This window comes from Eleginops maclovinus, chromosome 5 (assembly GCF_036324505.1).
Source record: "Eleginops maclovinus isolate JMC-PN-2008 ecotype Puerto Natales chromosome 5, JC_Emac_rtc_rv5, whole genome shotgun sequence".
In the NCBI taxonomy this organism is placed as follows: Eukaryota; Metazoa; Chordata; class Actinopteri; order Perciformes; family Eleginopidae; genus Eleginops; species Eleginops maclovinus.
Window position 1 is genome coordinate 2416438 of NC_086353.1, and position 68837 is coordinate 2485274.

At 40.7% G+C, this 68837-nt stretch overlaps 5 protein-coding genes across 6 annotated transcripts in view; 2 read left to right on the forward strand and 3 right to left on the reverse strand.

Moving 5' to 3' along the window:
* Positions 1–212: 212 nt before the first annotated feature.
* LOC134864227 (ras-related protein ORAB-1) lies at positions 213–5950 on the reverse strand. Its single transcript, XM_063883041.1, has 6 exons — positions 5752–5950; positions 3838–3910; positions 3626–3721; positions 3431–3526; positions 2461–2592; positions 213–1623 (listed from the first exon to the last, which is right to left on the reverse strand). Exons 1-6 carry the CDS (start codon positions 5763–5765, stop codon positions 1426–1428), a joined length of 609 nt encoding a protein of 202 aa, XP_063739111.1. The 5' UTR covers positions 5766–5950; the 3' UTR covers positions 213–1425.
* Positions 5951–8794: 2844 nt separating this feature from the next.
* LOC134864226 (E3 ubiquitin-protein ligase TRIM21-like) lies at positions 8795–13542 on the reverse strand. Of its 2 annotated transcripts, none has more exons than XM_063883039.1 (2): positions 13434–13542; positions 8795–12303 (listed from the first exon to the last, which is right to left on the reverse strand). In XM_063883039.1, exon 2 carries the CDS (start codon positions 12299–12301, stop codon positions 10658–10660), a length of 1644 nt encoding a protein of 547 aa, XP_063739109.1. In that variant the 5' UTR covers positions 12302–12303; positions 13434–13542; the 3' UTR covers positions 8795–10657. The 2 variants fall into 2 exon arrangements, with proteins under 2 accessions (XP_063739109.1, XP_063739110.1); XM_063883040.1 differs by having other exon boundaries at positions 8795–13349; positions 13434–13535.
* A 625-nt stretch (positions 13543–14167) lies between these two features.
* actr2a (actin related protein 2a) lies at positions 14168–22404 on the forward strand. The gene is made up of 9 exons (XM_063884165.1): positions 14168–14318; positions 15562–15672; positions 15896–16111; positions 16213–16285; positions 16529–16665; positions 17279–17428; positions 17545–17690; positions 17956–18088; positions 19063–22404. Exons 1-9 carry the CDS (start codon positions 14271–14273, stop codon positions 19231–19233), a joined length of 1185 nt encoding a protein of 394 aa, XP_063740235.1. The 5' UTR covers positions 14168–14270; the 3' UTR covers positions 19234–22404.
* A 1154-nt stretch (positions 22405–23558) lies between these two features.
* spred2a (sprouty related EVH1 domain containing 2a) lies at positions 23559–40202 on the reverse strand. The gene is made up of 6 exons (XM_063884166.1): positions 39972–40202; positions 32225–32399; positions 31856–32024; positions 31278–31342; positions 29247–29408; positions 23559–28501 (listed from the first exon to the last, which is right to left on the reverse strand). Exons 1-6 carry the CDS (start codon positions 39995–39997, stop codon positions 27809–27811), a joined length of 1290 nt encoding a protein of 429 aa, XP_063740236.1. The 5' UTR covers positions 39998–40202; the 3' UTR covers positions 23559–27808.
* Positions 40203–44554: 4352 nt separating this feature from the next.
* Positions 44555–68837, forward strand: part of meis1a (Meis homeobox 1 a) — a 36503-nt gene continuing 12220 nt past the window's right edge. The window contains exons 1-8 of the mRNA XM_063882928.1: positions 44555–44928; positions 49294–49547; positions 51182–51323; positions 51669–51719; positions 51818–51868; positions 52035–52181; positions 53260–53371; positions 60205–60350. Of these exons, the coding sequence (XP_063738998.1) occupies positions 44917–44928; positions 49294–49547; positions 51182–51323; positions 51669–51719; positions 51818–51868; positions 52035–52181; positions 53260–53371; positions 60205–60350 (915 nt within the window). The 5' untranslated portion in view covers positions 44555–44916. The remainder of the gene's footprint in view (positions 44929–49293; positions 49548–51181; positions 51324–51668; positions 51720–51817; positions 51869–52034; positions 52182–53259; positions 53372–60204; positions 60351–68837) is intronic.

Sequence of the window (68837 nt, forward strand, 5' to 3'; positions counted from 1 at the left end):
TTACTTGAAAGTCTGAAACAATAGAATATTCAAGTTACAGACCGGTGAAAACACAAGCTGCTGTTTAAAGCTGCAGCCTGAGAAATCCAGGCCAAAGATCATCATTCCTCTCAGCTTATGGTGGCTGAAAAAAGCCTGAAACAAAAGGTTGAACTGGGACAAGTGTGAGGAGAGTGTGCAGGAGGAAAAAACAACACGGAGAGGACCAGCCGTTATCAAAGATCTCCTTCATTGTTTTAATAGTAGACATTGTGCCACAAAAATGTCATGTCCGCAGCCACAAATCACTTGCCGAGAGTACTAATTCCAGCTATTTATCATGTCATTCGCTTCACTCGCTTCTCTACACAATTTGCAAATCACTTCTTACATTTATGTATAAATATATACAGTTTATAGATTATTCTCGAGCTGGGATGGTAGGTTTCGTTTTCTCCTGTTGTGGTTGTGCTGTTGGTTGAGGAACATTAGCAGAGAAACACACACGGCTGACGTCACGTCTCCCAATGCAGCACATGCTTATTGTATTGTGAATACCAGCAGAGCACACACAGAGCCGAATATAGATATATACAGGAATGTTTACTGCTATCATACAAAGTGGATTCTCTACGTAAGAAGTCACGACTGTAGTGGGCATATGAGGGGAATACGCCGGCAACACAAGAGCACCGAAGGCATACATGTCATGGAAATCTCCTGCCACAAAGGCACTGGCACATGGTTTCTTTTAGGTTTTTTTAAGGGCCGACAATGTGAAGTAATGGGAACGTTTCCGGGGTGAAGTTTGAGCAGGAAGCCACTCGCTTTCATGACTGCATCATGACTGCAGACGCTCACATGCAACGGAGGGAGCATGTGATCTGAACATGCATGATGCTGGTTTTTCTAAGCATGTGCTTCATTTGAAGTGTTTCAAATATCTGAGGAGATTCAAGGGCCGAGGTCATGCTGTAATCCACAGCGAAATAAAGACAACTGTGTGGTTTTTTCATCTTCAGTTTTTCAGAAAAAGTGACTCGTTAAACAAACTGAAAAATAAGGAAGAGCAGGGCAAACAAAAAGAAGAACATCTGTTTACATTTGTTTTCTTTCATTGGTTAACTTCACACACTGTTAAAAATTGTTTACATTTAGGTTTTTATTTCCAGTATGAGTGCGTTTTGGTAAAGAAATAAGAAGAAGAAAAAAAAAGAGCCGCCCGGAGTGGGTATGGATGGGCTTACCGTCCTATTGCTGACTTTGAAGGGGTGGGGGATCTGGTGCTGTTTCTACACACACACTTACACACCGGTCCAGTCAAAGTCTTCCTCTCTCTCCCTCCCTCTCTCTGCTTCTCTTTCCCTGTGGAGCATGGTAACATTGAGACTGGTCGTGGGCTCAGGGGGTTGGGGGGATATCAGGTCGTGGCTGGTTTTCGGGGTCTCAGCAGCAGCCTCCGGACGAGGTGTTGACCGGCTTGCTCTGGATCTTCACGCTGGACTTCTCCGAGGATCCGGCCGTGGCCCCGGGGCCCATCCTCTTCTTGATCTCGGCCGCCATGGTCATGAAGGCTTGCTCCACATTGGTGGCGCTTTTGGCGCTGGTCTCCAAGAAGGGGATGCCCAGGTTGTCGGCAAATTCCTGGAGTTGGAAAGATTGAAAATCGACAGAAGTTCAATAAATCACATTTCTTGAAAACATACCATCTGCAGAGGATGTGTGACAACTGCTTCTCCTGAGACATCGTGTTGTTTGGTTTTCATGGTCCTTTTCAACTCGGGTTAAATAGTCTCTGATCAAAGACAACCTTTAGGGTCCATTGTATAAAATGTCCCACTTGCAACCAAACCTTGAAGTCTTTTAAGTTACTATTTACATTTCTTAGACAAGAGAGTGCCTTTATAAGACATACAGTGGTGAAAGGGGGACATAGATGGTACGATAATGCCGTAGAGAATTTCTGGTTATTTACAGGAAATAGTCATTACACTGGTTCAGTAGTTAATTTTGTGCCCTGAAAAACCAGAAGGTGTTTTAGTGACTAGTCTGTGTTAATCCTTTCAGTTTAAATACTTGATACTAATTTCTTTAAAACTCTTCAAAAAGAGATTTAAAAAAACGTTGCTTGACCATAAAAATGACTTTGCATGCAAAATTCAACATTTGCATAAAATATGAATAGAAATGCAAATATGATTCAAAATGCCTCAAATCTTTAACTTCTCCCTCATTCCCCTCAGTTCAGCCAGCTGTCTGAGCAGCTGCTCAGTCGATTACGTTTATTTTTTCCACTTTCAAAACTCACAATACAAACTGAGCTCATCACATTTCCAAGGCTATGAGACCGCAGAGGCTTAAGAAAACAGACCGCTGACACACTGCTGCTCAGTCAGCTCCTCTTTATCTCATCTTCCCTTCAGATACAGAAATCTGGACAAACTGTATCAAAGAGTCTCACAGCTGTGTGCATCCACTCACCTTAGCAGTGGTGTAATCCACGACTTTCTTCGTTGTGAGGTCACACTTGTTGCCTACTAGCAGCTTGTTGACGTTCTCGCTGGCGTAGCGGTCGATTTCCTGTAGCCACTGTTTGACATTATTGAAGGACTCCTGAGGGCAGGAAGTACAAAGAAGACATTAATACAGTTATTACTCAATGACATTCGGTTTGCAGCCAAACACAAGTGGTCTGTTGGAGAAAATGCTGACAGGGCAATGATGCATCTTTTTTTCCTATGAATAAAACCAAACATTCCCAAACCAGGAAAAATATTTAAACCAGGGGCTTCCTCAAAAAGTATTGACAGTTTCATTACGGATATATTAGCAGGGGTTTTGCTAGAAAATATAGTATGAGGCGCTAACGTCACTTCCGGTCAAAAGTACGGCTCCGCCCACTTTCCGGTAAAAAACCTGCATTAGAGCGAAGCGGAAAGTAATAGTTCCTTCATGTCTGAGAGCTGCTGAGTCATATATTGCACCTCAAACAACAAATAAATCCAGAGCTCGGGTTTCTTTACTTCCTCTACATAAAAAGGAGAGTAAAAGAAAGGATGCAATTCAGAAATCACAGTTGCAGTGTCAGTGTCATTTCAATTCAGTCTGTTTGCACTGTATTTGAACACAGTCCTGAGAATAGTCTCAAAAACATTTGAGCAAAAAGTTTTACATGCTACACTTCTAGAATTGAAAAATACTAAAATATTTACATTATCTTCTTTTAAGTTTCTCTTTAGGTGTATCTTTATATAGCTGTTTATTTTATTCCTCCTGTTTGTGTCTTCATCTCTTTCTAGTAACCCTTTATTGTCCCTAATAAAGTGTTATCTAATCTTGTTGATAACATTAATTAGTGAGCATTACTGTACAGTATGACGGGATGATGACAGTGAGTTGTAGGAATAAAAACACAAACAACAAAAACAAATATTATTTGTGAAGCACTGACCTGATCCGTCACATCATAAACTACTATAATGCCGTGCGCTCCTCTGTAGTAACTGGAAGTGATGGTGCGGAAACGTTCCTGACCAGCTGTGTCCCACTGAGGAAGAAATCACAGAGCTCATCAGTCCAACAGATACAATCCAACGTGTATCACTACTTATCTCTTTACAGCCCCATTGCGCTACGTTCTCCTTACAATCTGAAGTTTTATGGTCTTTCCGTCCAGCTCGATGGTCCTGATCTTGAAGTCCACTCCGATGGTACTAATGTAGCTCTCTGTGTACGTATCATCCTAGGATAAAACAAACAAACACAGGTGGGTCTGGGTGTTTATCAACCATCACAGCATCGACAGATGAAAAACATAAAAGCCTGTTACGCAACAGTGGCTGAAAAAACAACACTTACTGCAAACCGGAGGAGGAGGCAAGACTTTCCCACACCAGAATCCCCAATCAGGAGCAGCTTGAATAAATAGTCACTGTGAGGAGAGAGGAGGAAAAAACAACATTAACGCTAAATAATTATCAAAACATCTCCTGGATCACACAAATAAAGGCTTGTTAGTTTCGTCACGTTAAAAACAAATTAATCTAGCGTTAAGGGTTTGGTCAGTTTCTTACAACCGGGCCCTTTGATCCATGTCTCATTTACATTTGCGTACAGTCGTTAGATACTTAATAATATTTTGGAAGAGTTTATTTTGTTAAAATGTGCACGTTGAAAATGTGTTTACGGTCAGCAAAGGAAAGTGTATTAAAAAAAAAAAATCAGGTTGTGAAATGTAGGTACTATATTTGGAGAGATACTTAACTAACTATTACACCCAGTCACAGCTCATAAAAAAGAAAGATGAGACTGCAAATAAGAAAATGGAACATGTCCATCTCATTTGAGTACCTAAGGTTACTCAATATACGTTTCAGTTTGAACACCCATCCCAAACACCCAAAATGTATTATTTTCCAATAATATAAAATAAAGAATATGGAGTTTTTAGTATGAACTGACAATTTTTGAGTTCCGACAAAACAAGACATCACATTGGACTCTGAGAGACAGGGATGAACATGTTTTACTATTTTTTACATATTATATTCCTTTCAGTTAATCAAATAACCGAGGATCATTGAATTATTCAATAATAACAACTAGTATTGTCAGTGGAGGTAGTAAAAGTATAAATACTACAGGTTCAACTGTACTCTGTTACAAGTAAAAGCTCTGCATTCAAATTCTTAATTAAATCAAACTAAAAAAGGTATTGGCCTCAAAATAAACTTTAAGTACCAAAAGTAAAAGTACTCGTTATGCAGAATGGCACGTTTAAATTAAATGACTTTATTGAAATTGTTGGTGCATTAATGTGTTCATCACTTCAATGTAACACTTGGACAATAGTGGGGTTTACTTGAATTACTTTATCCACTACTGGGTAAAGTAATTAATAATAATAATAATAATGTATGTCTATTTATATTTTTGCATTAACCTAAATCTGCAAAGTCACCAAATATGTAGAATAAATGGAGTGGCTTAAAAATGAACAACATGTAGTAGAGTAAAAGTATAAAGTAGTATAATTTGAAAATACTCAGCAAACCTCAGTATTATGTACAGTACTTGAGTTAGTGTACTTAGTTAGATTACACCACTGGTATTTCTACACTGTAGAAATAGAAATGTCTTGTTACTTTTACTTCAGTTAATAATCTGACTACATCTTCCACCTCTGCTGAAGTGAAGTAACAGAGAGACTGGTATTACCTAACTAACTCCACATCATCAGGATCACATTCACCGACTTCCTGTTTGCGCTGGATAACACTGAAACTGTAGATATACCTACGCCAAACCAGTTAAGATAAATCGAATAGTTTTTACTGACAGGACTGTAAACTAACAAACTGTCACTATGTGTCTTAACTATTTCAATAACAAAATTCCCAACAGTAATGCTACGTAGCTACGCCGTAAGCTAGCTGGCCAACTAGCTAACAATGCTACACCCATTTCAGTTACCATAAAGTGAGCTAAAAACGATTGTTGGCCGAACCCAAATAATACCTCGATTTAACTGGTGTTATATTGAACAGAAAATGCTGACAAACGTGAGTTTTGTGCACAATATCAACGCTGTCATTTGAAAGTGCGTACACGAAAAAAAACCAGCCCCACAACTCGCTAGCTTAGCAACGAAGACAAAGCAGCTGACGTTCATTTTGTACGGTTAGCCTGGGAAGCTAACGTTAGCTTCCCAGGCTAAGCTAAGCTGACAGCTCAACCGGACCTGTCATAACCGACATAAAAATGTTCACTTACTATTCGGGATTCATCGTTGACTACAGGTTATAAACTGTTGTTACTATGAAAGCAGCAGGACTTCGTCGCGGATTAACCTCAGAGCTGGCCGCGGAGTGGAGAAAAACACACCGTTTTTGTTTTTTTTGTGTCAAGAACTGGCTAAACTGGTTGTCGCAGGCAGAACAGCATAATCGAATCAAATATGGCTGTCAGCAATACTTACCCGGAAATACCACCGGATGGGAATCATGGGTAGTGTAGTCTTGTGGCAATGGGCGTTAACACCGCAGTCAGGCACAACTTGTGATTTCCATGGTGAAAAGGGTATTATTTAGGTCAAGTTAGTCAGTAAATGTACTAATAAGTAAAAGTCATGCAACAAAATCTAACATATTAACAAAAAATCAGAATCAGAACCAGAATCAGAAACAGGTTTATTGCCAAGTAGGAGGAATTTTCATGGTGTTATTTGTATATAAAAATAAAATGAAAAATGAAAACACTGATAAAAAAAAACTGTTTAAAGAAAACTACAATAACATTAAGAATATAGCAATATTTACATCGACTATGGTTAAATATATGATACAATGTGCGATGTGCTGAATTCAGAGGGATGTGCAGGACTGGGAGTACTTTTAATAATTTATAATTGTACTGTTCAGAAAAGGTTGATAAATTATTATTTTCAACTATGGATACATTCTCCTTAATGTAAAAACAATGTACAGTCCAAAACCCCAATTACAGAAAAACCTACACCTTTACGTAAAGTGTGAATATTCCACATTAGGGCGGTGGTGGCAAAGTCCATAGGGGCTTGGCCTGGGAACTGGAAGGTCACCAGTTCAAGTCCCCGAAAGACCAAGTGCCACCGTGGTGTCCCTGAGCAAGACACTGGTTACCTACACTGCTCCCTGGGCGCCGTACATAATGGCAGCCCACTGCTCCTAACACTAGGATGGGTCAAATGCAGAGACCGCATTTCGTTGTCCTAGTACTTGTACTCTGTGCAATGACAATAAAGTTGAATCTTAATCTTAATTACATTTCATTAAGCTGAAAATGTACACACTTCAAATCACTTCCACACTCATCAATGGTTACCACAGTGTTTGCAGAAGTGAAATAATAAGCATTGAGAAACATGTGTTTTAACCCAGTGATTTATACAGAGGAATACTTGAAGTTAAAAAAAGATTATGATAACAAAACTGAGTCATCATATCCAATCAGATCAGAGGAATCAAAGACCGAGTGTTCCCATTGTTCTCTTATTCAACACTCCCTTTCATGCAACATCTAAATACGTGTTTACTTGGGTCCACTGATAGGACAGATGATCAGAGGTGCAGAGTTTTGACCACCATTATTATTACAGGGACCAAAGTACAGGAAGAGTTTCTCAGTGAAGGAGCAGCCAGTGAAGGAGTAGATAAGAGCTGCAGCATCTACGTCATAAAAAAAGACCATTCGTTTGACTTTCTGAATCCATTGTTGTTTCTCTTCGATCATCTGCTGAATTTCAGCCTCTGTCTTCCCCAGCTCGGCCTTCTTCCCTTCATGTCCTTCTTTGAGAGGAACCACATCATGCCTCTTGTGGTCTAAAACATGGCAGAGCATGCAGACACATGTCTAGTTGGTCTTACAGAACAGCTCCAGAGATTTGTCGTGCTCCGGACACATCCTGTCTTCCAGGTTCTCCACAGGGTCGATCAGCTGATGTCTTTTCAGGCCTGACATTATCAGATGAGGCTCCAGGTGAGTCTCACAGTATGAGGTCAGACACACCAGGCAGGACTTCAGGGCCTTCAGTTTGGTTTCAGTGCAGACGTCACAGGGAACTTCTCCTGGTTTGAAGACGTGTTGCTCTGAGCTGCTGCTGCTGGCTTTCTGTTGAGCAGACTGTCTGAACTGAGCGACCATCTCAGAGATGAAAGTGTTGATTTCTAGTTCAGGTTTTTTGTCAAACAATTTGTTACACATGGGGCACTTGCACCTTTCACATATATCCCAGTTATGGGTGATGCAATTTTGACAGAAGTTGTGTCCACATGGTATAGTGACTGGATCAGTGAACACATCCAGACAGATGGAGCACAGGAACTGATCTTCAGAATGAAGGCAGCTGGCGGTAGCCATATCTAGACATGGGGAACACAAGTGAGAAGTGTGGGGAGAAATTAAACATCACTTTTGAGATTAACTTTTATAAAAAGTTTGGGATATACAATCTCTTGTCTTAAACAATTTATTAATCTGGCTTGTTGTTATCAGGAAAGGATTTGCAGGAAAAAAAGAAAACAACAGCGGTAGAAACAGCCAGCTATTTGCTTAGAGGAGTTTACTCAAATTGAATATTTATGGGGAAAAAAACTGAGCCAGGCTGACAAGTGAAGAGGGACTTAGTTCCTGTTTTAAAATTGAGTAGAAATTACCAAATCTTAGCATGCTAGTAGACCCAAGTGAAGACAGGGTCCTTATTATTTAGTGTTTCCTGTATGTGTGTATCTCTATGTGTGAGAGAGAGAGAATGTGTGAGAGCAGATACGCTCACAGATACTTTACCTAATAGAAGGACGTTTTATTCTACTTTGTAATGTAACATTTAACAATATCAGCTGTACTTACTAGTGTCTATAGGCGATACCGCTGTGGAGAATAGCTGGACGTACTTGAAATTTTCTTTAGAGAGAAACAAAGAGACTTATTTCTATGTCAGCTCTTCTCTCCCTCTCACAAGGTTTCCGTTGAGGAAATATAGTTAAACCTCACCTCACTTTCAGTTTCTTTTATTGGAAGTTACGTTGCAACATATAAAACTACATTTGAGTCAGGTCAGCTGGCACGGGTTACCATGGGTAGTTGGTTTAAGAATGAGTACCATCACAGAGTCGAATAGAAAGTCAGTACATGTGTTTGTTGACTATGATAACCATTGCTAGCAACCCTACATTTTCAAGTCTTCAACATTTCTAATTCAGTATGAAGTCATAGCCAAAAAAACTAAACAATATTGGTGTTTGTTTTAGTAACAGAATTTAAATAAATAACTTCAAAGTCAAAAGTCAAAGTCAACTTTATTGTCAATTAATCTATTTGTGTTACACAGACAGGGGGATTGCATTTCTGTTTCTCACCATCCCAGAGAATACAAATATATATAAAGAAAGATATACTGTACACAAACATACATACACATCTTCACACCCACACAAAGGTTCAGTTATATTTGATTATACTGCTGAAATAAAAACATCCCTGTTATTTACGACCCAAGTAGTAACACAGTTTTTGCTGCAACACTATCAGAAATAGTAATTTTCTATTTTGGAGGGTGGCCACAGGGGGGTCCAAATTCAGTGTTACAGGCCCCTCCCTAGAATCACCTCACCAAGTCCTTGATATCAGAACAATATTTACTTGTTGGTTCATAAAGTGTGAGTGTTCCACATTACATTTCATTAAGCTGAACATGTACACTTTCCAAATCACTTCCACACACATCAGTGTTTCCAGAAATAAAACAAGTGGCATTGAGAAACCTGTGTTTTAACCCAGTGAGTAAAGGAGGAATACTTGAAGTTAAACAACATATGATATCAAAACTGAATGATCAATATGAATCAGATCAGAGGAATAAAAGACAAAGTACAATGAGCTGGAGCATTTACTGTATTACCGGAGACCAGAACCACCTCATGATCATCAAACCCCCCCACCTTCTGAGGCTCAGACTTCAGAGAGAGACAGACTGATTAATAATAATATTATTTATAATAATACATGTTATTTATACAACGCTTTTCATATCAAAATGAATAAAAAACAACACAAAAAATCCTTTAAAATACATACAGTAAAACCCAACAATAATTCCAGATTAAAAGCTGTTCTGAAAAGCTGAGTTTTGCTTTGAATGTGGTGAGTTTGGTGCAGTCAGGGTTTTGTTTGGGGAGTGAGTTCCCCATCGTGCAGATCGTCGGCGTAGCAGGGGAAGTGGAGGCCATAGTGGCGTATGTTGTTACCGAGGGGGAGGAGGTAGAGGATGAAGGGGAGAGGACCGAGCACTGAACCATGGGGGATGCCTTGGGACAGGGGAGCGGGGGAGGAAGGGCAGTTGTTGATATTGATGAACTGTTTAGTCTGTTTAATCTGAATTTATCCAGCAGAGAGCAGCACCAGTGATGTTGAGGGAGGTTTTGAGACAGGAGAGGAGAATGGTGTCAAAAGCTGCAGTGAGGTCGAGGAGGATGAGGATGCTGAGGTGTCCAGAGTCTAAGGAGAGGAGGAGGTCGTTGGGGAATTTGACGAGGGCGGTTTTTGTGTTGTGTTGTGAGTGGACGCCGGATTAGAAGGGTCTCGAAGAGTTTGTTGGAATTGAGGTGGGGTTTAAGTTGGGTGGAGACAAAACGTTCCAGTATTTCTGACAGAATAGGGAGATTGGAGATGGGCTGGAAAATACTCACGATGTCGGGGTTGAGTCCAGGTGTTTTAGGATGGGGGTGACAGCAGCGAGTTTTAGTGACTGGGATCATTAAGGGCGTATTCATTTCCATTTATCAAACGTAGAGTCTATAGTATATGTTCTATTTCCTGCTGATGGACTCTCTGGCCACTCCTAAAGTCCATTTGGTCTTTCCTTTAAATTGAACCTCAAAGTAAAACCCGCCTGAAGAGAAGCTCTGCTGGTCCAATGTACTGCAGCCTTTAGTAATATCCTGTTGGGAAGTCTTGGACAACTTCTTAGTTATTATCAGAGTTTTTTCTCTGGCGATCATAAGTCAAGATGCCAGTCTTTAATCCAAATGAAGTCTTCAGGAACTATAATGAAACCCCAGGTTTATTTACTACGACTTCACTTTGTTTTTGTTTTTATCAAATTGTGCATGAAGTTATTACATGTATGATAGTCTCAACAGGATCACTCAGTGTGATTGACAGGAGAGATGATCAGAGGTGCAGAGTTTTTACCACCATCATTCAGACCCGGGTTAAAGTATGGGTACAGTTTCTCAGTGAAGGAGCAGCCAGTGAAGGAGTGGATAAGAGTTGCAGCATCTACGTCATAAAAGGAGACCAGACCCTCCTCATAATCCACAAACACCCCCACCTTCTTGGGTTTGAATTTTAAATTAAGATAGACGGGAGGGTCACTCAGCACTTTGTACTTCATTCTTTTCCTCAACCAAATAGCCCAGTAACCATCTTCAGGGCTCAGTGGGATGTTCTCCTTCCTGTTGATCGACTCTCTGGCCACTCCTAAATCCCACTCAGTCTTTCCTTTAACTTGAACCTCGAAGTAAAATCTGCCTGAAGAGAAACTTTGCTTTCCTAAAACACAGGGATTGAGAGAAAATCTCTCTGGGTGGTTTGGTATATTTTTCTTTTCATCACCAGGATTTACTTGTTTCCCATCATCAGACAGGACGAGACTGGGATGTGCTGTATCAGGATCAAGAGTCACATCCACTGCATATTTCTGGACCGCCTCCAGCTCAGCCTCAAGCAGCTTCTGCATCGCTTCACTGAGTGTCTCCTCCAGCCGAGCCACAGCTCTCACCACAGTCCCCTCATATGATGATGGACGGATACAGACCTTTGTCCAGTCCTTGGTTGGTAGAATAGCTTTCAGGGATGGAGATCTTTGGAGAAGATGGAGGTGGTCTTCAGAGTGTGAGAGACGTTCAACGTCAGTTCTCTTTCTCTTCAACTCAGAGATATCCTGTTCCAGCTCTTTGATAAAATCTTCAGCCTGTTTCTGTATTGTCCTCTGCTTCTCTTCAATTGTGTCAATGAGGCAGTTCATGCTTCTCTCAACATGTTGCATCAGAGCTGTAAAGACTTCAACACCTAACTGTTTTTCCGCCTCAGCATTTTTCTCGCTACAGCTAACAATTCGTTTGACTTTCTGAATCCATTGTTGTTTCTCTTCGATCATCTGCTGAATTTCAGTCTCTGTCTTCCCCAGCTCGGCTTTCTTCCCTTCATATCCTTCTTTGAGAGGAACCACATCATGCATCTTGTGGTCTAAAACATGGCAGAGCATGCAGACACATGTCTGGTCGGTCTTACAGAACAGCTCCAGAGGTTTGTCGTGCTTCGGACACATCCTGTCTTCCAGGTTCTCCACAGGGTCGATCAGCTGATGTCTTTTCAGGCCTGACATTGTCAGATGAAACACCAGGTGAGTCTCACAGTACGAGGTCAGACACACCAGGCAGGACTTCAGGGCCTTCAGTTTGGTTTCAGTGCAGACATCACAGGGAACTTCTCCTGGTTTGAAGACTTGTTGCTCTGAGCTGCTGCTGCTGGCTTTCTGTTGAGCTGACTCTCTGAACTGAGCGACCATCTCAGACAGTAAAGTGTTGATTCGCAGTTCAGGTTTTTTGTCAAACAACTTGTTACACATGGGGCACTGGCACCTTTCACATATATCCCAGTTATGGGTGATGCAATTTTGGCAGAAGTTGTGTCCACATGATGTAGTGACTGGATCAGTGAACACATCCAGACAGATGGGACACAGAAACTGATCTTCAGAATGAAGGCACCTGGCGGTAGCCATATCTGCACATGGGGAACACAAGTGAGAAGTGTGGGGAGAAATTAAACATCACTTTCTAGTTTTATCAAATGTCCGGAACGGATAATCTCTTATCTTAAACAATTCTTATTCTAGCTTGTTTGTTATCAGTAAATTACTATGCAGGAAAACTTAAATAAAAGCCACCAGTACAAAACAACCAAACATTTGCTTAAAGGAGTTTAATATTAATATTTGTCAAGACAGGGTCCTTTAGCTTAGAATTCAAGTCCTTTGTCATGTAAGTACATTACAGAACAAAAGTATTATAGTAATACAAGTAGTATGTGGGTATATGTAGATACCATATTTTCATAATTTACCACAGCTGAATATTTGGTGTGACCCATACTTTATTTATTAAAAGGACAAAGTTCAAATTGTTTGGCAGACATTTTTTTGACTTTGTTATGTAACATAATTTTTCAGAGAGAAAAAACAATAGGACAAAGTATTTAAGCTTACCTCACTTCGTTGTGACGTTCATACCAGTAACCAATAGCAGGCAAACTTACAGTATCTGTCAGGTTGCATAATAACCCCGACTACTTTAAAGTGTCAGGGTACAGGTAGTCTAATCCAAATCTTAATAGCAGCCCTTTTTAAAATGGTAAACAACACACGGGATAAAACGGGTCAAATGGGCCCCTATTGGACATATGAGTCATCTGGTTTCAATAATAAATACATGGTTTGAATATTTACTCCTTAGTTAGGTTTTACTAAACTTTATATTCAGTGAATTAATCCTGCATATTGTATGAGGGTGGATTTCAAACAAAGGCATGAAAACTCAATTAGGGTCAGTTTTTCTAAACTGTAACCCACCAAACAAACATTATACAAGCTTTGCAGCTTTACTCATCCCTGCAAATGTTTGATTAAACTAAAAAGATATTTTTAAGAATACGTTTGAAATAATATTTAAAAAATGTCCCTGATATTTGAAACAGTTTTTTCAAACAAGCTTACAATTGATCCAACAATGTTCCTATCAATGATCTGTGGTCGTTAAATATTTGCCAAGAGTCTGAAGAAAAACAGAGAGAAATCCTGTCTAAGTAAAGCTGAAGTGCTGGCTGTTGAAAGTTAAAATATGAGCAGTTGTACTCACCAGTGTTTGCAAGGGCTTTTTTGGTTGTTAAAAAAGACTAAATGACCTCAGATTGATTTGTCTTGCTTTCTCAGCTGTAACGCTCTGCTGATGCTCTTACATACTTCCAGTTTCTTTTATTGGAAGAGACGTCGCAACAGGTATATCTACATTTCAGTCAGGTCAGCTGGCACACTACTAAAGACAACAGCTTATTCACACATGACACAACATGTATACAATTTGCACATACAATTATGCAGACAACGTACTGACACTGAAGCAACCATGGCAACCTTTAACTATACATTACATTTGTTTGATGAGAAGCTAAATGGAAATGGGTGGGAATGAGTGTTTGGTTTAGCCTGTCTTTAGATACCCTGGAGAATGTGGATGGGATCAGATGTCATTTTCTGTGCCTAGCGATTGACTGCTCATAAATGTTTTGATGAATACAATAATGAAACACTATGAAGATGTCAGGTAACGTGTTTCACTGTTTTCACTTTTTTTCATCCCTGCTCCTTTCCATCATGGTCTACAAAAAGAAAAGCTTAAAGTGTAAATTTTATTTTTATAATAACTGCCATGAGTGGAATAAATAAACACATAAATAAACTTCTAATCTACTCGGGCAGGTCTTCTTCTTGTAGTGGGGTAGTTTTACAGTATAGTATTAATACTTTTACTTCAATAAAAGGATCAGAATACTCCCCCCACCACTCTTAGTGTACGTATGGAGACGGTGCTTTTATTTTGAAAGAACCACACCTGTGCTAGTGCTAGTTGTGTTGCTTCCGGCGGTTGGTTAGCTTGACGTTGGCAGGAAGGTGCTGCTGTATTCAGGGAACAGAAATGGACAGTCATGGGAGAAAAGTCGTTGTCTGTGACAATGGAACCGGGGTAAGTTTGAGAACAGGTGGTGGTGTTACCTCTCCCTCCGTGTCGCTATTTGTGCTCCTGCGGTTTGATGAGCAAACGGAGAGAAAACTGGAAACAGGAAGTGATTAGAAAGCTAACAGGCTAACGGGTTAGCATGTCTGGGTGGTTTGTGAGAGGAATGTGTCTGTCAGCTGGATCCAGCTCATTCATCTGCAGCAGGGCTACAGCTGACTTATTGTGGTTATATTTATCAGTATCACTCCATTAAATACCCAATATTTAATTAGAGTCTAGTTGAATCTGGTAGCTAACGGTTAGTTTAGCCTTTTAGCTAGCTATGGTTTGTAACAAAAATAAAGACAAACAAATCCCCCGTTCAAGTAAACACTCCATTTTGACACCTTTAGTAGTTTACATTTCAAAGTCATAACGTAAATTAATACCATTTCCGCACATGCTCAGTAAATGTTAGCCACGGTGGCTAGCTGGGTCCCTTTAGCTTTGATTATTAAGTATTCCAAATTTGAAGCAGAGCCACCAGAAGCAATCTGAAAGGACGAGATAGAGATACAATCCTTAATCATTTTTATGACAGAATCCCCATTTTCCTGTGTTTTATTTAGTTAACTAGGTTAGCTCACTTCAGACGGCCCTGCCCTCGTTAGAAAGTGCAGTATTTGTTCATTAGTCACCATAAAGTAACTAAGTACATTTACTCAAGTACATATTTGAGTTACTTATATTTTACCCAAGTATTTTCATTTCTTACTACTCTATACTTTTTACTCTACTACATTTTGGAAGCCAATTCTGTACATTTTACTCCATTACATTTCTTTTACACTCTTATTTACTAATCGCTTTATCAAATTCCGATTTTGACACAGAAACACTTTTCAAATGTGATTATTGGGTATAGGTTGTACCATCTAACATTTATTAAATACAACAATGAGTAGGTTAACAGAAAATGTAGCAGTTTTGCAAAGACGTTTTTTGTTCAACAACATTATCTCTTACATAAAGTGCCATTTTAGAATTGATGTGAGTTTCATCCTCGGTTCATTATCTGCAGATATGATCTAATTCTCATGAACATTGTGGTTCACAGTCAGCAAGTCTGCCTCGGTGTGAAATTATATCCATTTTAAACCTACAAAATGTTGCGTAAAGAAGTTAGCTTATTTAACATTATGCTCTACAGTGTTACTTCAAATATTGTAGTAATTGTTTTTCCTTCTGTTTTCTTTCATTCCTATCCTAGTTTGTCAAGTGCGGGTTTGCAGGCTCCAACTTCCCCGAACACATTTTCCCAGCGCTGGTTGGCCGGCCAATCATCCGCTCCACAGCTAAAGTTGGAAACATCGAAATAAAGGTAACATGGAAATCCTGGTAACTGCAATTACTTCTTTGGATGTGTTAAGATGGAGGGATGGATGTTTTATAGTAATCGTGTATTATAGCACAGTATTTTTTGTCCATATTATACGAGTAAAACCATCTTACTGTGCAAAATAAAGAAAAAACAGCAGGTTAAAAGGTAACTTCTGCTGGTCCAAAGTCTGCATCCCAATCTGATTAACTTTGACCTCACTTAGGACCTGATGGTGGGCGATGAGGCCAGTGAACTTCGCTCCATGTTGGAGGTGAACTATCCCATGGATAATGGCATCGTCAGGAACTGGGACGACATGAAGCACCTGTGGGACTACACCTTCGGCCCCGAGAAACTCAACATAAACTCCCGCGACTGCAAGATCCTTCTGACCGAGCCGCCCATGAACCCCACCAAGAACAGAGAAAAGATAATAGAGGTGGGCTGTGGCACAAACACATATACAGTCTCACGTACAGTTTAATTTTGGTCTGAGAGACTGGAGCAGTTAGTTGATTTATTTCAGTTTTTTCCTGCCAGGTGATGTTTGAAACGTACCAGTTTGAAGGAATTTATATCGCCATCCAGGCCGTCCTCACTCTCTACGCTCAAGGTTTGTTTGTCTCCTTAGCCCTCATTTTCACAGCTAAACTAAAGCTGGAATTCTCTGAGCAAAATCCATGCAAGAACTACTTTCACATAAGCCTCCAGCTAAATGCTTATACTTACGTGGAGCTACAAGCTACATAGTTTGACTACCAGTGGAGCTGCAGAGCAATGTTCGTTAGCAGGTATTGGGGGCACATGCTCACCTTGAATGCTAAATAATACACATACTTGTACTCTTGTAATTCAGGACTGCTGACTGGCGTGGTGGTGGACTCTGGTGACGGTGTGACTCACATCTGTCCGGTGTACGAGGGCTTCTCGCTGCCCCATCTGACCCGACGTCTTGACATCGCAGGGAGGGACATAACACGCTACCTCATCAAGGTACCAGCAGCAACACACACTGATGGAGTATCTTTATATTGACCTCAATTAATCATTTTAAAGTGACCAGCCCAAGGAGCACCTGTGTAATAATCATACTGTTTAATTAGCATCTTGATAAGCCAGACCTGTCAGGTGGATGGATGCTTCATAATGCAGATTCAACACATCTGAGTAGAAAATCTAAGCGAATCAAACCCTAAGTGTGCATAAAAAATATCTTGAATCTTTATTTCTACTAAAAAAGGAGTTCACAATGTTGCATTTATATATTTGTTGAGAAAAAAGCGCTGAGTGTTTTGTTTACTTTTATTTTAGGCACAGGGTGGTTTCATTTGAATGAATTATTAAGCAATAAAATATGGGCGTGATATTACCAGACAATTATGAAACCGCATCAATTACCATTTAACAATGATTCCTGTTGACCAATCAGATTCAGTATCTTGGAAAACCCCAAAGTCAATATCAAAATGATTAATGTCTTGTTGTTCATATTACATTCAGTTAACCTATTTTTGAACCGCCGGTTGTTCTACACAGCGGCTTATTGGTTGTATTGGTAAAATAAATGTATTTTAATGCAATGAAATCTGAACTGTCCGTCTACTAGCTGCTGTTGCTGCGAGGTTACGCCTTCAACCACTCTGCAGACTTCGAGACGGTGAGGATGATGAAGGAGAAGCTGTGCTACGTGGGTTATAACATCGAGCAGGAGCAGAAGCTAGCGCTGGAGACCACCGTGCTGGTGGAGTCGTACACGGTCAGTCGATGCCATTAGAAACTTCCTCTGTGACTTTCTGATACTGAGGACAGTAATCAACGGTATCTAGACGCTGTTTCATTTCTCAAGGCTTGGATTTCGTTGTGTGTCCTCAGCTCCCGGACGGCAGGTTGATCAAGGTGGGAGGGGAGAGGTTCGAGGCCCCTGAGGCTCTGTTTCAGCCTCACCTCATCAACGTGGAGGGTGTGGGTGTGGCCGAGCTGCTCTTCAACACCATCCAGGCTGCAGACATCGACACCAGGTGAGCTGGCAGCGACTGCTTGTCTTTATAGTTTATGGACAAGTAAAACCTTTGAGATGAGGTTAAAACATTTCCCTTGTTGATTTTCCTCCCTGAGATTGTCGGGAACAGCCTCTTAAACAGAATGTACGTTGGCCGTAAGACACTGAGAAAAAGGATGACTAACATGCTGACACATGCTCTGTCAAGAGGAAGACTAAAGATTAAGTGACGTAATAAAAACTGTATTTTCTTTAGTCATACCTCATTGTGTTTCTCTGATCAGGTCTGAGTTCTACAAGCACATCGTCCTGTCCGGAGGCTCCACCATGTACCCCGGCCTGCCGTCCCGCCTGGAGCGCGAGCTGAAGCAGCTGTACCTGGAGAGAGTGCTGAAGGGAGACGTGGACAAGCTTTCAGTGAGTACAAGGGTCTGAAGACATTACGAGATTCACTCAAATCTAGTCTGAAAGCGTCCCCAACAGATCAAGGTCTCTCTGCTTAGGTGGTGTGTTGCCTCTAATTATAAATGTACTCTTAGTGATGTCAAAGGGTATGTTTATTTATCAGATGATGACGTTTTCTTAAGAGGAAGAGCCTCATGGAGATGTCTGCTGAATATGTTCCTGTCAATGCAGTTTATTATTATAATCAAAGCCTAGACTTGCATTATTTTAGCCATTATTACTTATAATAATAACTGGCTCCTGGAGATGTATCGTAGGTAGAGAACATTTATTTGCTAAATTCAGTTACAGTTGGATAATTGGATAGAATGAAGCTTAATTTCATACCCAAGGAATTTACTTTGGTGAATAATGGTGCAAATGAAAACAACATTAGTAAGTTAAGTTGTAAAAGAAATATGTTATAAAATAAACGTTTACAAGAAGTTAGTACAATAAGAGTATGCACAGGACATGAGCAGTATGATTAGAATTTAAAGCTGTGCAGGTTGCATTGTGTAGAAATGTGCAATAGTTACAGGGAAACAGTTTGCTTCCAACTTTGATATTTTCAGATTATTTGAGATGCAAAATGTTCAGTGTATCACTTACAGAAATGCACTTATACAAAATATATTGTAGGTCTTTATTCCCCGGTCGTTCTTGTGCAGTGTCTGTATTCACCACAAGGGGGCACTACTGGCCTCTGTTTACACATCCATTTCTGCACATCCAGAAACATCTCTCTGTCAGTCTAATGAAGATGAGTTGAAAATGCATCTGATCGTTCCTCTAAATTAAGCTCTGCTGCTCAGGGAAATCCTCCAGCCTGTAATTAAAAGATCTTCAGAGTATTTAAAGCGCCTCGCAGGGCTGCGGGGGTTACAACACGTCATTATCTCTTTCTCCTCTCTGTTGACACTCTTCTTTCCGCTTTGTCTGCACAGAAATTCAAGATCCGGATAGAGGACCCCCCCCGGCGTAAACACATGGTGTTCCTGGGCGGCGCCGTGCTGGCCGACATCATGAAGGACAAGGACAACTTCTGGATGACGAGGGAGGAGTACGAGGAGAAAGGGACGCGGGTGCTGGAGAAGCTCGGAGTCACCGTCAGATAAAACACAAAACAAACAGAAACACTCCCCCCCCCCGACTTCCCTCCATCTCCCCCCCCCCCAGCTGATATCCAGGCATCGCTCACCTCGATGTGTCTGGATGTCGTCGATTCAAGGTTATTTTTTATAAAGCAAGGAGGGAGGAAGGGGAAGAGGATGAAGGATATGGGGTAAGAAGTTAACAGAGCCCACAAGAAAAAAAATGCTGAGAAATATGTTCAAAGATGCACAAGATAGTGCCAATTAGTCCTCAATTTAAAGGAAAAGTACACGAGTTTAGGTAATATTTGCTTCCTTGGCAAGACTTACCACTACATTAGGGCTGCACAATCTGGAAATTGACTGGTTTTGCAATTGCGACATGATTCCCGATATTAGAGGGATTGATCATTTTGAAACATTATTATCAACATCATTTAAAACAATGTTGAAATGATCGTAGTGTTCTGTTCCTTTATTTATGGGCTACGACTTCTCTGCAGCTCCCGAATACTTAATTAAGAACATTTCGTGATGTTGCACTAGGGTTGCACTGCGGTCATTTCAACATGAAACTGAAGCTAGACGACTGTTAGCTTAGCTTAGCATAAAGACTGGAAGCATGTGGAAACAGCTAGCGTCACTTATTTTACACAGTAATGAAATCTGGCAACCGGCACATGGCACAAGTTATTGTTGTTACTGAAGGCAAGTTTTTGTAAATATTCAACAACCAACTTTAAAAAGGCCATTCAACATAAATAGACAAGAAAGGAGAGGAATTTCAAATACTGATATGAGACACCTCCAATTTGTTGTGCAAAAGAGATACAAGGACATGCTAATCATGAGCTTTAGAGGTGCTTGTAGATGGATTTTCTGTCCTATGCTAAGCTAACTAGCTGCTGTCGAAGCTTCATATATACTGAACAGACATGAAAGTCTTGCCAAGTAAGCAAATAAGCGTATTTTGCCCCCAAAGAAATGTTATACACGGCATTAAGATGCAGGCTGTTAAACTCACACCTTCCAGTGTACTCTGAAGGGGGGGGGGGGGGGGGTTATTCTGATCTCTTTCTTTTTATAGCAGCTTATGTGTGAGTATTTTGATTCTAGTGCCTTTCACAGGAGGCCAGAAAAAGCTCCTGGCTGTTTTCAGGTTGAAGGCGATGATTATTATTGTTATTATTATGAGCGATGCGTTTGAGTTCCAAAACGAGACCCCCGTCTTGCTAAGAATGTGCTACCTAATCTGTCAAAACAGATGACGGCATTAAAATAATGCTCAGTGTGGAGCATTACAGAGATTAGATGTAAGAACAAATAGACCATTACATGCTGTGTGTTTTTACACACCGATCATTTAATAACCCCCCCCCACCCCCCACATCTCCTGTTTGGGAGTGAGTGCAGGAGGGCCGGCAGACATGTTTTACTCGGCACCTCGTTTGTCTTTCTCTGCAGCTTCTCTTTGTCGGGATGATTTGTTGCTTCTCGAGCGCGGGAGGCAATGTGTTTCTCAAGATTTAATTAGGAAGATGTGAGAGGAATACTTGGGAACATCTTAAGGATATTTGAAGTTACTCAGTCTTTTAGTTTTCTCTCCTTCCAAATCACGGTGTTACAATGATCTGTTTGTGGTGATAAAAAGAGTTTAGGAAACAATCCAGTTGAAGCTTTTAATTGGATTGGATTTGTCACTGTTTCCAGTTTAACACCAACAAATCAACTATTCCATATCACAGAGGATTGATGTGAGAACGTTTTTCATTCGTTGTCGATAACAAAGCCTCAAGGCATTGCTCAGTCTTGATGCAGGACGGTTAATCCTCATATGACTGGTCACTTCTCTTGCCTTGAAAACCACTGAGGCTCCTTTCTTTCTTTTTTTAACATGCATTTCCTTTCTCTTTATGTTCTTTATCAATGCTGTGCTTTTTGTCTCTGAGGACACCAGGGTTTCTCTGACAGACTGTTATGCGTCTGATTGTTGACCTGTATCATTCCCCATGTTCACTGTGGTCACAGTGAAGCTGTCTGCCCTCAACAGCTGAACACAGCTCAGCCATCGCTATCAAACTATCATTTTAAACTGCGTCGAACAAACTGATTGGCTGGTTCTGGGTCAGATGTTGAGGGTAAAGATATTAAGATATTGTGTATTAAGAAGGAAATGTCCAACAGGAAATAATTCCCTGTCTTGAAGGAGGAGAGGAGGTGTGGCGTACAGAGCTAGTAGAGGACGTAAGCATCATAGAAATAAACAAATATCTCATTGGTTGAAAACAAATCTGTGGTTGATGGCTAATCTTAATTTAAGCACCCTGCCATGTTATATTACCTTCTTGCAAACCTGCTAACCGTCTTACAGTGTGAAGTTCATTCAAATGTGGCATTTAATTCCACTAGTTAGTTGCTGTAGAGAAAAACAGAAGATTCTCGATCCTAAAGATTGGTGTTTTTTTAGGATAAAAATAATCAAAAAACTGTAAAAAGATAATTGTAATGAACCTTCATTTTCACAGTTTTTCAAAACAGAATGATTATATTGCATGGTTCATTTGGTATTAAGACGTTTCCCAACAATAATATAAGATTAGCTACAAAAATAACCATTTTTACCAAAATGAATAATTTATTAAATGAAGATTTGTATTCTCTTTGATTGTGGTACGCCTCAGCCTTAGTTGCAATCGGACTGATTATGTTCAACCAATGAGATCATTCTAGTGTTTGTGCATCTAAATCACTGAATCGACACTTATATTTAGAAAACCTAAAGAGTAAAATCAGTGTTTTCCATTTTTGATTTTGCATTCCTCTGATTAAATCAGGCTTTTTCATCGCGACCACACCGCCCCCTTCCTTGTCGGTTGTTCTGAAGATTAATTTGTGGGTTTTGGGTTTTTTTGTGGGTTACTGCTATATAATTTGTAATGTTAATAAGAATCTGGTGTCAGGTAAAAGGAAAACCACGTAAAAGCTGGTATTTGTGGTTTTCCTTCTCGGTTCTTATGTGTATATTGGAGGCACTTATATAAATATCAATGTATAATTTCCCTCTTGACGAACACAGTCATCGAGTGCCAAGTACAGTTATTCTTGTGGGATATTATTTTTGGTCGTCCTTTTTATGTTTTGTTTATAACATAACTGCCTACCGCTGATTTAAATAAAGCAAAGTGATTTATAGACGCCTGGTGTTGCTGTGTTTTTAAATTCTGTTGTCTCTTATAGCAATGACACCTTCCTCTGCAAGACGAAGAAGATTTAAGTTTAGATGATGAGTCTGGTGATATTCTATATTTGTCTTTTTGGAGACAAACAAACTTCTACTTCCTTTGTGCCATAGAGCTCTGTTTTGTCAAAAACATATTAAAAACACTCAAATGAGCCTCACTGTTAAACTGACATGTTCCTGCATCACCATGAATCTCACTCTCCCTCACACACACACACACACACAGTGCAGCTGACACCAATACTCACTAGAGCAACAAATCAATTCACAGCTGAAAGTAGTCCCCAAGACAGACACACACACACACACACACACACATGCAGTCAAACTAAAGAAAAATGAAGCAGCAATCAAGCGTTGTTGTTGCGTTGAAGATGTACTCATAAAACAACCTTATCACCTTAGGCTGTGTGTGTGTGTGTGTGTGTGTGTGGGGGGGGTCTGGGCCTGATTTACTTAGGCCCCAGTGAGTCTGCCTGCCTCGCTTTGTTTACGCGGATGAAATCTGAAACAAATGTGACTGTACAGACCACCAACCCTCCTATCCTATGTGTGTGTGTGTGTGTCCTGCAGTCATACGTCTAACATCTTCTTGAAGCTAATCTCTTTTAAGTTGATGGAAGAGCAGATTCTTCATGTGGCCCTAATCATCTTCTTTTAAAAAATCGCACTTTTTGTCTCCCGATTTTTTTTCCTTTCAATTTTATTTCAAACTTCTGACTTTTTTCTGAATTTTGACTTTTTGTAATTTTCGACTATTTCTTCAAAATGATCACTTTTTCCTAAAAAAATGTTTTTCATCGATAACCAACTGGATTTAATCTTAGATGTAAATTATCACACACACACACACACACACACACACACACACAGGCCACTGCATTAGTTTCCAGATAATGTATTTATACACGTCTCATTGTCTAGTTTTCTGTTAGAAGAGATTTACATCCATTATATTAGAATCAATAAAAAAATAGAACTGAAAATGTACATCATACACTTGATACTTATACATATATTATATATATATATAAACATATTATATATATATATATATAATATTTTTTACATAGGTAAAAATGTGAATTATATAAAAAAGACAAACCAATGAATACAACCTTTTCTCTTTTACAGTTATTATTTTCTGAAATATACATCAGGACGTAAATGAAGAGGAGGCTTCAGGCACTTTCCTTTAATACACACACTGACGGTTCAATTTCCTCGCCATACAAAGAAAAATAAATGTGGTATTATGAAGCTTGATCGACAGACAGACAGACAGACAGACAGACAGCTTTATAACAGAGGCCTTCACTCCTGATTGCTGCTCGCTTCAGACTTTTCTTTTCAAAATAAAGGTGCATTAAACTAGCGTACTGCTGGATATAGATGTTTACTACTAAGTCTGCATGTTTTATGATTTACTGCCAACCTTCCATATCATATGTATTTAATACATGTTATACAAGTTAGGTAGCCACTGGTTTGAACCTTCAATTACTATGAAAGACTTGAAACTTGCAGGAAAACGATAACCCTAATCAACACTTTTATTTTGAAAGGTTCTTCTTGTGCCATTAATCTCATTTTAGCCTTTTTACTGCCAATGATTCATTGATCCTACAACTAATCATGCCGTGTTTTTTGAAAACCTAAGGTATATATTCTAACATTACAGGAAGAGCTCAATGAGGCTGTCCAGTGGTGCTTTGAGCTAAATGCTAATATGCTAACATGCTGATGTTTAGAATGTGTTTTGTTCACCATGTTAGTTTAGCATGTTAGCAGGCTAGCATTTGCTAATTAGCCCTGAACACTAAGTACAGTGGCGGCTAGTGTGAATGTATTGAGCCAGATTGAAACTGGTGATCGTGATACATGTTTTCATATGGTATGGAGATGATTGGGAGCCAATAAAAAGTCTAGAAAGTTAAAAAAAAAAGGAATCACAAAATCAAGGCTAGGCTGTTTTTTCATAAAGTTCAAACTTGGCTTCAACTCTGACATATCTACAGTATCTCCCCTCAACCTTATGACAGCCATGTTTACGTCAATTTCCTCATGTTTGTGACTTATTGACAAAACTGAATGCACCACCTAAATGGTTCCTAAATGGACCTCTGCATTATAATGAGGATTAAAAAGAACAGTATTCATAAATGTTATATCTCAAGCTAACATAGCTAAAATGAAGATCGATGTTCCAAAGCAAGTTCCAAGTTGCTGCGATGAGTTGATTTTCAATAAACTGAACTCAGACCAGTGGCTACCTCAAGGGGAAGCGATGGTAAAATGTTCAGCGACTTCAAGACATGAACTGAAGTTACACAAGGCGAACTGTGGAAGCTGCTTCATCACAGAAAACGGTCCGACCGGTATTTTGTCTCCACACTCAGAAAGATCACGAGCTGTCCTTTGTGTGATTGAAATCTTAGCGTTAAGTAGAGACACACATTACACATTCAAAGAAAGAATACACAACATGATGACGTCACATGGGCAATAAATAACTTTAAATTACACTTTCTTAGATTTGTTCTTCTGTGTAGTCCTGAAGACTGAGGTTTGGTCTCCTTTGAGTCCGTCTATACAGAACTGCTGCAGCTTATTCATTAGTTTCAGCTTGAGAAGAAGCACAACCGTATTGTTCGAGCCTCTCGCTGACGCTGGTAAAGGAATGAGCACAAAGTGTTTAAGTGGAGGTCTAAGATTGAATATAGCATGAAAGATACGCGATAAATTGATGGTGGCATGAAACACATTACCGTAAAGAGCTTTTAAAAAATCAATACAAAGATTGTTTCTATTCTCACAAGAAATGAAGTAGCACCACATAATGAGCTTTCAGTCCCGAAACTATGAAAACCTCTTTGTGAAAATTAAATTATTGCTGAAATATTTTTTAATGGTTCCTTCCTTTTAATTTCAAGACTCATTTTGTAAATATTTAGTTGGAGCAGCAGTCATTTCTGTCTACGATGTTGATTTTTCTTTCGGTTAAATCTTTTCATTGACTTATAATTAAAAAATATATACTTCTTTGATAAAAAAAAGCAAAATGTGGGGAAAGTGTCTTTGAGTTTAATTAGATATATTTTCTGGTTCAATTAATACAATCAATTAAAAAAAAAACACTTAATTTTGATACCTAGTCCCCCACAAAGACACTAAGCTTAACAACTTAAGTGGTGTTCCCGTACAGCTCTTCATAGTGGAAAGAGACCAGTATGACCAGTACAGTATCAGAAAATGATTAATTGAGGTCTAACTGTGCAACTTGTGTTTTATTTGTAAAAACACAAGAAATGTACTTTTTCTGACTTAAATACAACGTTATCTTTCAGGCGAATTGTCATAATGTGTCTGATTTATTTGAAACTGGGAATTGCCATCTCACTGGTCCGCCAGACTGGATAATCTGTTAACTTTAGTGGGAGACGAGCAGAGCAGCTTTCAGGTAAAAAATAAATGAATGGAGAGAGAACATTAGCTTTCCTGCTGAGAATCCGATGAGAGGAGTGATACTGTTGTCATGTTGGTGCGTTGAGTCGGGATGTAGTTAGCCTAGCTTAGCATAATGACTGGAAGCAGGCAGGGAAACTGTTAGCCTGGCTGTTGCTTTTAGATTTCTGTTTGTGTACAGATTAAACTAAATATAACATGTTCACTCGCAGCTTTAGTGGAAGATGTTATATTTTTAACTTTTGACAGAGGCAGGCTAGCCGTTTCCCTCTGCTTCAAGAATTCCTGCTAAGCTAGGCTAACGTCCAGCTCCATTCAGTATTTAACACACATACATGAAACGAATTTCCATCTTCTTATCCAACTCGAATAAACACCTGTTTAATATTTCTCTGTGTGTACAGAATAAACTACATACAACATGTTTCTTGTAGCTTTAATGGTAGACGTTTTTTAACTTTTGACAGAGGAAGGCTAGCTGTTTCCCTCTGCTTCAAGACGTTATGCTAAGCTAGGCTAACATCCAGCTCCATATTTAACACTCATACATGAAACTAATTTTGTTCTTCTTGTCTAACTTGAACAAACACCTGTTCATCTAATCCTATTTCTGTTCTGTTTTATTGTAAATGATTGTGTGCACCCTAAGGTTGAAATGTTTTGCTGCAGTCCCTCTGACAAACACAACCACAACCACATTCATACCGACCTCACACCACGCTGAAGAAATGACATATTCAAGCCTTGAAAACACATGAGTGTAAAAATATAAAGTACCTGTCATAAATATATATCTATATAAAGATATATATTTATGTTTATATTTATAACTTTATATAGAAATTAATATTCTCTGTTCAGTCTTTCTTTCCTTTTTCATCTGTTGAGATAAAAGTTGTTCTCCTGGAAATCGGAGACGAGACGAACGACAAACACAAAATCACAGCGGCCTCCGTTTCCCATGAGTCCTTGCTGCTGTCCCTGTGCACTGAAAAAACCTCTAACGTTGACTTTAATCAAAGTTATTATGTAAACAGACTTCACACAACTGTATTAGGTTAGTTGAAAGCCAAAATATTAAGTTTAAATAGCTTCAACTTAATATTATTGCTTTCAACTAACCTAACACAGTTGTGTGAAATTGTGTTGACATAATACATTTAATTAAAGTCAACGTTTCAGTTCCTTCAGAGTAACGGGGGTCTGCAACGCCTTCTCGTTACCCGATCTGTACCTGAAACCTGAGTATGATGCAACTTCCCATGTTGAAACGATTTCTGGGATTTAAATAAAAATAACGTCATCTTTGGTTCGAATAGCTATAGAATAGATGACCTAAATTTGTCGTTATTTAAATAAATGCTGTGTCTTCATCAGGGCCGGTCCTGCACTACTCTGGGCCCGGGAGCACATCGCGCACTGCAAATTCAAATACTGTGCAGGTTACTAGTTCAGTAAAGTATATCATGTTTTGGAAGTTGTTGTTGACACTGTTGTTCAATAAAAACAATTAAAAAGCATCTGTACTTTTCAACAACGCCGTTAATCTAAGCAAATGTTAGAACAAATCGGGTTTACGGTACAGATCGGGTAGAAGTCTACTTTCCAGCAGTGTGAACCCGGAAATGTTGAGTATCCCAAAGTGTTATATTTGAAATGTTTAGTACAGGTCCTCAGCACATAGAAACTGCCTCCAAATCAGCCAAGCCATTTTGTAGCTGTTTTCTGAATATGCTAATTCGTGCTAATTAATGCCACGTGCTAATTGCACAACATATGCAAGTTAGCATCCCGCAGTTTCTTTGTGCTGGGGACGCGAACTTTACATTACTTACATAAAACTTTGGTGTACTCAACATCCATGAACTGGCAAATAGACTATAATGACAGGCCTCAACCCACAGCTTTGTGTTTCCCGCCACAGCACCGGCACGCCACACCGCAGCGGTAGCACGCTCTGAGGGGGCCGTAGCAGCACATGCAGGGGGCCAGCAGCGACAAACCCACCAGCGCCGTCCATCGCAGGCAGAACCGCTCGTCGCTTGTGTCGCACGAACACGGGTCCGAGTAATCCCCCTCCGTGTCCGACATGCAGTGGTACAGCAGGCTATCCGCGCACCACATGAAGCTGACCCGCCGGATGCAGGTCTGGATGGGGTCCGGTGCTTCCTGGCAGCGGCCCCGCCCGTTGTCCTCGTGGTTAAACATGTCCTGACAGTAAACGCAACGCGAACGCTCGCCGTCCTCCTTCCGCCGCTTGCCTTTGGGCTGCAGGGCTCGCGGCTGCACCGTCACCACCGCCCTGCGGCCCCCGCCCATCTCCATGCAGCCTGGTTTGCCGTCGCACCCCCGCTGCACGTTGCAGTTCAGCGGGTACGGGTAGGTATAGTCGTGTTTGGGCGGCTCGCTCTTGGCGAAGTGTACGTAGGCGTCAAGGTTTTCGGGCTGGGAGATTTTGTCCCGTGTGGAGTTGGCGTGGCGGTAATCCTCGTAGCCGGTGAGCCACGTTCTCTCGCGGGGGTTGATGCGTACGATCTCTTCCTCCTCCACATGGAAGCTGACGTGACGAGGGAACATGTGCACCGCCTGCAGAGACACAGAGGAGGTGTTTAAAAAACGTGATCCTCCAGAGATACACGAGGTCACAGAAACACAGCTGCTAACGGAGGAACGCTGTTTTATTTGCAAGACCTTATGAGTTACTGACTCTTCATAGTAAGTTTTCCTCAATCTGTTCTACAAATACATCTCAACATGTACGCAACATTTTAAATAATGGTTTTGTACCTGGATCAAAGGAGTTGATTTTTTTTGGTCGTTTCACCTTAGCTGAACTTCTTCTTGAGTGTAAGAACAGGAACATTTCAACACTGATCATTTGCCTTTTGAAAGTTCTCTGATTTGGTTAGAATCATCTTACATATGTTGTATGAAGAAGAACTTTTGTTAGAGTTGAAGCATACACACAATTTAGATTTAGGTGAGTATAACTGAATAAAAACTATTTATCATAACTTGTTTCTATAACCAAACCAAAAAAAACAGAGGCACTTTTGACCATTTGGTTTTATCCAATGAGTGAAATAAACTTGATCTGTAAAAACTAACTTTTTGTAAAATAGAAAGTATTGGTGATACTGCTCCATTCAGGGCACTGCTAGTGTGCATTTCATCTCATCAGATTAAATAAAATACACTAATACATTAAATTAACAGAAGTTTTTAGGGTTGATTAAGATAAATTGTATTAAATAAACCTATGTTTATCTGTGATTTAATGTCAATATAGTAAAAAGTATTTAAGACCTTGGGTTATTCAAACCTTGCTAACCTGGTCCAGGAAGTAGTGATCCGAGGGCCTGTGATGCTCGTAGAAATGTCCCAGAATGCAATGGTGCCGACGGGCCTCGCAGAAGTTGGGCGGGGCGAGCGAGTGCATGGCCGGCTCTCTCTCTCTCTTCTGGGACGAGTTGGACGAGCTGTCAGTAGCCGTCTGCAGGAGAGAGATAGATGAGTGACTACAAATCAACATGAGAACTTTACCCACTGTGTGCAAATGATGAAACTGTACTGAGGAAATATTAAGGTTTAAATCTGTCTTGCATCATCTTGATTCCTCTCTCAAACCACCTGAGCTCCATACCGCTAGACTTCTGTGTGCATTTAGTCAAGAGACCTCCAGAACCAAACCGGTGTGTCAGAAACGCCTCTGAAGTCTTCGTGTTTTTATTGGGTCTGTGTTAAATGATTCCCAGCCCGGTGTTTTGCAGCCTGAAGCCCAGCGAGCGCTCAGCGTTGTGTGTTGAGTCGCGTCATCTTCAGGGTTGATCGGAGCTGAAGCTTTCATGTGGCTCACTGAGCTCACACAAGAAGACTTACTTCAAACACCAGGAAACTGAAGAACCTCACAGCAAAAGAAATGAACTGCTTTCTCACATTTCTCGGTTGAGAGGATAAACTTCTCCGACAAACACATTCCTGCATCTCCTCCGTTACTCATGGACCTCCAGAGGACAGGGAGGGTTTTTATTTACTCCTGACGAAGGTTGATCTTCATTGTCCTCCGAGACTCCTCAGCGTCGACTCTGAGGCGTCTTTTCCTCTTCGGGGAACCAGACGTGCCGACAGGACGGACGGGAATGATCTGCAGCCACGTTCCCCTCAGTCAGCTTTAAACGAGGCCAGCTAAGTAAACAGGCAGCTCGGTGACGGATTACTGACAGGTTAGACTCCCTTTTCCAGCGCTGGACATCCTGAGGAAACAATACACCCCTTTTCCTTTGAAGCCGCTGGAAAGACGGAAAAACCGGACCTCGAAGGGGAAGCAAGAGCTTGACCCTTCATCAAACTGAGGATGGAGGGAAGACAGTGTTACATTTAACTCAGATTACTCCAGTATAACCAGTATCATTAGTGGCAAAATCAGCATCTCTTGTTAAAATCCAAACTCCAAAAAAGCCAAAAGCAACTCCAAATGATTCTCATCCTCACAATATAGGAAAGTTTGAACGTCCTCATGCAGAGGACCCAAGTTCTAAACCGTCCCGGGTCCATTTATGCATATCATCCCCTCCTGTCTCCAATTTTCAACACTTTTTCACTCTCCGAATAAAGCCTAATCTGGACCAATTTTTTTTTTAAAACAGGACCTCTATCCGTCTTTTCTACTGAATGCACACACAGGTACATTCTCAGATTCGCTTAGTACGCTTTTACAGAAATGGCTGATTGAATACCTCCTGATATCTTATCAAAGTTTAAAAAATGAATGTGCATTTTTGCCATTAGAGAGAGGAACTCTTGGTAAGTTTGTTAGGGAAGGGTCCCCAATAGCATTATACAAGAGGAATGGTTGGATGCAAATAAAAAGCTATGCAAGGGACGACATTTTCCCTTGTTTATTCAGGAACAAAAATAAGGGAAACCTGCATCTGTCTCTAAAACACCCCTCCCAACTGAAGTGTGTGTGCTGCTCCTGTGTTGGTGACAAACCCCAAACAGGACGGCGACATGTGTCTGCTCGAAGCACTCCAGGATACCAAACCCCTCCCGTTCATCTAACATCCTGTCCGACAGCCCCCTCAAGGCCACAGACACACAGTCTGCTCCTGACGCTGAAAACAAAAGCAGCATCTCCTGTCCAAATCCGATGCCAAAATAACAAAAAAGCAGTCCCACCCCTATGCTCTCCTGACACGATATAGGGATGTGGAAAAGGAAAAACAGGCATGAGAATCCCTTTAACCCTCAATATCACCAAATAAGTGACATACTCTGGGAGATTCACTGCACTCCAGTCATCATGTCATCCTCAGAATTCACCGGGTGTCTAACAGCTGGAGGAGGAAGAAGAGTTTCTCACCGTGAAGACGTCGTCATCTCCGAGCTCTGCCTCATTCTGCAGCGTCGATGAAGACGTGGTCGACCCTGCAGGAGAATCAGTGTGACAGGAAGTCAGAAAACTTTATTGTAATTTATTAAGTACAACATAAATATCCAGAAAGTACCGGCCATGTTTAGTTAGCATTAGGGTGCTTACACAAGATATAGTTCAGCAGAGGCAGCCCATAATCCCCTGGGTTTTGGTTCACTTCTTTCAATCGGGTCAGATTATGCCCTCACTGCAATCTGAGGGACTATTGGAAGCAGTCCAATACCTCCTCTAGTAAGCAGTTGTTTTGGCCCGCACCAAGGTAAGACTTCTTCGCTCAAAACTACCCAAATGAAACCGCACCACATGATGTGTCTCGATAGCCAGCAAGCTAAAATCAGCTAACACACCCGCAAGTCAACAAGCTATTACATGTGTGGTTTTCAAGATAATTGATTGGTTAAATCGTCTTAATTGGCTGTATTCTGAGCACCGCCCTGATAATGTTCTTGCTTTCAGTAGTAGAGTAGTGACTCTTCAAAGGTCTCTTTTTCTTCTTCTGTACGTACCTTCGGTCAGGTCCTCCAGCGCTCTCCTCACCCCGCGGTCGAAGGCTCGGGCGTCCGATGGGCTCTGGAAGGTCAGCCCACACTTCCTGTTGTCCACCCTCCAGTGGTGAAAGGTCGGCGTGGCCTTCGTGTAGACCAGGTCTTTCTTCAGGAAACACTCCAGAATCACCTGGAGGAAACATCAGACAATGGAGATGTCACCTTAGCTATAAAATACAACCCTGAGCAGGCTCCATACATTTCAGCTTTGGCACCAAAGAAAAGAGTCATCTACAGAAACCTAAAGCATCCCTCCCTTAAGCAGAAACATATTTTGTGTTGCAATCTAAAACACGGCTTGTTATTGACATGCGACGCGGCTGCAGCGACCTGCTTGTCTTTGAGGCGTTCTCCGTGGATGAGGAAGGCAGTGCGTCCCAGCAGTTCGCTGGCCAGCAGCCTGCAGACGCCCACTCTGCTCAGGCAGCCGTCCTGCGCCAACCAGCCGCCGCTCGAGTCGTCTCGGGTCATCACCACCGCTTTGACGCGCACAATGTAGCTGTCACTGCAACACACCAGAGAAACCATCACATCAGTTAGCATTACGGCTGGAAAAATATCAAAGTGCGGTTATTTTGATCGATGTTGCAATCGAGATATGAATCACAATATTGGAGGGAGTACTCAATATGATCAAGATTCTTTAAGGTACATTTGATCTGGGATGCTTCAGTCTAACCTTATTAAATCATTGTTCTCTCCCTCTCCCTGCCTGAAACGCCCCCATTGGACTCCTCTCTTTACATCCCGAACATAATGACATCATTATGGAAAAATTGCGCTTCTGTTGGCTAGCGCCCCGACACATGTACGGGATAGGCTAAGGGGTGGGACACGTCTAAACAGTGGACCAATCACAGCACAACCGGCCAGCTAACCAATCAGAGCAGACTGGGCTCTGGTTTCAGACAGAGGGTGAAAAGAGGAGCTGCAGCACAGGCAGTACGAGGAAAATAAAGAGCTTTTTGAACATTAAAGCATGGAGACACGTCCCAGGAGAGGCAGAACATACTGACATGAACCTAAAAAACAATCACAACAGAGCCAGTCAGCTAACCAATCAGAGCAGACTGGGCTCTGGTCCCTTTTTAAGATGGAAGTCAAGTGCTACTGATCTCTTTAAGTGTCTCAGCAACGAATATTTTAAGACCTAAAAATTGCTGTCCTTTTCTTGTTCGTACTGAATTTAGCATTAGATTATGCACTTGGTTTAATATGAACTGTGAAAAGCCATTTTTGCATGAAAACTACCAACTAGTTGCAGTTCTACCACACACACACACACACACACACACACACAAAAAGGAGACAGAGGCTGAATCACGTCGAGGTAACAAACAAAGGTTCGGATTAAAAAAAATAAAATAATAAAACTCTCTCTCCGTCTTGCCTTATGTACTCAGACATCTCTCGTACATCCTGTTTCCACGGTCACAGTCACAGCGGTCTCCGTTGACGACAGGCTGTCGAGCTGTACTGCCGCCGACGCCACATCCTAACCGGCCTCACACACACACACACACACACACACACTGATTCCCTCCACTGTGTGATTCAGCCTGCCTGTCAAACAGATGGTGTGTGTGTGTGTGTGTGTGTGTGTGTGTAGCATGAGTCATCACTGCATTTGCCGGCAGCGTGCAGTGACACACACACACACACACACACACACACACACACACACATACACACAGGAAGGACTTTATACCCGAGTTAGGTTCCAAAATGAGAGATCCTCCATTTGCAAACACTGACACCTTCACAAAATGACTGATGATGTAAAATATCTTTCACACGCTGCAGTCAGTTTTTTAGGATGATGGTCAGTCTGAGCAGTCGTACCTTCAAGAGGCCCCAGTATGCTCATTTCCAGGTTCTTATTTTGTTTGGTGCCTCTCCTGGGACATGTCTCCAAGCTTTAATGTTCAAAAAGCTCTTTATGTTTCTCATACTGCCTGTGCCTGCTGCACCTCTTTTCACCCTCTGTCTGAAACCAGAGCCCAGTCTGCTCTGATTGGTTAGCCGGCCGGCTCTGTTGTGATTGGTCCACCCAATAGAGATGTCCCGCCCCTTAGACTATTACGCTTTATTTTTAATAATATTATGCTTTGAAAAGAGCCACTGCACATCAACAACTGTTGATGGAGTTGATAATACGACTGGACTTCCACTGTACTTCGACCATAATAGTTCTACTTAATTAAGGGATGCGAGTACTTCTACCTCTGCCTATTAGAAATAAAGACATTAAGAGTCAGCTTTCAGTCTCTTGCTGGTTTACAGTAACGCTCTCCATTAGACAAAAGCTTCATTTACCCTAAGCGCTGTATCACCAGTGATTCCTCACACTGACCGTCTGTGTGGAGAAAGAGGCTGACTAACAGGCTCTGATCAGGAATGCACTACACAGAGGCACAGGGAGGGGAAAGCCAATTTATATCACCTTTAAATTACAGCCGAAAACCAAACTAACGTCAGAATAAAAGACTCAATGTGTCCTAATAAGAAGATGCTGATCCAGCAGGAAAATCTATATGCACTTTGGATATAAAACTATTGGTTGTGTGGAATTAACAACAATGGTATCTTAAATTAACTAAATGTGTCCATATTTTTGAACAAATATATAAATGATCTTTTATTATTTTATTTGTATCTTTCTTTAATGTTGAAAAAGCTCTTTATTTTTGTCATACTGCCTGTGCTGCAGCACCCCTTCCATCTTTAAAGGGACCAGAGCCCAGTCTGCTCTGATTGGTTGGCTGACTGGCTCTGTTGTGATTGGTTTTCAGGTTCATATCAGTATTTTCTGTCTCTACTGTGACATGTCTCCATGCTTCAATGTTCAAAAAGGTATTTATGTTCCTCATACTGCCTGTGCTGCAGCACCTCTTTACACCCTCTGTCTGAAACCAGAGCCCAGGCTGCTCTGATTGGTCAACTGCATAGAGATGTCTCGCCCCTTAGCCTATCACGTACAATGGGTTGGAGCGCTAGCCAATAGGAGTTACATACTGTAGTGATGTTACTGTGACAAGGAAGTAAACAAAGGATTCCAATAGAGGCGTCCATTTACATGCACACACACCTATATGACACACTGCAGGAAAGGGAAAACCCCAGAAAGCACATTAGGCTCAGCACACATACAGGATTACTGTTTCTCATTGTGATTAAACCACTTGTTTACAGTCAACATTTTTCCAGAACTCCTGAATAAGAGACGTCCTTGGTTCCTGCAGGCGACACAGAGTTATTAATAGAGGCCCAGTTTGGCCCACAAATCGCCTTGGTCGACATCCCTGCCCTCAAACGGCCTCGTCCTCAGAGGACAAGCTAATGAAACGGCTACTTAGAGCACTTTAACAACAGTGTGTGGATGCACTTAAACAAACAGCATGCACACACACAGACACACACAGACACACACACACACACACACACACACACACACACACACACACACACACACACACACACACACACACACACACACACACACACACACACACACACACACACACACACACACACACACACACACACAGCAGGAGATCATAGATGCAGATAATAGCCTCTGGTTGTCTGTTTGCTCCATCATCAAGACACAGACAACCAGTACATAACTACACACACTGCTCCCACAGGAACACACATGTTGTCAATCACACACACACACACACACACACACACACACACACACACACACACACACACACACACACACACACACACACACACACACACACACACACACACACACACACACACACACACACACACACACACAAATTCACTCATGCTGCTTTCTTAAAAAAATAAAGCGCAAGTATTTTTGTTGTGTAACATTTTATATTTGCTTTCTCTGACACACACATAAACACACACACACACACACACACACACACACACACACACACAGGCTCGTGACATCATGATCATCAACGTGGAAAATGTTGTTTCTTGGATCAGCAGCAGATGGTGTTTGGCTCGCTCTCTGCCAAACTTCTCAATGACTTCCCTCCTCGCCCGCCGTCACAAACAAGGCCGCTGAACTTCCAACGACTCCTGACCCTCAGCTGCGACGTGTTTTCATGTTATTTGAACTGTCCCTATTTGTCACCGGATGTGTAAAACTGTGACAGTAGTAGAAGTCGATCTGCAACGCGTGCAGCAACATCCAATGGACCCAAAAAGGGAAATCCATCTTCCATTAGCAGCGTCACGTTGCAGGTCGGACTCCGGTCACCGTCACGCAAGAACTCAACACCTGCTGCACCAGGTGGAAGTGGAGTTCAGCAACCAGTTCCATTACTGCACCATCATCACTGGAGTTTGGATGATTGCATTGACCAGAAAGAGTGGTGGTTGCTAAAATGTTTCCAGGAATTTATGATTTGGTGGTTTGTAGGTCAAAGCCAGTCCTGATACCGAAGTTAAAATCAGGTTATTTTTGTTCTTTAGAAACTCTAACAGCATATCCAAGCAACATTTCAACACACCCACTTTACATTTAAGTATATTCTTTGTCATTGAATTTTTACAACAGTTAGACATGCAAAATCAAGGCAATACAGTGTACTGACATGCTAAATAAGTGACCAGCCCATTGGATCTACTAGATAAGATAATTAACTGCATTAAAAGGCTTTGCAGGACGACCACATGACCTTCCTTACAAAACACGTTACTCCGTACAATAGCATTAATGTGTCCTACATAGGGTTTCAGAAACCCTTTATGTGTTTTTAATCACAGCTACAAAGAGATAAATGATGATATAGAATTCGGTTTGATGTTTTCCTGAACTCTCTTCATGTTTACGACCGGCAGAGTGTCCTTCTGAAGTCGCCCGCCGCTCAGATGGAGGTCAGCACGGATATAAAATCGATGTTTTCCTGTGTGGGTGGAGCCGGATCAGGGACACTGCTGACCTTTCCCCAATGTCATTTCCACCCCCCCCCCCCCCTTCCGGCATTATCGACAGTCAGGTTCCGGGGCATCAGTTAGCCCCGATCAATAGAAAACACCCCCACAAAAACACCTCCGGAGAGGAGCAAAGAGACTCTGTCCCTGACCGTCCAATGGAAACCAAGAATCCTCCTCCCAAAATAAAAAAGCAGGTAGTAGTAGGGGTGGAAAAAGACACGAGGAACAGAGAAGACCATTTGACATCCCTCTGGAAACACCTTCATCGTGAAAACACATGAATTCTTGAAGCATTTGGATTATCTAATGTATTATCTTTTAATTTACAGACAACATCTACTGCACGTCTGTCCGTCCTGGGAGAGGGATCCTCCTCTGGTGCTCTCCCTGAGGTTTCTTACATTTTCCCGCGTTAACTGTGGGTTTCGTTGGGGGTTTATCCTTGACTGCTGTGAGGGTCTAAGGACTTTATATAAATACACCTTGATTGATTGACTGATCATTTTAAAGCAGGTTTTATTGGACGCAACCTTTTTTCTGTTGGGTTTATACCTGGAAAAGCATAAATATAATAAAAAATGAGCGTCTACGAGAAAACCTGTCCAAGCATTCGAAGGGACGTTACCAGCTTTCCATTAGAGAGGATACCTCACATATTGAAGGCTAGACTGCAGGTATTTGAGCATATATGGAATCCCTTTATTAAGTATGTTAAAGATTTGGATTTCACTGATGATCAAATAACTAATTGCAGTACCAATGCAGTTTCAGAGCTTGTTGTATTGTAGGTCTTTTTATTGTGGGAAGAAAAGCAGGTATCATTTCACCTCCAGCTGCATCAGTCCTTCTGGTGAAGCTCCAGAGCGGCTTCTGTTTAAATCTGTTTGGTGTAAGGGGCAGAAAGGTGTTGGATGCATAAACTCTGGGACACTTGCACAGTTTTCCCTTCCTATTTTAACTAGCATGGATGGATATTTAGCCTATATTCGATAGCATGCATTATGACTTCTGAAGAGATCTCACGGCTTGAGTATATTTAGTCGTTATTATGCTTCTCGGTTTGACTCGGCTTTGTCTGATGTTTTTCGGTTAAACTTGACTTGACAGTATAGTAACTATTGGTCTTAACACACCTTCAAAGTAATGGTTTTTTTTTTTCTGGAGATGACATTAGCTTGTTACGGATATCACAATATCTGCTAACGATAACAATAAACTGTAGAAAATAAATGATAAATACATGTTAAAAATGAGAAATGATGTCGCCATTACATCGCTTATTCACCACATATTGGACGTAAAGTTTTGCCAAAGACATTTTTTATTCAACCTGTTGACGTGATGTGAGTCTGATGAGTTTATCGACATGTTTTAAATCTTTGAGCGTCTGTTTTTATGGTTTCATTTCTGGATGGACTGACAGAAGAGACCGTTAACAGTGATTTTAGAGAGCAACAAAAACAAGTGACCAGTATAAACACACTCTTGTCCTGACGGTTAGCCTGCTACCTGCTTCTCTGTACGGCCTGGTGCAGTCTGGCTAAACAATTCACAAGTCGGGCCTATTATCTGGCTGAACGCGGCCGTATGAGTCATGTGTTTACCTGCAGGGGTTTGCACAGCACGAGGCGATCTAAGGGAACGGAAGCTGTTTCATCAGGTTACCCACTGCCTGCGCTCTCCGCCCCAGACAAACAATCTGATTGGAGTCCACTGCATGCTCCAATTAATGGACAAACACTCCACCCCTATCCCAAAAAGGACGGACAGCGTCTGCGTGGTGATACGGATGCCGGTTGTAGTTGGGTAGAAAGAATGTAGTTCATATACTGGTCACGACAAAATCTGTGGATTGCCATGAGTAACCAGGTCATGGTTTCCAAAAGAGACGTCATGTTCTCGTTTTTCCAAATTCCAGCGCTTTGAGAATGAGGAAGACGCCTTTCCCTGTAGTGTGTTATATGGGTATGTGTGCATGTAAATGGTCTGCAAAGCTAAAATTCCTGTGTTCCCTCCAGAGTTTCTCTCCCACACACTCCCCTCTCCATGCCTTAAACAGCTCCATTAGCCTCCTTTGTTTACTTCTGGAACATAGTGACATCACCACGCTAGTGCTCCAACACATTGAACGTGATAGGCTAAGGGGCGGGACATCTCTAAGCGGTCGATCAATCACAACAGAGCCGGCCAGCTAACCAATCAGAGCAGACTGGGCTCTGGTTTCAGACAGAGGGTGAAAAAAGGTGGTGCAGCACAGACAATATGAGAAAAATAAAGAGTTTTTTGAACATTAAAGCATGGAGACACGTCCCAGGAGAGACACTACATACTGATATGAACCTGAAATTAGAATAATATGCCCCTTTAAATTACTCACATCAAGGTATGTGGATTATCGTATGTAAAGGGGTCATGATTTATGGAAACAGACATTGGTGTTGGAATTTTTCGCATGTAATTCTTGCCATTTTGAGCACCACACGCCGAGTGCCATCTGCTTCCATTATAGTGAAGAGAAGGCCGACATGTCTGTGGAAGATTCCTCCAGCACCTCACACCAAAACAATCCGGAAACATAAATACCATAGAGGTGAAAAGAACACTGTCTATTTTTTATCTGGGGGTGAACTGTCCCCCTTCATAGTAATAACGACATGTTATAAGAAGATATCACCCCCCCCCCTCCCTTTGTTGAACTGGTCACAACCTGTAGACATGTGCAGCCTGATGATGAGTCACAACATACAGTGGCCTCATTTGAAGAGGTCAGAAAGGGAGCTTCTGTTTCACGCACATGTATATGATTCAAGGACAACATGCAAACATGGCATTGATAAAGATATGTCACGTGTGTGTGTCCCTGCAAAAACCTCCTCTGCATCCCCCCCTTCACCCTGTCTCACATCTGCAGGAGAAAAACCTCAACCAACCTCTCCAAAGAAGGAGGAGGTAGATGAAGGAGGATGATGAGGAGAAAGGCCCCTGAACCCCCTCATCATGACATGAGCCCATAACAACAGATCAGGAGCAATCCATGTGATCAATAAAACCTCAGCGGCGGCGCGCGAACAAGCGGCTAATCATAATAAATACGGATACATCACTTATCTTATATTATGTATTAAAAGGGGGGGGGGGGGGTACTCACTCGTCTGGGCGCGTGTCCTCGTTCATTTTTTTCTGTTTCACCTCCGGTAATAATAAGCTCCCACCGCGGCAGCACGGCGCGGCGTCTTCATGTTTCCTCGCCCTTCAGTGACAGGAGCGGCAGGAGCGGCGAATCCGGTTCTCCCCCGCTCTCCTCTCGGTTTTTAAATCCCGGTGTGCGTTGTGTGGTGTCAGATCTCCTCCTCTTCCTCTTCCTCCTCCTCTTCCTCTTCCTCCACCACCAACACCTCCTCCTCCTCCTCCTCCTCCTCCTCCTCCTCCTCCTCCTCCTCTTCTTCTCCTTTCACCCCTCAATTACTGGAGCGCATCCGAACAGGCGCGCATCTGATCTCCTCTTCCACCTCCTCCTACGCCTTTTCTTCTTCTTCTTCCTCCTCTTCTTCTTCTTTTTCTTCTTCTTCCTCCTCCTCCTCTTCCTCCTCCTTCTCCGCCGCCTCCCGTTCCTCCTCCCTCGCCGGCCCGGGCTGGAATGCGGTGACCGAAAATGGTGCGCTGGTTTCGGTGAGGATGGCCCCGGACGAGCCCCATCTCCTCCTCATTACTCCATGTTGGATTCAGTGAGCGCAGGCAGAGAGGAGCGAGGAGGAGAAGAGGAAGAGGAGGGGGGGAGAGGGGGGGCTCTGACGTCAGACCCGAAGGACTGCAGAGTCACGTGTATTACCATATAATTATAATAATAATTATAATTATTATAATTATTATTATTATAATTATATAATAAAAAACAAAATACTATACCAAGAATATGAATTAAACAACTAAAAATATAATAACAATTATAATAATAATAACAACAATAAACAAAATAACCATATGCATTAAAGAACAACTAAAAATAGAATAATAATGCTAATAATAATAGTAATAGTAATGATACTAATAAAAATAACTAATACAAATAATAATGATAGTAAAAGTAATAAATAATCATAGTACATACTAATATGAATGATCATAATGATCTACTGTGAATGTCACTATTATAAACATATCATTGAATATATTTTGATTTATTTTCTTAGCAGATTTCTCCAGCTAGACAATAAAACTGAAAAGTCCTTAAAATAGGAACCAGTCAGTAAAAACAACTCTGATTACTTTCGACCTTCTATTAAAGTTATTAAAGGTAATCATTTGATGTTTTTGTTGTCACGTTTATAAAACGCTGTGTTTCAGGGACACCTTGTGGCTGTGGGACGTTACTGCTGCTGCACTTCACATCTGCTCCACATCTGTCCTCACGACAATAATCCTCAGTGTGAGAAGTTTGTTTGAGGAGAAATATAATGGGTGTGACTTTATATTTCTTAGACCTTGTTTAACTATGATTCTGTGTTTTTCTGTGTCTTTATTTGGCCTCACTTTATTTGGACAGTCCAGAGCAGATTCTAGACGTCATGTCCAGTGATTTCAATGTTTTGCTAATAAATATCTACCGAGTTTCAAGTCATTTTCAGTCATGTAAATACTGCTGAAAACAATGTCAGCAGACAAAATGAAGATCCATGTTATATCTTACATGACTCACTCTTAGATTAGATGTACTTTATTAAACCATTCTTGGGAGAACAATTTGTGACAGGAGAAGGTAAACAAGGTATTGCAGAAGAATTAAGAAAGAAATGAAATAGAAAAATAAACAAAAACAGTAAATATATACAATTCAAAAGTGGAAGATACAGTATCTATGGAGTATTTCCATTGACGCCCCAATATAACATACAGAATTGAAGTCAGCTTAAACAATGATAGGCTAACATACACACAGCAAAATGTAAACATGGGATACTACTAACATTATAAGTTGACTTTGAGTATGAAACACTTGACTTGAGGATGGATAGATGCTTTCTAGTTTGTGATATTACCCTTCATCCATACACATATAAATATATATATTATGTCTCACAGTTTCTGTCATCACATAGAACAAAGGGTCTCATTACCAACCTCATAGACATTTTTGGATATTGGGAAATGGTAAAAGAAACATTCAATATATATTTTTATGGTATTGATTAACACAATCTGGATTTGAGTAGGGTTTTTAAAAAAACGTATTTCCAATATTCATACTCTGAGGTTTCATCAAGAGAAATAATGAAAAGCATCGGACTGGTTTAGTGTTCTTAGAATGACTTAAAACTATTAGCAAAGATATTTGCTAAAGTGTCGAAACTGTTTGGTTATCTATTAATGTAAACTTCTGTTGTGGACTTTTATTTTGAAATTCTAATGGAGGGCTGTATCTTTAAGAGGCGGGACATCTGTGTGTCCACTTCTCATTGGATAATTGAAAAACGTTCAGTCATCTGTGGTGTATATAAACACTGTGCTTTTTCTCTGCTCTGTAAAACACTGTGATGACGACAATGTGCTGGAGGCTGTAAGTAGAATAAAGTGAAGACCCTTTAGTACTGATTGTTGTATTTGCACATTTTGTACTTTTAACTTAAAGCAGCTGGCTGAAGTGTACTCGTGATTAAAGTCACTTTGTGTGGACGAAAGTCAAAAACCTGAGCAGGTATAACCATCCACCTGCTGCCCTCTACTTACATTTAAATGATTACTTTTTGATAGGGATAATGCAAAGTAACATTCATCCAATACAGAGCAGGAAAGTGATGTGCTGCTGCTGAGAGTTCATAGCTTATTTTTAACACGTTTTCTAGTTGGACAAACGTCACTGTTGGCAGTTACCCTGTTTCATAGCTCTAAGCGTTTTGTTAGCTGGCTAGTTTACATCAGATCTGGTTTAATATCTGGAATAATTTGATCACGTTGTTAAAATAAAACGATCAGATTTACCTTGAGTTTCCAGTGACAGTAGCCAACGTTTTAATCCTCGAGTATCCCCAAACTCTCCGGCTACAGCTGTGCATCACCTTTAAGTGTCCCCCGTTTCCGTTGAGATTTGAGCTAATGCAGCGGTTTTAGTAAACACCGTGCATGTTTCATCACGTTGGTGAAGATGTTTCTTCATTTGCATTTGTTTTTGCACATTTGTGTTTTTATATTTGCATTGTTTTTAAAACTGCAGCGCGTTTCTCCTAAATGGAAGTGTTTTGGGCCGCTGTATCGCATTATCCCGTCAGCCACCGTACTGTATAGTGCAACCTTTAATTCAACTTGGAAATTCCTTGATTTAGACATCTCGTTTACAATAAGTAATTCATACAAAATCATAAAGCTTCTTCAAAATGAGTCTGCTCAGCTCTTGGATTGAAAAACCAAAATGGAAAATACAAGTAATTATTTGCTGCATTTAGTTCCTCCATGTTTGGCTCCGAAGATGTTTGGAAACACTAAACTATATTTAAAAAAAGATACTACAGTTATTCATACTTTCTTAAAGTTGGGGGACATGAGAGAGACAGATTTAAAGTTCCTATTGAATCAAATAGTGAATGATTTTGGTTCTGTGCAACAGAAGCGTTGGTGCTTACGCTTCACAGACACTAGATGGCGGCGGTGCTCAAAAGTTTAGAAACTTGTGAAAAAAAGTAAATATGCTTTCATTTATATCCCCCAACATTTAAACCTTATTTCTTCATTTATACACTGATTCATCTTATTTATTCAAAATAAGTAAAGTAAACTAACTCAATCCATCCACCAAGAGGAGAAAGCAAAGTTTAATATAGTACTTTTACTCAGGGCCAGATTATCCCACTGTGTGCATGTTTCACGTTGCATAGTTTAAGGTATTTTACTTGATTTATGTACTAAAATGCACAATATAAACCACCCCTCAGGGCCCACAGATATTCCCTGTTATTCAAATGATAAACTACACTATAAACCAGGTGCAGGACTTTTCATTATGTTAAATGTACTTTTACTGTCTGTGTCATTGTGAGTTCCAACTTGTAAAAGGAACAAATATTACCAAAGTAATAGTCTTACTGTTTTTTTTCTCCAACAGTTTTACTTTTCAAGGAGTTTTTTTTTATTCAAAGGTTTTCTAAATATATGTTACTATTATGTCATTTCTGTGGTTACAATCAGTGTTAGTGGGTGTGAAAAGGTCAATGAAAGTGGCAGTACTACAGTGTATAATACTCTCTTACAAGTCAAAGTCCTGCTTTTCAAACCGTAAGAACCATAAAGTAAACCAAAGTACCAAAATTAAAAGCACCCATTATGCAATATGGCTAATTTCAGAATGATGTTGGATTTATTTAAGCATTATTGTATCTGTAAATGAGGGGTTTACTTATATAATAATATAAATCTGCAAATTAGCAAACTAAAGCTGTAAAAAATGGAAGTATAAAGTAGCATTATGTTTTCCAAATTACTAACTAAAGTACAAGTAGCTTACATATTTACCTGAGTACATTGCACCACTGCATGATGACATGAACTCCTACATTATGGGAAATATTTGTCCCCCAATCCAACTCCTCCCAAGGGGGCGCGCATTGGCACTTCTTGTTGTAGAAGGTACGTGGACGCGCAGGGAGTCTCTGCTCCTTTAAGTGAGAAAAGAAACTATTCCCCCCCCACCCCCCCACCCCCCCTCCCCCCTCCACTCACACCCTGGCGGCCTGCAGAGGGAGGAGGAGGAGGAAGCCGCTCCGGAGCTGCGATGGGGATTTGAACGCACCTCCGCACTGAAGACAGCGGGGTCCGCCTCACTTTGTGCCCGGATTTGGATGATCGAATTCGGCCTGCTGACAGAGCTCGTTCGGGGTGGTCAGTTGTTTTCTCCGGAGCTGGAGGCCGGGAGCACTGCAGCGTCTGTGGGGCTGCTGGAGGCGGAGAGTTGCCGTCGGTCGGTTCCGGTGGAGACACCGGAGGACCTGCGCGTTTCTGCGTTTCTCTTCCACGGGATTAAGTGATTAACGCTCCGGTACCGGGGAGTTGGATGTGTGTTGTTCCCCGCAGGAGTCAACTGGAGTCCGGGCGGAGAGACGGGGCCGATGGCTCAACGGGTGCGTAAAATAATCAACTTTTATCAGAAAGATGATGAGTGTTTCCAGAATCAAAATCAGAGGGGAAATGTACAGCTTTACCGCAAAGAGACAGTACTGATATAGAGACTAAATAAACAGCATCAAAACAATCATTTTGACTTCAGCTGCAAAACTAAATACATGGTTTTGTGGAAAACAAGGAACCACTTTTCTTCAAATGTACACAAAACTGATCAAAACAAATTCATATTTAATAAATCAACTCATTTTTGGTAAGATTATTATTATTTTTTAAACATCGGGTGCTTAAAAATCTAGTTTTGAGAGATGATGAGTGTCTTCATTTTGACTTCAGCTGCACAATTGACTGATTAATAAACTCAGTTTGAGGAAAACAAGGAACTACTTTTCTTCAAATGTACACAAAACCAAGCGACCCGAAATCACACTCATTTATAAATGAACTCCAATTTGGAGATATTACTGTTTTATTAAATAAGATGTTTTTCATTTTAATTTCACAAACTAGTAAAGATCCAAACCTCCGTGCGTAAATATCTATCTAACTTTAAAATTGAACTCTTAGTTTAATAGTTTTCCTTTTTAAAAACATTTAATAAGTAATTTGTGTTCATAAAACTCCACACAGCACTTATCTAAAACTAACACTTGATGTGTATAATAATTGAAATGAAACATTAACGGTGCTTATAATAAACTCCTTTACGTTTATTAAGAGAACTAAATGGAGCTGCTTGTGAAAGTTACAAACCTTAAAATAGAGTTTAAAGGATCTGATTATTTAAAATAAACGTTGTTGTAAATTGTAGAAGAAGGTTGTTTGATTTTATTGTGAATTTTAGGCCATTTTTGTTGAGTTATGACAAAAGTTTAAAACTGATCAGAAGATTTAATTCTCAGATATAACTTATATTTGCAAATTTCACTAATCTAGAATTACGTTGAATTTTTCTTTCATTTAAAGTATATTTTATTAGCTTTATGAAGTCATTTAAACCTGATTTGGTGGATTTCTGACACCAGTTTTCACCTAATACGTATTTAGACGATTTGAATGCACGAACTTAGCAGACTTTACTTTATCCCCAAACTAAAATGACTTTTATATCTCCGGTTTGTACCCGAAGTTAGAGGATATTTTATTCGTTTTATAAAGTAATTAAAACATGATTTGGTCGATTTCTGACAAAAAGTTTCGAGTTAAAAAGATTTAATCTTCCAAATAAAATGGAGGAACTTTGCAGACTTTGGGTTTTATATCTCCCGTGTGTGTCTGAAGTTAGAGGATATTTTATAAACTGGATTTAAATTGGTTTCGTTGAGTGTGTTACCGGGTTCAGTCGTTCCGAGGCCGCTTTGCTTCAGCGGCGGAGAATACACACTTTTATTTGTTGTTTGTTTGTTTGTTTGTTTGTTTGTTCGACGGCTCGTTAAATCTGTTCAACGGGAAGTGATGGAGCTCAACACACTTTGATAAAGTTTGCTTAAAGGACTTAAATACTAAACACCTCTTTCTATAGGATCGTTTTTATTCCCACTGACGGCCGTTTACCGAGGTCAAAGTTTAACCTGCGTTTCATTGATTTCTGATCGGAGATCTGTCTAATCTGTCTCATACAAAGAGACGCTTTAATGAGAGCGTGTTAACACTTTTTACAACCTTTATTTTACTGTAGGTTTTAAATATCAGACGTATTATGTAACTTCCTTTTGGTCACAGTGATGACCTGTAGCTGCTCATTAAATGTTAGTCAAAAAAAGGCAACAATAGCAATATTTGTATGAAAGTCATTGGAAATAATTCCGGGTTGCGATCCTTTTTTGTCCTCATTAATACATTAACACAGTCTGGAAGGCATTCAGCAGTTTAAACACAAATATAATATAGAGGTTTATTTGACAGGAATAAAAATAAAATCCTGTTTTTTATTTTGAAATCAAAACCAGTTTTTGTTCAGATGAACTTTTTCCATTTATTAACTATGAGATTAAAGACGTTTTAAGTCGTTTTTTTCAATGAGTCTGAGTTATATTTCGAATTAAATGAAGGTTAATCACCTAAAATGTACACACAAACACGGTGTTTAAAACAACACCTAATAATACGTTGTTTAAACTTTAAATTATAGCTTTTAAAATGTGTTTTTATTTACTACATGTTATATATATAATTGTAATTAAAACATTTAAGACTGAAATAGTTTAGGCATGCTAATTTAAGAACAAATACTATTTTAATTCTGAAATTGAAATTAAATATCATTGTTTTCTGCAGTGAAGTCAAAGTTTATTAGGTATTTAAGAAAATGAAAAAGAGGGGGTGGAAAATATGACTATTATTCAAAATGAATAGTGCAGCACGATATAAAAACTTATCATTTTAACTCAATGTTTGTTTTTTGCATCTTGTTTTAAAGTGTTCGTGTTATTTTGTCCACCCCCCTTTATACACAATTCCCCAAATATGAGCATCATTTTTGTTCAGTGTATTCATTCATGTTTAGGAAAAGATAGCTTTGAATATACTGTTTTACATTTATGATCCCATCTAAAACTACAGCGGTGTACAATCAATACAACTCTTGACCAAATGAACAGGGGTGGACACAATAATAGGAACACCTGTGCACTGCATTCTTATGCGTGCAACACAGTTTTGTTTTGTTCTTCAGAGATGTTTAAATTCCCCTGTGTCTTTGGATGTAAATGTTATTTTGTGCATGTATTAATTTAATATATAAAACTGCAAAAAGTAGAATCACTGTTCTGCTTCGAGGTGGTTTTATTTTGAAAATCCAGCTCAATAAATGCTATCTTTGTATGGGGAGTAAATGTGTGACCAGAAATATACAAAAAGGTTACGAGAAAAGGGTTTTAAAATTCAGAACGGTGGGTTCAAACGTCTTAAACGTATTAGTTTCCCAAAGCATTAAAGTGTTTGTCATATAGGAGAATGTAAACAGGGGGTGGACGAAATAACAGAAACACCTGTTGCCTATTATTGTTTGTGAGAGGCGTGGACTCTTTTTTAAAGTTTTCATTTGATTATAAATTATATTCCTTATATTTTTGCATGTTGGAGGTTTGTTTTTCATAAATGGAAAACACACCCACCTCTTCTTTACATTTCAGCAACAAGGCAATTCAAAGCACTTTACATAAAACATCAAAAGCATTGAGAGAAAAAACAGGTTATTAAAGGACATTGAAATACAATTTAAAACAGCCTTTAAAAATCCAAGAACATAGAAAAAAGTTTAGGTCAGTTTGTCTCGTTTATTATGTCATAACTCAAGGGGTAGTTTGTAATATCTTTAACGTTCTGAGGCGATGTTGAGGGGGGGTCAGTTTGAGGTCAGAATAGACATATTTTTAGAAATATCTAAAGTTACTGATCAGGACGTTTTCCAGGTTATTTTGTAAGACGTTTTTTCTTTCCTTTGCTTATTAATGCACATATATTCTATACACACATTGCATTTCATATTGTATTATTGGGCCTCTTAACCTTTCTGAAAGTGTTTTAGAGTCTGTAGGATTTCTTCGTTTGACCACTTGCTTTGTGGTCAAAATAAGGGGTTGCAAAAAGTGATTGGGACATTAAAAAAAAACCTTTATTGAACTTTTCCAAAGACATCAGAAAAAGGCGACTTCAGGTCAATGTTGATATACTGAAATCAAACTGAGGGGCATTACGAACAGAAAGCAGAAATAAGAATAAATAACAAGTAAAAAAATCGCATGTCAGGAATTAAGGTGCATAAAAATGTGTTTGTTTTTGTTTTGGTCATCAAGAAAAATCAATAAATATTGGAGAAATTTTGATGAAGCGACATTTGTGAACGAGCGTTCCCAGCTTCCCGAGGGAAAATGAGACCTATCATCACAAAAAAAACCATCTTCACCCTGCTTTTAGTCACAGTTAGTTTTATCATTCACGTTTATCTGGGTTTGCCCTTTTCCTGGGGTCAGCGAACACCTCTTAAAGGTCAAAGGTGACCCCTCTCTTATCTGTGTTTCAGTATGAAGACCCGGCCCACAAACCGATAAATACGGGAAACATTTTGAGGAAGCAACATATTTTGCCAACATAGTCATATAGGGTTGCGTCCCCCAGGACCCCCAGTGAAAATCCCACCTATGCATAGGCGTCATTTATACTGGGAACGATGGGAACATGTCCCAAACCCCAAATTTTGTCCCCAGTACTTTGCCTCAGGATCATTTGTTGAAATTGTTCAGAATAGCGTGCACACAGATCTGTTCACTTTGTTTGTGTACATATCTGCGTTCACCTTTTCCTCTGGATCAGCGAACACGTCCTAGAGGTCAAAGGTCACGCCTCTCTTATCTGTGTTTCAGTATGAAGACCTGGCTCACTACGGGCTGGAGGGGTTGGGTGGGATGTATGGAGACCCTCACCATCATCATCACCACGCCGCCCGCTCGCTGCAGGCCGTGCACATGGCCGCTGCTGCAGCCGCCGCCGCCGCCGCCGCCTCTGCTGGTCCGTACCCTCCACACCAGTACTCCCAGTCCACACACACAACCAGCAGCAGCGGCGGCATGGGGGGGGCCGGGGACGCCGCCAAGAGGGACAAAGACGCCATTTATGGGTAAGATGGGTTCACTGACACTGTAAAAAGTACAACAACAACACACAAATCATGATGACACCACGTCTCTTTCAGGAGAGTTTCTTCTTCTGTGAAAGCTTTCAGGGTGTAGCTTCATGTTTGATTTATGTTTGACGTTCAATAGCGGAGCTTTTCCATTCATGACCAACATTATCTGTGATTAAGTGAGTCTGCTGCTTGATCATAATGAGGTCAAAACAGAAAAGTGTGGCTGAACAGTGGTGGAAAAGCATTTACAGCTCCTTCACTTCAGTAAAAGACGCCTCCAAGTTAAAGTCCAGCAGTCATAATATCTTTAGTAAAAGCACAAGTCTTGAAAAGAGTAGAAAGTATGAGCAGCAAGTCTCAAGGACAAAAAGGCTCTTTAAGGACAAGTTATTCTTCTGTGAAAACCTTGATGTAGTTTCATTCCAGGCCGAGCTGAGCCAGACCGACATTATCTGAGTTTGTGTGATGATAATTACTGGATCGCCGGGAGGTCAAAACAGAAATATGCAGCTGAATTTTGGTGGGAAAAAGTGACTTAACTCAATGTACTTATAACATCTCAATCTAAAACTCAAGTAAAGTCTTGAATTTAAGTTTATTTCACTACAAATGTTTGAAAAATACTTCAGTATGAGCAACAAAAGGAAGAGAGCTCATGATGCAGAAGAATGACTCCTGTGTCCTTCATGGGTCTGCTGAGTTCACTGACACTGTAAAAAGTATAACAAAAACACACACTGAGGACAAAAGCTTCTTTAGGGACAGGTTTTTTGATCTGTAAAAACTTTATTTTATCTGTTTGACTTCTCTCTGTTGTGGATGGGCTTCTCCTTTCCAGGCCGAGCTGAGCCAGACCAGCGTTATCTGTGAGTTAGTTTGATGAAGTGAAGCCTGCTGCTAGATCACAAAGAGGTCAAAACTGGAACAATGTGGCTCGAAACTGGTGTCTTTTCAGCTCATAACTTTAAGAGAAGTAACGCCACATCCTACAATCACATATTAACTTGGTGATAGTGAAGTTCTTGTTTGAGCAGCAAGTATCAAAATCAAAAGTACACATTATGCATGGATGATGAGTTCACTGACGCGGTAAAAAGTACGACAAAAACACACGGGTGATGGATGGATGGATGGATAAGTACTTTATTGATCCCAATTTGGGATTGTTTTGTGTTGCAGCAGCTCAAAAAGACAAGGCATTGCTCATAGTCAAATTCAAAGACTAGAAATAAATACATTCAAAATGCCTCAATAGAAATGAAATAGCATTAAATAAGTTAAAACATGTACATGTCGGTGAGGACATGAAGCTCTTTCAGGACAGTTTTCTTCTTGATTTATTTTTATGATAGATTTATTTGTTTGGGAACTGAGCATTTCCCTTCCAGACCAGCGTTATCATGGAGTCAGTGATTAAGAATCTTGATCGCAAAGGTCAAATAAGAAAAATGTCGCTCAAAAGTTTGGTATTTTCAGCGCCTTATCTTTAGTAAACATCCTGCAATCAAAATATTACTGTAGTGAGAAGAAAGAAAGAGCTCCAGATATATAAAGTAACAGTATTCATGATGAATTACAGTCTGAGCTGACCCTTCCTCTTCCTCTTCCTCCTCCTCCTCCTGCAGACATCCTTTATTCCCTCTCCTCGCACTGATTTTTGAAAAATGTGAATTGGCCACGAACACGCCGAGAGAAAGCGGCGTGGCCGGAGGAGACGTCTGCTCCTCGGACTCCTTCAACGAGGACATCGCCGTCTTCTCCAAACAGGTGCAGACACACGCTCTTCATCCTCTTTTAATAAAGAGCAGATCTGCAGGGCTGGCTCAACACTGGGCCCAGGCCAAGATTAGATAAGGGCGGACCATGCTGACCCTACATCCATCCCACTTTTTGTATGTTTTTTTTTCTGGAAGTCCGCTCGCTGCAGCTTCTAAAATCTGCTGAAGCGTGCTGTTTTTTTTGGAAGGCAAATTGAACTGCAGCTACTACAAGCATTGTTTATTAAAATGACTCTTTGAATTGTTTGGCATTTATTTGTTTTGGTCAATCTTTCAGGGATGGTAAATCTGCTGTTAGCAAACGTATGACCACATATTGTTTGTCTTTGTCTAGATCCGATCAGAGAGGCCTTTATTTTCTTCAAACCCAGAACTGGATAATTTGGTGAGTGACTTCGCTGTCAAGATTTTAAATATCTTTGTAAATTAAATGTGTTTATTTTTCTCTTATTTCTTAAATTATTATCACATGTTTTTTTGTAGATGGTCCAGTCGATACAAGTGCTTCGCTTCCACCTCCTGGAGCTGGAGAAGGTCAGACTCGTCTCAGTGACCTTTTACACATAACAAATAACTAGAAATACTTGCTGGAATTCTACCTCAGTACTTGATTATTGACATTAAGTGTACACATATTCAAGCATTTAGGTCCCTTTATTTTAAAAAGTACTTTCTGTTTATTCTTATATTTTACTTCCAGGTCCATGAGCTCTGCGATAACTTCTGCCACCGGTACATCAGCTGTCTGAAAGGGAAGATGCCGATCGATCTGGTGATGGACGACAAAGACGGAAACAAGTCGGACAGCGAGGACTTCCTCCGGTCGTCAGGGAACAACATGGATCAGGTGAGAGGCACTTCCTGGAAACTCAGAAGAATATATTCTGACGCTGACTCCAGTGCAGGAACACAGATCACCTTTTAATAATGAAGTTACAGGAGTTTTGTTTTTCACTGATGCCTAAAAGTCTGGAAACCTTGACAGTTTTTGTAACAACACATTCATGATCGATGTGTTTTTATCCAGGTCTGCGTAACAGTTACAGGTTTTATAACGGATGTTCAGTATTCAGGAGTTAATCAATCGTTCTTTGATTTAACTTTCAGCCAATCTGTACTATAAATTCCATAATTTCAACAGTGACGACATTAAGCAGCAACTTGTATTCTTTGGATTAATAATAATGAGGAAATTGTGCGCGATTGAAAAATACAAATGAAACAGTTTTTGTCAAACTACCGTATATTATTCAAATTGCAGCTGCTGTTGTGGCAGCTCTGCAGGGTTTGTTAAACAAAGATCCCCCTAAAACTTTTTTTAATTGCTCTTTGTTCATCAATGCAACCACAGATCACACATCGACCTTTTCTCCTTCCTCCTCTTGGACCATAATAGTGATTTTCTCAGAGAGACAGACGTTAAGGAGTCAGCTTGTGAAGCTTTTGGCAGCCACTTGTCCGCCTTTAACCCTTTAAACACCAGCAGTGTGAACTCCTGCAGCTTAGTGTCGGGTGACCGGCGGCTCCAGGTTCATTCTCAGGTTGCCTCTGGTCCTCAGGTGTTACTCTTTGTGTTACTGAGTGTGTGATTGGACTAATCACCTGTCAATCAAAGACAGGGGGTGCCACACAGGTGCTTTTTAAAATGGTCAAAAACAAATGAAATCCTTATGATTTACTTTAAATATTTTGCACAGAAGTTCAGTAGATCAGTGTTAAATCAAACTATCGTATTCTTTTAGTTGCCCCTTGCATTTAAGTAATAATAAAGAAAACACACACTCTGCATATCTGCCTGCCTTCCTTCCTCTCTTTGACTCAAAAACAATCGAACACAAGCTTTTAATCAGTGAAACGCTTTGCATTAAAGGGGCTCTCTCATGCTCGTTATCTGATCTGTGTCTCACTGGTTTTCCTCTCTGCAGATTTCATGGAGCAGAGATCACGACGACGCAGCATCGATTCGTTCGGCCGGGACGCCGGGTCCGTCCAGCGGGGGACACACGTCTCACAGCGGAGACAACAGCAGCGAACAAGGTGAGACCCCCGACACACATATACATGCATTAATACATCTTCTGTGTGTTTTACAAATGTATATTAACTCCATGACTGCCAGTGGTGGAAGAAGCTATTTTCAGATCCTCTCAGTATGAAAGAGTTTCTCAGAAAAACTGCCCTGTTTTCAGCTTTGTGAAGATGCATTTTCCAGCTGATCCAAAAGGTTTTTTAAAGACTTCATTTAGCTGAAGAAGTAGGAGAGTTTGTCCTTCAGTTTTATACAAACATTGATGAATAAAACAAGTGGAAATACATGGTTTCTATTGGACAGGAAGGGTAGAGACCTGTAAGAGAAATGTGAAAAATACAGTACTAAGTTCCTCGAATGTGTACAGTTGTGTGTGTGTGTACGTGTGTGTGTGTGTGTGTGTGTGTGTCTGTCTGTGTGTGTGTGTGTGTGTGTGTGTGAGGTGTTTATGAAGGGTGGCTGAGGTTTTCCGACTTGTTGGACTCTTGACGGTGGAGGAAAAAGAGGTTTGAGTTAGAGAGTGATGAAGGCTGACAGACGACCTGAGCGACGAGAGGAGCTGAAAGAAAGAGAGCTTTATGTCCCAGAACACACACACACACACACACACACACACACACACACACACACACACACACACACACACACACACACACACACACACACACACACACACACACACACACACACACACACACACACACTGGGAATAGAAATAACACATCATGCAGTGCACACACGTGTACTAACAGAATTCATATACGTTCACATTTTAGACGGTTTAAACACACAGAGAGAATATACACTTAAACAAACGGACTCTGAAACTCAAATATACTGTACATGTAGAAATACACCACGACTTCCACAAAGTATGTTTCCATGGGCTTTACTTTAAATTGATTCTTCGAAAGCTATAGTCTTCAGTATGACTGTCGGCACATTATAGCATGGAGAGGTTATTCAAATATGGTCCAAAGTAAACCGATCTGATTGGCTGTATGGGAGTAAAAACAACAATGTTCAGATGCAGCAATTAATCAAAAAATGATTGACAAGTCATTTGAAGTCATAAATCAAGTAATTCTTTTCATGTAAAAATGGCAGAAAGTGCTATTTTGAGACACTCTATTACATAGTTTTCTTGCTTTTCTGTAAATATAGTTAGATTTTGCAAAGACAAGACATTTAAACTAGACATTGGGAAACTAGGATTGGCATTTCAGACCAAAAAATGAATCTTATAGCCTGAAGATCCATCAAAGAATAGCTAGCTACAGCTCCAATCCATACCAATAAACAAAGAGACACAACTTAAAATATAAATGTTCCTCACTTTTGAGTTTCATACATTTCAGGTGATTTGTAAACAGAACAAAGTTATTTGATTTCTGGCGGACTCAAAATGAGACATGACGTGACCATTTGATTTTTCTTTTAAATGTTAATATTCATCACCGTTTTCAGATGCCAATTTGAACATTTAGATTTAGATTAACCACATTTTACAGGCAACAATTAATGACCTCATTAATTAGTAGCAATGGTTGGCAACTTTATTGAAACAAAACAGTGTGACAGCCACAGGAGCATTGCCACATACAAACACATAAAGTATAATGATATAAAAACAGAAACGTATGCACTATATGCAGTCAGCCTTTAAACCACACACACACACACACACACACACACACACACACACGCACACACACACACACACACACACACACACACACACACACACACACACACACACACACACACACACACACACGGGGGTGCAGCAGTTCTGACTTCATGCATCTGTTAGCGGCGCCAACCGAAACAAGCCCTGCTGTTTTGTATCTGCTGCACACTTTTACATGTTTACACCGCTGTGTGGGGACCACTGACACATTCACCTGCGAGTCTGACCTTCAACATAAAGCTGCATTTCATAATAAAATAAGTGATAATCAAGCATTTACAATCCAAACACATACTCGCTGTAATAGTGTGATAAACTTCGCTCTTTACTTCAGCCAGAAAAAAGCTTTTCTCTTTCATCTGCCTTTCTGGAAATGTTCCTGGTGTTTTTATGCATTTTCTCTGATTAATGAATCTGTACTGCTGTTCTGGACAATAACATCTGAACACATTTCATATCAAAGACTGTAGTTAATTTGTGAACTTTCAACAACTCTCTGGAGGTTTTGACAGCATGCCAGGGGTGCTCATGGGATCTGTAGTTGTTAAACTCTAATATAATCGTTGTTTTAAGCAAAGGAGCCATTAAAGCTCATTTTCAGGTTCATATTTGTATTCTGTCTCTACTGTGACATGTCTTTGTGCTTCAATGTTGAAAAACCTCTTTATTTTTCTCATTTTGCCCGTTTTCACCCTCTGTCTGAAACCAGAGCCCAGTCTCCTCTGATTGGTTAGCTAGTCTCTGTTTTGATTGGTCAACCTCTTAGAGATGTCCCGCCCCTTAGCCTTCCCTAGGAAAGGGAACACCCCAAAAGGCATAATAGGGCCCCTTTTAAAAACTGACCATCATAAGCTGTGGTAACTTGTGTCTGGAATAATGAAAACTAGAGTGGTTGGATCAATTCAAGCTCCACATTTCTCCTTTTTGGCTAAAGACAAACTGTGTTTGGACGTACCATCAGCCAGATCTCCAGCTGCTTCAGCTCGCACTCTGTCGGCTGCTTTTAAACATCACTTTGCACACAGCCAGCTCCCTCGGTGTTGACCTCGGGCGATGCAGCCAAATGTAGTTAATAAGAGATTTCTTTGACGTTACTGAAAAACCTCAGTTCAGCGGGACTTCAAAATGACATCTGCTGACTCAGAAACTCCGGCCAAACTCCACAGCGTGTTTGGCCGGGGCTCGGTGTTAATTTGCCGTCCCGTAGAACATAAACAGAGAAACATGTCCTCAGCATATAACACCGTCACTCTGAGTCGGCCTTCTGTGTTGCTGAGTGCACACTGAAGAGAGCGGGCGATGCACCTGTGTGGCAGGTTAATACACACAGTGTGTTTCCATTAGCTTTACTTTAATTGATTCTATAAAAAAGGTGTCCAGCTCGACTGTCTGCACATTATAGCATGGAGACCTTATTCAAATATAGTTCAAAATAAACCGATTTGATTGGCTGTACGGGAAGAAGTTTGAGTCAAAGCAATAATATTCAGACTATAGCTGCAGCAATCAATCGAAATATGTTTTAGTCAATCAACAGAAAAATAATTAACTAATTCTAAGTTAATTTTTCATGCAAAAATGGCAGAAAATGCTATTTCTATAACCCAATTATATAGTTTTTTGCTTTTCTGTAAATATAGTTAGGTTTTGTAAAGACAACACATTTAAACTACACATTGGGAAACTAGGATTGTCATTTAAGACCAAGAAATGAATCTTAAATCCTGAAGATTAATCGAAGAAAACTGTTAACTGCAGCTCCAATTAATTCCAATAAAAGGAAAAAATAAGCGACATAACTTCACATCGTTTTACAATGCGCCTGTGTGTCAAGTCAAATGAGGGAGTTTAAGGCCCTAAAATTCAAAATGTGACCTCTAGCGTCAATTGTGGACGTGAAGTAGATGCTAGAGGATATTGAATTCGTACCCAACGCCTGATTCTTCCATTACTGCTGCTATGGACGTATTAGTCGTGTAAATTTCCTTTTGTAACATGCGTAGTTCCTTCTAATAAACTTCTAACGTACGTTCACTTATGCAAGTACATTTTGTGGGAGCGCTAGCCAATAGGACAATAGGAGCCCCAGTGTAACATAGTGATGTCACGGTGTACCAGATAGTAAACAAATGAGTCGAATTCAGGTGTTTCTTTTCTTTCTTTAAATATTTTTAAAAAGAAGGTTTTTAAAAAATGATTGTAATTATAGTAGATTTAAAAAAATGACAGAAATGAACTGTTGTTATTTGGAGGAAAAATATAATAACATTTCTCTGGAATGAATTTTAATAAAAACATTTAAGATTAAAACAAAATTGTAAAATGTCCTGAAAAAAAATGAAATTAATAAGAAATGTAAGAAAATGTTATATTTAAAGGTAAAAAAGTTGAGTAAAGCTGGACCTTTTAGAGAGGAAGGGAGAGTAAAACTCCCTCTGGAGGGAGCACAAGGATTTTAGCCTTTGCAGACCATTTACATGCACTCAAACCTATACTACATATCGTATTAAAACCCCTCCCCTGCTTAATATGTGCCTCCCAAACAGATGAAGGTCTACGGACCAAAACGTTGACATATTTTATTGAAAGTAAATGACTCCTCTCTGACCTCCAAGCCAACTCCCTCGTGCCCCCGCTGCATATTTTTCCAGCCCCAACACTGCATGTATCGCTGCATTCTTCCAGTGTCCAAACGTTGGACCATGAAATGTATTCAGAGCCGGTGCAGCCTCCTCTACGTCTTTAAAATCTCTCAGCAGGACACTTTCATTTTCATCTCAGTCGTCCGTCCCAGTGTTTTTATTCCAGGTGTAACCTCACCCTGAGGTCACGTTTACCGAAGCGTCGGATTGGCTTTCATTCAACTTCCCCCTCCCACTGACGCCAGCCGAGGAGAAATGGTCCAAACTGGAAAATAAAGACTCTCTCCGTCTCCATTTCTCTCCGGCGAGCGATCCACCAACGGTCCACGGATAATAAAGTTTTGCACAAACAGTTCTTAAAAAGTGAAGCGATGGTGGAGGCAGGACTGTGTTTGGTTTGGACTGTACCTGACATGTGCGGAGCAGAGCGACTCATCGGGTTGTCCCGACAGAACAACTGAACCTAACATTTGATGCTTCTTGTCAAACTTTGAGTTTTTTGAAATGCATTCAACCATATCGTGGTGGGAGGAAACATAATCTCAGAGTAGCAGAGAGTAAGGGATGTACTTCAGTTTGTTTTCTTGATTTACAACAACAGAGACTTGTGCATGACGCTAAAGCTGCACTGTCTCATCATGAACCTCTTATTTTCTCAGTGTTTTCCACTAGAACAGTGACATTATATGTATTATATATATACAACATCTCCCTCCTGCAGACATCCTGCACAGACACACAGAGGTGCTGCGGAGGGGATTCAGCTCGCGACTGTATATTGCGGACGATAGGTTGGGACGTGTCACGTGGGCGGGACGTTGCCAGGAGCTCAATGTAAAGCCAGCTCACATTTCCGATATGACGTCATAACCGAAGTAAATCTGGATCAGCTCGTTTGTACCCCCGTTTTTAGAGATGTGGGAAAGGAGGAAATGAGAGAGGGTTTTATTTTCTGACACTTTGTGAGTCTCCTTACACACCGGGGACACATAGTTATGTATAAAAGACAGCAAAAAGTGCATTTTGCATAATAGGGGACCTTTAAAAGCGTACTTCTCTGCCTCCAAGAGTCATTATAGCATGGTTTTATTACCATCCACCTGCTTTTCTTTTATGAATTACCATTTTTGCATCAAGAAATCTAAGCAGAGACGCCAGAAACATCTTGCAAAAATGTTGTGTGTCTACTCGTCAAATTTCTTTTTGACTAAAAATTCTCTTCCTTCTTTTTCTTTGCCCTCAAACGTCCCTCTCCTTTAGTCCACAGGTTGTTGTGAAGCCGAGTTGTCACAAACCATTAGCAGGTTGTGTCGTACCTCTCTCAGCTCTCCGAGGATCGAGAGGAGGAGAGTGTGTGGAGTGTAAATCAGCCTCGGGGAGCTTGCGGTTCCTCCTAATGAGGCTGAGAGCTTGTTTATGGAGTTACGCATCATTTTTATGATTATTTCCACCTTCTCGGGCTCTGCAGCGCTGTGTTCGGGCACAGGGAGGCCCCCGGTCCTCCGCAGACTCGGGGGCCCCGGAGCTCCTGGTGCCGGGGACCGTCGCCCTAACCTTGGCCCGGCACTGTTAAAAACACTGAGGAGAAAATGAGCCTCATTAAACGGGCAGAGAAAGAGCAGTAAAAACACCGGGCTCTAGATTCTTTTTAGTGGCTTTCAGATGAAATGCAGTATTATGTGCCACCATCCAAAAGCTGCGGGGGGATGGGGGGTGGGGGCACATAGGATTACGAAGCAGGGTAAACCCAGACTGCACACAAGTGAGGAAATGTGTGCAGGGAGAGGACACGAGTAAAAGCATGTGTGAGGCGCCTTTTTAATACGCCAAAAAAAGTGCTGAGGGGCTGCTTGTGCTTAGATAGTGTTAGATAGCTTGCAATCCCAGGGAAATATACTGAAACAAACCAAGAGTATTCAGATAATGCGCTCTTGGTTGTGATATGTACATTTAGTTGTTCCGCTGGTTATTTAAGTGTAAACAATAGCCTTTAAAATGTTGTCTTTAAGCCAAAAGAGTAACTTTTCTTTGCCTTTTCTAGAGAAAATCTCACGATCTTCCACTATAAAACTGTCTGAAGTTGCTCTTTGAAGCCACATAATGCAGGATTTTCCTTAAAAAACAAACAAACATGTCTGTATACGCAGAGTCCATTCTACTTTCTGCTTGTATTTTATCCTATAGTTTCACTTTGCTGCGAACAGGACGTTTCAGGACTTCAATAGAAACGCAACAAGGTGCAAGATCCTTAGCGCACATTCAAGAAAAGATATGAAAATTGTGCACAGAGCGCTCAATCCTTTATATACTGGGCCTGCCACCTGCTGGTAAACACCATGACCCTTGTTGAGCTGGTGAGGGAGGGCTGAATGTTTTTTTTAACAAACCGCAAGCGACATATCCTGAGCATTTTGCCTCTGAGATTTAGGACTTTGGTCATGTTTAGTATGTTTGAAAGCCTTGATTTCTTGTTGAGGACGTCACAATTCTTCTTCTCTGTGTGGCTCAGGTGACTGCATGGATAACGGCATGGCCTCTCCGAGCACGGGGGATGACGACGACCCCGACAGAGAGCGACTGCACAACAAAAAAAGAGGCATCTTCCCCAAAGTGGCCACAAACATCCTGAGAGCCTGGCTGTTTCAGCACCTGACGGTAAGACCAGCAACCGCTTTCTCAGTCGCTGGGTTTGGCATTTAGCTACTTGATGTGTGAAAGGCTTAAGGCCAGGTCACGTTGAGACATACCTTCAATTGTCTTTGTGTAGATGTGCCGTCATGACTGTCTCCCGAGTATTCTGGATATGTTGGCTACTGTTGGAGCTCATGGAAGTTACAAAGAAGTCGTTGACCCTTTCATAAATAACTGCAATGCAATGTTCCTTTGTTGGGAGTCACCTGAATGACTTGTGCAACCTTGACTGCCATGCACACTTGGGTTGTTTCATCCCGATACAATACATTATATATTCCTTTAAAGCTGAATCAAAGTCAAACTGCAATTAAGGTGTTTCTTTTTCGTCATATATTTACAGTTTGGTACATTTGAGCTCAAATTACATATAACACATTGTTGGACATAACGAACATCAACTTAACTGTGTGTGAATCGTTAAGTTGTTGAAACGTTCCAGGTGTAGAGTCGGGCTCTACGGTCTCGCTAATAAACACTTAATCAGCTCTCGTGGCTGTTCTTGTTTTTGGAGGTTTGAACCCGTGACCTTCCACTTCTGTGTCGACGTTTCTCCCCACTTTGAAGTCGTGTTGACCTTCTCACCCTTCCCTCACCGTCCCGCCCTGCGTCCCACCTGCTCACAACCTGAGGACGCTCTCAGTCCGGGGTCATGACCTTTGTCCTCTGCTGCTGGCCAGGTATTTCACCTGTGGGCTCTTCAGAGGCATTCTGAGTTATGACTTAAAGGAATGTCATTTACAATCAATTTCTGTCTCTTTAGACTTCAGGGTTCAGTCAACTGGTGTCAAATGTTTAGATTGATGGATATTCTTCAAGAAAAACCTGTAACGTCCTGCCTAATTATTCTCTGAAAGTCACCTTCTGAACTTGTCTTCATCACCGGATATGTGTGCTTGAATACATGTACACAGGGGTTTTTGAATGGCGCATTACGGAAAGAGGCAAGTGCTAACAAGTGTTGCTGAGATGAATAAAAGAAAGAAGTGACACAATGAGTTATTTACACGGCAGGGAGGAGGCTGCTCATGAACTGTGCTGCAGCATAACGCCCAGAATCAATCAATGCTCAAACGTCCAACTGTAGAACAACAACAGCGTAGAACTGATTGACCGTGTGCTTTTGTGTTTGTCAGTGCGAAGCTTTTTAAAATAATGCCGTCGTTTGATTTCCTTTACAGCGGAATTCAAGATGAAGCTGAGTGTAAGAGACCTTATTGCCCTTTGCCTCTTTTCTGTCATCTTGCTTTGTTCGGGATGTTTAAGGGCGTCAACCTTTAGGAAACATTTGTCATTCAGATTCTTTGCTTTGTGTTGCGTAATGTCTTTGTACCGCATTGTTTAATGTGAAATCCAGATTTCTTCTTGGGTGGGTAGTTGTGTCTCCCTGCTTTAAATGTTCAAAAAGCTGAAACCAGAGTCCAGTCTGCTCTGATTTGCTAGCTTGTCGTCTCTGTTGTGATTGGTCAACTGCTTAGAGATGTCCCGCCTCTTAACCTATCATGTACCATCTGTTGGAGAGCTAGCCAGTAGAAGTACGAGTGTTACATAGTGATGTCACTATGATCCGGAAGTAAACAAAGGAGTTCAATGGAGGCATTTCAGAAGCTTCCTCTGGAGGGAACACAGGGATGTTAGCCTTAGCAGACCATTTACATGCACCAAAAACCTATATAACACACTACAGGAAAGGGGAAACCCCCAAAAGGAAAATAGGGCCTCTCTGTTTGATTGGGCTGTTTCTTGCACTTGTCAGTGGCTCTTACTTTGTCTGAACAGGGGAAAACAGCCAGTTGAGTTGACTCATTTTCCACTGATATTTTGGCCAAGTACAATTTTATTTAGACTAAACCAAATGCGAGAAAACTGCACTTACTCTTACTAGAATAAGAAACAAGCGATTGCAGCTCCTCCGGTTAATGGTGTTACTGTGAAAGCCCCTGTTGGCCTTGGGTTAAGACAGGGAGTGTCTGAGGGATTAAATCAAGAGTTTTTCCCACAAAGATTTATATTAATATAAGTCTCGTGAATCAGCGAGATGCATAAATCAAATTCCAATATTTCTAATAGTGAGAACCTCTGAAGGGAAATATTATTTTTTACGAGTGTGAAGCTGAAATGAAGCGTCCAGTTAAAGTGGAAGAACCGGCTCGCTGCAATGACTGACTCATGGTTTTGGCTGAGGCCAGCAGAAATACCTCCTCCCCATATTCGTCCCATCTCCACCCGCCCGCCTCCAAACATGGAGAGGCTAAATCGGTCTCAGCTCGTCGGGGGTCGAGAGGCTGCCAGGACAGAGAGTCCTGCAGCAGATGGGAGGGGGAGGAACTGTACCTGAGGAGGGAGGGAGTGGGGAGCTGCAGGAGGTGAAGGTTGCGTGAAGGGCAGCAACAGTATGTTAAATACAGGAATCAAAAACACAGCGGAGAAAATGATGAAGGAATACGGAGGTTTGAGACTCTCCAAGCGGATATTACTAACTGGAAAGTTGCTGCTGTATTTTTATTTATTATTTTTATTCCCTTCAATCAACTTTAATTCAGAACATATCTCTGCACTCCTTAAGTGTGTATTCAATACAAGTGTATGGAAGAAGTTGTAAAAGCGAAAACGGAAATGTGGAAACTGTCCATTACATTCCTTTAATGACTGATGTTTAGACACCGCCATTATTGGCATTTATTTAAATCCAGAGACGGATTCAGCCTCTGTTCGAACAAATATCAGTGAACAAATATCGGTGAACAAATATCAGTGAACAAATATCAGTGAACAAATACTGGTAGCAAATCATCTTTTGTTAAATCATGTCGGGGAAGAGATGAGGAGTTTTGTTTTGAAACTACATTTTGAACCGAGCCATGTTGCTTTTCAAAAACGAAACGGATCACTTTTGAGTTTTAATCCTGCTGCATTTTTAAATCCTTATGTCTCAGGCCTTGCAGTGTGTGTGTGTGTGTGTGTGTGTGTGTGTGTGTGTGTGTGTGTGTGTGTGTGTGTGTGTGTGTGTGTGTGTGTGTGTGTGTGTGTGTGTGTGTGTGTGTGTGTGTGTGTGTGTGTGTGTGTGTGTGTGTGTGTGTGTGTGTGTGTGTGTGTGTGTGTGTGTGTGTGTGTGTGTGTGTGTGTGTGTGTGTGTTCTGGCTTACTCCCACTGAAGTCGTACAAAAACTCCAGCAGCCTCCTCTGAGCCACAGCTCATAAAAGCCGAGCCACAAACCGACATGCTGTTTACACCCCACACACACACACACACACACACACACACACACACCCTTGCGTTTTTACGTTTTTATTTCATGTGAAAGTGCAGAAACCAACAGACAGGCGTCCTCCCTGTTAGTGTAATTAGTGTGTGATACCTCCCTGTCGCTCACAGATGTTCTTTGCCTCCTTAAATGACTCCTCCACCGACCCGAGCGCAAACAGGTGGTGCGAGCTTTGTGCACACTGCCATTTGTTTACAGTCGCCCAACTCATTACAGAGCTGCTTTGGCTTACAAATTACACATGTGACTCCATCAAAACAGCTGGAAAGACTTTGCACGTCCGAGAGAATATTTGCACACAAAAAACCTCCAGTTTCGGTGTGAAGAGACGAGGATTAGAAAACAGAAAGTAATAGAGGTTTGAAAATACATCTCCAGACACTGCAAAGAAACACCGAGTGGAAAACTTGCAGCTGTTTGATTTGTTAACTGAATTTAATTGAAACCTTAATAACCTCTTTAACAAAAGTGAATTATCTCAAAGCTGGTTTATTCATTTAATTAAATACCAATTATTTATTTCTCTGGTTAAATATTATGATTAATTTGGTGAATATTATGCCTACTCTTGTGCATTGCAAAAGCTCCTTATTTATACGAAAAAATATGACCGTCTTTAAAATCTTGAAATCAAACAAATTGAAACCAAGGAAAGTATGAATTCCTTCCTAATAAAATGTTTAAAATGTTACACTGTGAAAAGGTTTCAAAAGGTGAATAATTTAATGATAAATTTGCATCAATTTACATTAAAAAAGCACTTTAACAACATCCAAACAACAGCTGCCTGAAAACCCATCTGTTTCGACTGAACCATGGCAATTACATTCTATACAAAATAAATAAAATAATAATAAAAGGTTAATTTAGGCCTAATGAAAACTAATTCACCAGTATTCCTTGCTTGAAGTGAATATATCTGCCTCCTTTGTTGTTCGGAGTTTGAATCGTTATGGTTTTGTTTAAAATATAACAGAATTATAATAAAAACTTCAGGTCGAACTTCAAAGCGAGCGCCACAATTACAGAGACGGACTTCATTCTGAATAATGGGCCTCCCGAGCCGGGTTGGACAGATGAGTTAGCAGGAAGCCCTGGCGCTGACCCTGCAGCCCCCCTCCACCCTCCAAGCTTCAGGGGTCGGGGGTCACCGGGACACCTCCATCCATCCATCAGCAGCTGTTTACAGCCACAGAGCCGCAGATGTGGGTGACGGCGAGGCCACGGCGACCCGCAGGCAGCAACACGTGTTCGGTCCACTTCAGAACCAGGAGGGCTTACATCAGTAGAGACATTAATGAACGGGGAAGTCTCGCTGTGACACACACACATCATATTACTGAGACGGTGTGTTTTCATGCACCCTTTTTAATGCAAATGCAACTATTTTGAGGCACAATTTCAATTTGCTCAATTAAAAAAACAGCAGAAAAGTGTACAACGGAAAGGACGCTTGGCTGAGGTGGAAAAGTTTATGGTTAGATGAAAGCAGACATCGAACGACACAAATCAGAAATCAAACAGGAATGTCATATCTGGCCCCAGTTTGCTACTCTTCGTATTTCACGCTTGAGGTTCATCTGCTGCACTTTTACGTCATTATGTCTCCTTGTTGCGATCTTTAATTCCAACTGGACACAGGCACCTTTACCTAGTACTTACCAATTCAAAATGCCCACTAGGGAGAGAGGAAGTGCAGTTTGCATCAAGCTGACATGCAATGTTAACTTTGAGAAGAAAATCTAGCCATCTTCACAGTTCTGACTCTTTGGGAAACGATTAGAAAGATCGTATAGTCTGTTAAAAACATACAAGAACACTTCACCAGAGTTATTTAACAGCAGTCAGTGGTACAAATAAGCTTCTTTATTTAACTTATGCAACTTCCTGTCTCAAGTAGCTCACATGCTAACTGGCTGTTAGCATACCAGCTAGCCTGGAGAGATTTTGGATCATTTTGGACTGAAAGCAAAAACTTTTCCTGGCTGCTTAATAGTTGGGTGTAGGTCATCTATAGTGAATGTTATGCAACGCTGCTTGTGTTACGACAGAAAACGTTTGTTTTGTATGTTAGAAGCACCGAATATCTTCCTACATTTCATCAACATAAAGCTAGTTTTAGATTTAAGGCCCTTCCAGAAAAGTCTTTGCTTTTACTGTAGGACATCTGGGACAATTGGTGCCAAACTTGTCTCGGTGACAAAAGGGTTTCTAAAGCTGATATATCCACACTATATTAATTGAGTTTCCCCTAAATGATATTGTGAACATTGCACAGTCTGTCAAATGATAAGTACTTAAAGCAAATCCTCCTGAATGTTTTTCCTGTAAAACTTTAAAATAATAAGAACCAATTCATTTTTTATCTTCCTGAAACAACAAAGTCAGAGGTCGTTATTTTTAAACTTTCCCATGAACCAAATCTCTACCTTTTTTTAAAGATTAAGAGTCCGACCATCAGGACTGCAGTTCGTCTAATCTGAACCTCTCTGTGTTTGGTTAAAAAATAAAGGCCTCTGTGATCAGACGTCCATTTCCCCGCGGTGTGAGGAGGGCTGTTCACCCTGCAGTGAAAACATCATCCATTACCTCTGTGACAGCCCACCACCCCCGGCTCTCTGTGGGGGTCGCCTTTTATTGACCTCTCAACCCCCCAAAAAACACTCACACACACATACACTTACACAAAAAATGACCAGCATGTGGTCCCATACATCACGGAGCGGCCTTTCTTCCCTGACAGCGTAAATGAGCGTCCGTCAGATAATGAAGCGAGGAGGCGAGGCCAATCAGACGACAGATGGGGGGGGAAAAGATTCAAGCTCTCGGAGTGACCCCTGGAAAACAATTTGAGGGAGAAAGACACAGTTCAAACCCACCTTTTCAATATGGAAGTTTAATACGTTATTCTTTTCCATGTTTTCCTGCAATTATCTGCAACTGTTTCCCGTAAAACTCGGATAATTTCTCTTCCTTTAATAGTCATCAATTAAACTTAATTGTACCACAGTAAGCGAGGTCGACAACTCTGGAGTAGTGCTGCCATGTTTGTTACACACACACACACACACACACACACACACACACACACACACACACACACACACACACACACACACACACACACACACACACACACACACTCTTACATAAAATTAAATTAAGCAAGTAAGGCTGACTGGTAGATCTGGACACACACACACACACACACACACACTAAATGAGTAGTAATTACAGCCTCTTAACAGGTTTACTGGGACACTAAACAAAAACACCTCCCCCACACCACAGCGTGAAATAGTGTGTGTCTGAAGGTGTGTAACATGCATTAAGAGTTCCACCCGTGTGTGTGTGTGTGTGTGTGTGTGTGTGTGTGTGTGTGTCCAGATCTACCATTCAGCCTTACTTGCTTAATTAAATAAAATGGAAATGGAAATTAATGGAAAGCTGCAGACATTTTTACAAAACATTGATAAAGAACGTCGATATTGGGCACTGTTTTTTATAATGTTTGCTCTTATTATGCTCATTTTAATTTGTTAGAGAGTTAAAATTGTACTGTAGTCTTTGGACAGGCAGTGATCTTGTGTTTGTGTTTAGTTGCATCTGTTAGCACACCTAGCAGTAGCCTGATGTCTGTCCAAACGTATCACACATTTAAACTGAGCATGAAGAAATGGACCAAAGAAAATGCAAAATCCGTTTACTTCTGTAATGGAGTCGGTCCATCGAGAAAAGCTAGGAATTCTCCAGTAGGAAACGCACCAGATCTTTGTTAAACATTAGTTCAGAAGCTGCAGTGGACGTTGTTTCATTTTGTTTCCTTTGCAATTTGTTGCATTTTGCTTTTTAAGCCAAAAACATTTTGTGCAAATTCAAGAATAGTTTTGTGCTATTTTTTCGGTGCAAATGTGCATAAAAACATAGGAATGAAAATAAAAATGCACGTAATGATGTCACAGTGTCCTGAAGTACACATCACCTCAACAGCGGGAGAGATTAAACCAGGCTTAGCAATAATAACATTTTGGTTTTGTCAAAATAAGTAAGGTAACATGAAATGCTAATTGATAAGAAATTGCTCAAATTAGAAATCTGTACGCGACTAAATGTAAGTCAGTGCTCTTTATTATCTGTAATAATATAATTGACAGGCAGTATGAGGAATGTGTTAACATGGAATTCTAGTTGGTTCTTTGGTGCATAGGAAACATAAATTAGAGCTAAAAGAAAGTCCTGCAACAGAAAGTTAAGAGACATTTCTAAAATAAATATGTGAAAAATGCGTTTTGGAAACGAAACAAGCTGTACCGGTCTGTGCAGGAAATATGTGTCATTACTGCACGCTATGCAGATGAAGTATAGCTTGCACAACGACAATCAAAGTTAACTGACTGCAGACCAGCCGCTGAGCTCGCTGCTAAATGGAATATAATTTGATAATGAGCAGGAGGCTGCAGATTCAAATTAGATGGGGAGGTGGACCGGCCCTGAACCGCGCTCCGTGTGGGATTAAACGTTGATGTTGTTTTTCTGCTGCGTGTGAGCTGCTGGGGGATTTTATTGGGCTTGATGAACAGTAGGATGCTCCCTACCAGGGATGTCTCAAGATACTTTGGTAACAAGTCAACGCATTAAAAAAAGTCTTGATCTGTCTCTCAGCACAGCGCTGTAGTACCTGGTAAAGCAGCTTGGGTCCTTTCAGTCGTAGGGATGATAGAAAATGTGTGTTTGTATGGAGCAAACTACCTATCTGTGCATTCAGGGGCAGATATCTTTCTTTCCTGATCATCATGAACAACACATCTGTGTTGAAACCAGCAGGATGAAAGCAAGTTAGCATTAGATGCTAGCTTTTAGCAGTTGGAGTACATAGGTACCAAAGAGTGATGCAAAGATGACGTATTTTTGTAGGTGAAACAATGCCATCTCAAAGGCTTCCTCTGCAAAAAGCTAATGGGATGTGCCGATGAGCTCTATGACAAACACTTGTTTGGTTCAACATGAAAACCTCAACATATTAACACAACTTCTATGATTTAGGAAGGTAAATGCAATTGGTGGGCTGTAAAGGAACTACAGCACTGTCTGACTTTGTCACCTCGCTAAGCTAATGGCGGCTAATGTTGGGCGTGATAACCGTCTCTTTGAGTCACTTGTTAGCAACCACTGTTTAAATAACACG

What these genes read in the sequence shown, in the direction of transcription:
- actr2a (XM_063884165.1), top strand. Translation starts at nt 14,271, where the DNA reads ATGGACAGTCATGGGAGAAAAGTCGTTGTCTGTGACAATGGAACCGGG. An exon ending in TTGGAAACATCGAAATAAAG is followed by an intron (nt 15,673 to 15,895) that starts GTAACATGGAAA and finishes GACCTCACTTAG; the next exon opens with GACCTGATGGTGGGCGATGA. An exon ending in CCTCACTCTCTACGCTCAAG is followed by an intron (nt 16,286 to 16,528) that starts GTTTGTTTGTCT and finishes CTTGTAATTCAG; the next exon opens with GACTGCTGACTGGCGTGGTG.
- LOC134864226 (XM_063883039.1), bottom strand. Translation starts at nt 12,301, where the DNA reads ATGGCTACCGCCAGGTGCCTTCATTCTGAAGATCAGTTTCTGTGTCCC.
- LOC134864227 (XM_063883041.1), bottom strand. An exon ending in AGACCATAAAACTTCAGATT is followed by an intron (nt 3,527 to 3,625) that starts GTAAGGAGAACG and finishes TTTCTTCCTCAG; the next exon opens with TGGGACACAGCTGGTCAGGA. An exon ending in TTTATGATGTGACGGATCAG is followed by an intron (nt 2,593 to 3,430) that starts GTCAGTGCTTCA and finishes TCCTGCCCTCAG; the next exon opens with GAGTCCTTCAATAATGTCAA.
- spred2a (XM_063884166.1), bottom strand. Translation starts at nt 39,997, where the DNA reads ATGAACGAGGACACGCGCCCAGACGA. An exon ending in AACGCCTCAAAGACAAGCAG is followed by an intron (nt 32,025 to 32,224) that starts GTCGCTGCAGCC and finishes TGTTTCCTCCAG; the next exon opens with GTGATTCTGGAGTGTTTCCT. An exon ending in ATCACTACTTCCTGGACCAG is followed by an intron (nt 28,502 to 29,246) that starts GTTAGCAAGGTT and finishes GTGTCTCTGCAG; the next exon opens with GCGGTGCACATGTTCCCTCG.